The 72,089-nt window shown below is 44.0% G+C and overlaps 1 long non-coding RNA gene across 1 annotated transcript; it reads right to left on the bottom strand.

The window, feature by feature from the left end:
- Positions 1-32,824: 32,824 nt before the first annotated feature.
- Positions 32,825-47,534, bottom strand: LOC120979713. Its single transcript, XR_005774367.1, has 3 exons — positions 47,429-47,534; positions 34,225-34,229; positions 32,825-32,836 (listed from the first exon to the last, which is right to left on the bottom strand). It is a non-coding gene; the product is annotated as an uncharacterized LOC120979713 (long non-coding RNA).
- Positions 47,535-72,089: the final 24,555 nt, after the last annotated feature.

Genomic DNA, 72,089 nt, shown 5'->3' with positions numbered 1-72,089 from the left:
GGCGCTATACTTTTCTCGGCCAGTGATTGACTGAGCTGCCGAGACCAGTGGAGATCCATTAAGCATTGAAATAGGAGTGGCAGGGGATCAGTGGTGGTGAGTATTGATTCTTTTTAAACCATCCTGAGCACTGTACTAAAAATTTTGCCTCCCCTGTCAACTCCTTTTAATATTTTTCCAAATCAGCACTAAATGACATATGTACAGTTGCTGTCTGATTTCTAGTCTGTTCCTGGTTTAAGCTGTCCATGCACTAATTATTGACAGCCTTGACACCTTTTTTTTTTTTTTTTCTGGCACCTATAACAGGAGTTAAATTGCTGTGTTAGATTATTTTCAGTCATTGCAGGTGCTGATGGCCTAGTAAAAAAGTAAATTAAAAGCTCATGGTACGGTACTGTTCACAGACCTGCCTCATTGGGCATGTACCAGCTGACTTCATCAACATGCACTGCTTAAAGGGGTTATTGTGTCCTCTCAGACTTAGGCCTCTTGCACACGACCGTATGCATTTTGCGGTCTGCAAAAAATGGTTCTGCATAAAATACGGATGACATCCGTGTGCATTCTGTATTTTGCGGAACGGAACAGCTGGCCCCTAATAGAACAGTCCTATCCTTGTCCGTAATGCGGACAATAATAGGACATGTTCTATTTTTTTTTTGCGGAACAGAAGTACGGACATACGGAAACAGAATGCACACGGAGTAACTTACGTTTATTTTGCGGACCCATTGAAATGAATGGTTCCGTATACGGCCCACAAAAAAAAAAAAAGCGGAATGGACATGGAAAGAATATACACGTTTGTGTGCATGAGGCCTTAGATGGCTTATATGCTCCTAAGCATCCCAGCTATATTATATATATATTTTAAATTTGGCGACTAAAAATTTCATTTGGCTCCTAAATTTTTCAGGTTAGTAGCCAATGGCTCCTTCATATTTTTTTTTGTCTGGAGCACTGATAATGCGGCATTTTCGGCTCGGTCGAATCGCCAAACCGCATTTTCCGTTTATCGCGATTCGATTACTTTTGCGATATATCGTGCAGCCCTAATACAAATGTAGCATCATTGTTAGGGTACTTTCACACTAGCGTTTTTCTTTTCCAGCTCAATGCCGGAAAATAACTGATCAGGTATATCCCCATGCATTCTGAATGGAGAGTAAGGGCTCATGCACATGACAGCATTTTGCGTTCAGTATACAGGCCGTTTTTTGAGTTCAGTATGCGGTACATATACTGAACCATTCATTTCAATGGTTCAGCAAAAAAAACTGAAGTGTCTCCGTGTGCATTCCATTTCAGTATTTCCGTACCGTGAAGAGATAGAACATGTCCTATTCTTGTCCGCAAATCACGGTGCTTGGCTCCATTCAAGTCAATGGGTCCGCAAAAAAAAAAACAGAACACATACAGAAATGCATACGTATGTCTTTCGTATCCATTCCATTTTTGCAGAACCATCTCTTGAAAATGTTATACCCAGCCCAATTTTTTCTATGTAATTACTGTATACTGTATATGGCATACGGAAAAACGGAACGGAAAAAACGGAAAGGAAACAGAACCACAACGGAAACAAAAAACGGAACAACGGATTCGTAGAAAACGGACCGCAAAACACTGAAAAAGCCATACGGTCTTGTGCATGAGCCCTAAGGCTACTTTCACACTAGCGGCAGGACGGATCCGACAGGCTGTTCACCCTGTTGGATCCGTCCTGCCGCAATTTCACCGTGCCGCTGGACCGCCGCTCCGTCCCCATTGACTATAATGGGGACGGGGGAGGAGCTCCGGCGCAGCACAGCAGTGCACGACGAAAGGCCGCCGGACTGAAAGTACTGCTTGTCCGACTTTTTAGTCCGGCGGCCTCTCGCCGTGCACTGCTGTGCTTATAGTCAATGGGAACAGAGCGGCAGTCCGGCGGCACGGTGTAAATAGCGGCAGGACGGATCAGGCTGTTCACCCTGTCGGATCCATCCTGCCGCTAGTGTGAAAGTACCCTAATCCGTTCAGGATGCATAAGGATGTCTTCCGTTCAGTCATTTTGACTGATCAGGCAAAACAGAAAACTGTAGCATACTACTGTTTTATCTCCGGGGAAAAAAACTTGCCTGAATGCCGACATTTTTTTCCATAGGAATGTATTAGTGCCAAAATACCGGAATGCCGGATCCGTCCTTCCGGTCTGCGCATGTGCAGACCGAAAAAAAAGAGAAAAAAATAAATGCCGGATCAGTTTTGCAGGATGACACCGGAATGACGGATCCGGCATTTCAATGCATTTTTTGGACTGATCAGGCATTTTTAAGAATGATCAGGATCCTGATCAGTCTTAGGGCTCTTTCACACTTGCGTTATTGTCTTCCGGCATAGAGTTCCGTCGTCGGGACTCTATGCCGGAAGAATACTGATCAGGATTATCCTAATGCATTCTGAATGGAGAGTAATCCGTTCAGGATGCATCAGGATGTCTTCAGTTCCGGTACGGAACGTTTTTTGGCCGGAGAAAATACCGCAGCATGCTGCGCTTTTTGCTCCGGCCAAAAATCCTGAAGACTTGCCGCAAGGCCGGATCCGGGATCAATGCCCATTGAAAGGCATTGATCCGGATCCGGCCTTAAGCTAAACGTCGTTTCGGCGCATTGCCGGACCCGACGTTTAGCTTTTTCTGAATAGTTACCATGGCTACCGGGACGCTAAAGTCCTGACAGCCATGGTAAGTGTAGCGGGGAGTAGGGGAGCAGCATACTTACCGTCCGTGCGGCTCCCCGGGCGCTCCAGAGTGACGTCAGGGCGCCCCAAGCGCATGGATCACGTGATCACATGGATCACGTCATCCATGCGCATGGGGCGCTCTGACGTCATTCTGGAGCGCCCGGGGAGCCGCACGGACTGTAAGTATACCGCTCCCCCGCTCCCCGCTCCTACTATGGCAACCAGGACTTTAATAGCGTCCTGGGTGCCATAGTAACACTGAAAGCATTTGGAAGACGGTTCCGTCTTCAAATGCTTTCAGTACACTTGCGTTGTTACGGATCCGGCAGGCACCTCCGGCAACGGAAGTGCATGCCGGATCCCAACAACGCAAGTGTGAAAGAGGCCTTACTAATGCCATCAGTTGGAATACATTTTGCCAGATCACTCTGCCGCAAGTGTGAAAGTAGCCTAATGGTACTAACCCAGAGAATGAAACTAACCGGTCAGTTACCACACAGGAAATGCTGTAAAACCAAAACGCATAAAACTGTGGTTTCCCTGCTTCCCATTACATTTTATGCAACCATAAATGGTGCCATTAGAAAGTACAACTTGTCCTGCAAAAAAACAAACCCTCATATGTGAATGGAAAAATAAAAAAGTTATGGATCTGAGAAGGCTGGGTGTAATTTAAACGAAAAAACTGAAAATTGCCAGTCTTGAAGGGGTTAAAATGGGATTTTAGTGTGCGAAAGTAGTAAAACCCTGCAAATTTTTTTATATGGTACCGCTATAAATGAACTGACCTGCACAATAAAAGATTTGCACAGTTTGTACATACATGTATACAAGTTAGATGTGCCGTACCAAAAAATATAAGTAAAATGACACTGAAAATTACAACTTGTTCTGCAAAGCCTAATTTTGCAAATCTACCATGAGTCACTTCATGTGGTAGTAACTTAGGAAGCCATTCTGAGATTGATTTCTCGTGACACTTTGTACTTCATCTTAGTGGTAAATTTGCGTCGATCTGTTTTACCTTTATTTATCAAAAATTTGGGAAATTCACTATTTTCTAAATTTGAATTTCTCTGCTTTTATGCAGAGTAGTAGCATAGTACCTGCCTTCAAAACAGCTTCCAGCAGAGTCATAGGCTGGCCATCTGACATCACTGGGCTCACGGCGGAAGTCTCCACTTAGCATAGTGATGTGAAGGCCGGTACATCACTGGCAGTAAACAAACACATGCTTGTGCTGCGCGATGCAGCATGACAAGGGGGAACATTGGAGCAAGTAAATGCCCTGATGATCCACTCATATATAGTAAAAGAGTAAGGCCTCATGCACATGACCGTATGTATTTTGCAGTACGCAAAAAACAGATGACATCGGCTGGCCCCTAATAGAACAGTCCTATCCTTGTCCGTAATGCGGACAATAATAGGACATGTTCTATTTTTTGCGGAACAGAAATACGATCATACGTAAACGGAATGCACATGGAGTAACTTCCGTTTTTTTCTGTGGACCCATTGAAATGAATAGTTCCATATACGGTCCACAAAAAAAAATGGAAAGGACACGGAAAGAAAATACGTTCGTGCGCAAGAGGCCTAAAGAAGAGCTTATATCCGGGTTAAGTTTTGAACCCGGAGAACCCCTTTAATGGGGCCAGACAGCAACGTTCAAGCTTCCGGCAATGCCAGAATGCAGAGAGATAATACATGGCGTTAACGTGAAACTAGCCTTACATAATAGAAACCACCCATAAATTAACCCATTTTAGAAACTACACCCCTCAATTAAGGCTACTTTCACACTAGCGTTTTTTGCGGATCCGTCATGGATCTGCAAAAACGCTTCCGTTACAATAATACAACCGCATGCATCCATCATGAACGGATCTGGTTGCATTATGTCTTCTATAGCCATGACGGATCCGTCTTGAACACAACTGAAAGTCAATGGAGGACGGATCCGTTTTCTATTGTACCAGAGAAAACGAATCCGTCCCCATTGACTTACATTGTATGCCAGGACGGATCTATTTGGCTCAGTTTCGTCAGACGGACACCAAAACGCTGCAGGCATGGAGACGGAACATAAACTGATGCATTCTGAGCGTATCCTTATTCATTCAGAATGCATTAGGGCAAAACTGATCCGTTTTGGACCGCTTGTGAGAGCCCTGAACGAATCTCACAAATGGAAAGCCAAAACGCCAGTGTGAAAGTAGCCTTATTCAAAACACATTTTAGAAATGTTGTTAAGCCTTTAGGTTTTCCACAGTAAGTAAAGCAAAATGGAGGTGAAATTTTAATGACACTTTTTTTTTTTACATCAGTTCAGTCCCTCTTACGTTTTTTGTTGGAGAAAATACCGCAGCATGCTGCAGTTTTCTCTCCGGCCAAAAATCCTGAACACGGCAATAATTTCCATTGAAATGTATCCGACATTAAAATTTCCACATTGACGGATCAGTTCTTTCGAACCGCGCATGCACAGACCTTTAAATCTGTGGGAGAAAAAAAATACCGGATCCGTTTTTCCAGATGACAACCGAAAAGACGGATCCGGTATTGCAATGAATTTGTCAGACGGATCCGCATCCTTCTGACAAATGCATCCGTTTGCGTCCGAATTGCCGTTAGGTATTCCGTTAGGACTTTCCGTTATAACATGGTTATAACGGAAAATAACAGAATCCATAGGATGGAATGCAAAATGGAAGCCTTTAAGAGGCATTCCGTTTTGCTCCGTCCTAATAGAAGTCAATGGTAAAACATACCGGAACCATCTGGGTCCCGTTATACAAGACGGAAAACAAAGTCCTGTAGACAGGACTTTGTTTTCGGTCTTGCATAACGGGAACCAGATGGATCCGTTTTGATTCCCATAGACTTCTATTAGGAAGAAGAGCAAACGGAATGCCTTTTAAAGGCGTCCATTTTGCATTCCGTCATAATGCAAGTCTATGGGCAGCAAAAGTGATCCGCCCTTCCGTCTTATGGATTCCGTTATGTTCCGTTATAACGGAAAGCCATAACGGACTCCATAACGCTAGTGTGAACCCACGCTAAGCAGAGTAGTCAAGTGTTCTGTAAGCCTGAGGGCCCGTTCACATGGCTGATTTTAAAAAACGCTTAAAAAAAAAAATCAGTGCAGCAAATGCACATTCTTTTTTCAGTGCAAAAAAGGTATTTTATTGTGGATTTTGATACATTTTGATGCGTTTTTTTTACACTTTTTTAAACAATGGGTGTTCACTTCATTACAAAGCTGAATTTTCTGCTTGAGGTTTTTTAAGCATATTTACGCCAAAAAAGCAAGAAAAATACACAAAAAAAAACATTAACTTATGGGAGGCTGTTATGGAACTGATTCTGAGGCAGAAATTCTCCAATATCAGCGTTAAAAAACTCTGTGTGAACTGGCGACACCTGTCGCGGCCAGGATCGCTGAGTAGCGGTGATCCCATAGAAATTAATGGGATCACTGTAACAGTCACAAGAAATCCGATACGGCTGTTAACGTTTCGCAGCGATCCCATTCATGTCTATGGGATTAACGCTATTCAGCGATCCTGCCCGCGACAGCTGTCGCCATGTAGCCCTAGCCTAAAGCCTGTCAGACATAAGTGGTCAGTCACTAACTACCTCTGCCAAACCAATGAGCACCCAGAGACGCTCAATGTCACCCACATCCTGGAGGACAGAGGGAAGCAGGATTGTAGGGGACCTTTTGTTTGCCTGTACTAGAGAGCACGTCTTTCACGTTGTGTGCTTATGTATAACATAACTTTCTGTTAAAAGATGGCCGTTCTGATAGATACCTTAAATACACAGCCACATAACTACAACAATGTCTCATGCCGTTTACCTTTGACTAATGTGACTAATTAGTAGCGCGGCAATATAACAGCAGTCCAGTTCTCCTGTGCGGTAACGCCGCAGTGAGGAAACAGCTGAGAACTCCGCCCCTTTGTTTTCCCGCCTTTTGCGTGAGTTCCGAGTTCTATGGGGATCAGATCTTGGCGCTGGTGACGTCACGCCGCCCATGAGGAGAGATTGTGATGACGTCCTGCTGGGAGTCCTGTGCGTAGTGACTTACAGGGGAGCAGCGGGGAGTGTCTGCAGGTGTTACCTCAGAGGAGCAGCTGAGCTGTCACGTCTGTCAGAAAAGCATTATGGTGCCAGTCTGTGCACTTAGGCTCGGCTGCAGACAGCTGTATTTTTCTTAGGGGTGACTGTCACCACATTAGAGCAGTTATTATAGGAAGGGCGCGTTTTGGGCTACTTTCACACTCGCGTTTGGTGCGGATCCGTCATGGATCTGCACAGATGGAGATAATACAACCGCATGCATCCGTTCAGAATGGAGCCGTTTGTATTATCTTTAACCACCCCAGGACCGCCGTACGCAGGATTGCGTCTTTGCGGCGGTCCTGTTGTTCTGGGTGGACGCGCCGGTGCGTCCTCTCGCGAGACGTGAGATTTCCTGTGAACGCGCGCACACAGGCGCGCGCGTTCACAGGATCGGAAGGTAAGGGAGTGGATCTCCAGCCTGCCAGCGGCGATCGTTCGCTGGCAGGTTGGAGATGTGATTTTTTTAACCCCTAACAGGTATATTAGACGCTGTTTTGATAACAGCGTCTAATATACCTGCTACCTGGTCCTCTGGTGGTCCCCTTTGTTTGGATCGACCACCAGAGGACACAGGTAGCTCAGTAATATGTTGCACCACACTACACTACACCCCCCCCCCTGTCACTTATTAACCCCTTATTCACCCTTGATCACCCCTGATCACCCCATATAGACTCCCTGATCACCCCCCTGTCATTGATTACCCCCCTGTCATTGATCACCCCCCTGTCATTGATCACCCCCCTGTCATTGATCACCCCCCTGTAAAGCTCCATTCAGATGTCCGCATGATTTTTACGGATCCACTGATAGACTGATCGGATCCGTAAAAATCATACGGACGTCTGAATGCAGCCTTACAGGGGAGTGATCAATGACTGTGGTGATCACCCCATATAGACTCCCTGATCACCCCCCTGTCATTGATTACCCCCCTGTCATTGATTACCCCCCTGTAAAGCTCCATTCAGATGTCCGCATGATTTTTACGGATGCACTGATAGATGGATCCGATCCGCAAAACGCATACGGACGTCTGAATGAAGCCTTACAGGGGCATGATCAATGACTGTGGTGATCACCCCCCTGTCATTGATTACCCCCCTGTAAAGCTCCATTCAGATGTCCGCATGATTTTTACGGATGCACTGATAGATGGATCGGATCCGCAAAACGCATACGGACGTCTGAATGAAGCCTTACAGGGGCGTGATCAATGACTGTGGTTATCACCCCATATAGACTCCCTGATCACCCCCCTGTCATTGATTACACCCCTGTCATTGATCAACCCCCTGTAAAGCTCCATTCAGATGTCCGCATGATTTTTACGGATGCACTGATAGATGGATCCGATCCGCAAAACGCATCCGGACGTCTGAATGAAGCCTTACAGGGGCATGATCAATGACTGTGGTGATCACCCCATATAGACTCCCTGATCACCCCCCTGTCATTGATTACACCCCTGTCATTGACCAACCCCCTGTAAAGCTCCATTCAGATGTCCGCATGATTTTTACGGATGCACTGATAGATGGATCAGATCCGCAAAACGCATCCGGACGTCTGAATGAAGCCTTACAGGGGCATGATCAATGACTGTGGTGATCACCCCATATAGACTCCCTGATCACCCCCCCTGTCATTGATCACCCCCCCTGTCATTGATCACCCTCTGTAAGGCTCCATTCAGACATTTTTTTGGCCCAAGTTAGCAGAATTTATTTATTTTTTCTTACAAAGTCTCATATTCCACTAACTTGTGTCAAAAAATAAAATCTCACATGAACTCACCATACCCCTCACGGAAACCAAATGCGTAAAATTTTTTAGACATTTATATTCCAGACTTCTTCTCACGCTTTAGGGCCCCTAGAATGCCAGGGCAGTATAAATACCCCACATGTGACCCCATTTCGGAAAGAAGACACCCCCAGGTATTCCGTGAGGGGCATATTGAGTCCATGAAAGATTGAAATTTTTGTCCTAAGTTAGCGGAACGGGAGACTTTGTGAGAAAAAAATTAAAAATATCAATTTCCGCTAACTTGTGCCAAAAAAAAAAAAATTCTATGAACTCGCCATGCCTCTCATTGAATACCTTGGGGTGTCTTCTTTCCAAAATGGGGTCACATGTGGGGTATTTATACTGCCCTGGCATTCTAGGGGCCCCAAAGCGTGAGAAGAAGTCTGGTATCCAAATGTCTAAAAATGCCCTCCTAAAAGGAATTTGGGCACCTTTGCGCATCTAGGCTGCAAAAAAGTGTCACACATCTGGTATCTCCGTATTCAGGAGAAGTTGGGGAATGTGTTTTGGGGTGTCATTTTACATATACCCATGCTGGGTGAGAGAAATATCTTGGTCAAATGCCAACTTTGTATAAAAAAATGGGAAAAGTTGTCTTTTGCCAAGATATTTCTCTCACCCAGCATGGGTATATGTAAAATGACACCCCAAAACACATTCCCCAACTTCTCCTGAATACGGCGATACCACATGTGTGACACTTTTTTGCAGCCTAGGTGGGCAAAGGGGCCCATATTCCAAAGAGCACCTTTAGGATTTCACAGGTCATTTACCTACTTACCACACATTAGGGCCCCTGGAAAATGCCAGGGCAGTATAACTACCCCACAAGTGACCCCATTTTGGAAAGAAGACACCCCAAGGTATTCCGTGAGGGGCATGGCGAGTTCCTAGAATTTTTTATTTTTTGTCACAAGTTAGTGGAAAATGCTGATTTTTTTTTTTTTTTTATTTTCATACAAAGTCTCATATTCCACTAACTTGTGACAAAAAATAAAAACTTCCATGAACTCACTATGCCCATCAGCGAATACCTTGGGGTCTCTTCTTTCCAAAATGGGGTCACTTGTGGGGTAGTTATACTGCCCTGGCATTCTAGGGGCCCAAATGTGTGGTAAGGAGTTTGAAATCAAATTCTGTAAAAAATGACCTGTGAAATCCGAAAGGTGCTCTTTGGAATATGGGCCCCTTTGCCCACCTAGGCTGCAAAAAAGTGTCACACATCTGGTATCTCCGTACTCAGGAGAAGGTGGGGAATGTGTTTTGGGGTGTCATTTTACATATACCCCTGCTGGGTGAGAGAAATATCTTGGCAAAAGACAACTTTTCCCATTTTTTTATACAAAGTTGGCATTTGACCAAGATATTTATCTCACCCAGCATGGGTATATGTAAAATGACACCCCAAAACACATTCCCCAACTTCTCCTGAGTACGGAGATACCAGATGTGTGACACTTTTTTGCAGCCTAGGTGGGCAAAGGGGCCCATATTCCAAAGAGCACCTTTCGGATTTCACATGTCATTTTTTACAGAATTTGATTTCAAACTCCTTACCACACATTTGGGCCCCTAGAATGCCAGGGCAGTATAACTACCCCACAAGTGACCCCATTTTGGAAAGAAGAGACCCCAAGGTATTCGCTGATGGGCATAGTGAGTTCATGGAAGTTTTTATTTTTTGTCACAAGTTAGTGAAATATGAGACTTTGTATGAAAAAAAATAAAAAAATAAAAATCATCATTTCCCACTAACTTGTGACAAAAAATAAAAAATTCTAGGAACTTGCCATGCCCCTCACGGAATACCTTGGGGTGTCTTCTTTCCAAAATGGGGTCACTTGTGGGGTAGTTATACTGCCCTGGCATTCTAGGGGCCCAAATGTGTGGTAAGGAGTTTGAAATCAAATTCTGTAAAAAATGACCTGTGAAATCCGAAAGGTGCTCTTTGGAATATGGGCCCCTTTGCCCACCTAGGCTGCAAAAAAGTGTCACACATCTGGTATTGCCGTACTCAGGAGAAGGTGGGGAATGTGTTTTGGGGTGTCATTTTACATATACCCATGCTGGGTGAGAGAAATATCTTGGCAAAAGACAACTTTTCCCATTTTTTTATACAAAGTTGGCATTTGACCAAGATATTTATCTCACCCAGCATGGGTATATGTAAAAAGACACCCCAAAACACATTCCCCACCTTCTCCTGAGTACGGAGATACCAGATGTGTGACACTTTTTTGCAGCCAAGGTGGTCAAAGGGGCCCATATGCCAAATAGCACCTTTCGGATTTCACAGGTCATTTTTTACAGAATTTGATTTCAAACTCCTTACCACACATTTGGGCCCCTAGAATGCCAGGGCAGTATAACTACCCCACAAGTGACCCCATTTTGGAAAGAAGAGACCCCAAGGTATTTCGTGATGGGCATAGTGAGTTCATAGAAGTTTTTATTTTTTGTCACAAGTTAGTGGAATATGAGACTTTGTAAGAAAAAAAAAAAAAAAAAATCATCATTTTCCACTAACTTGTGACGAAAAATAAAAAGTTCTATGAACTCACTATGCCCATCAGCGAATACCTTAGGGTGTGTACTTTCCGAAATGGGGTTATTTGTGGGGTGTTTGTACTGTCTGGGCATTGTAGAACCTCAGGAAACACGACAGGTGCTCAGAAAGTCAGAGCTGCTTCAAAAAGCGGAAATTCACATTTTTGTACCATAGTTTGTAAACGCTATAACTTTTACCCAAACCATTTTTTTTTTACCCAAACATTTTTTTTTATCAAAGACATGTAGAACAATAAATTTAGAGCAAAATTTATATATGGATGTCGTTTTTTTTGCAAAATTTTACAACTGAAAGTAAAAAATGTCATTTTTTTGCAAAAAAATCGTTAAATTTCGATTAATAACAAAAAAAGTAAAAATGTCAGCAGCAATGAAATACCACCAAATGAAAGCTCTATTAGTGAGAAGAAAAGGAGGTAAAATTCATTTGGGTGGTAAGTTGCATGACCGAGCAATAAACGGTGAAAGTAGTGTAGGTCAGAAGTGTAAAAAGTGGCCTGGTCTTTCAGGGTGTTTAAGCACTGGGGGCTGAGGTGGTTAAAGGGGTTCTGCACTTTGTTTTAACTGATGATCTATCCTTCGGATAGATCATCAGCTTCTGATCGGCGGGGGTCCGACACCCGGGACCCCCGCCGATCAGCTGTTTGAGAAGGCAGCGGCGCTCCAGTAGCGCCGTGGCCTTCTCACTGTTTACCGCTGGCCCACAGACGTCACGACTAGTATCAATTAGCGTGGGCGGGGCTAAGCTCTGTTCACTTGAATGGAGCTTAGCCCCGCCCACGCTAGTTGATCCTAGTCGTGACGTCCGCGGGCCGGTGGTAAACAGTGAGAAGGGCGCGGCACTACTGGAGCGCCGGTGCCTTCTCAAACAGCTGATCGGCGGGGTTCCCGGGTGTCGGACCCCCGCCGATCAGAAGCTGATGATCTATCCAGAGGATAGATCATCAGTTTAAACAAAGTGCAGAACCCCTTTAACATAGCCAAAACGGAACCGTCTTGAACACCATTGAAAGTCAATGGGGTACGGATCCGTTTTCTATTGTGGCATATTGTGTCAGTGAAAACGGATCTGTCCCCATTGACTTACATTGTGTGTCAGGACGGATCCGTTTGTCTCCGCATCGTCAGGCGGACACCAAAACGCTGCTTGCAGCGTTTTGGTGTCCGCCTCCAGAGCGGAACGGAGGCAAAATGATGCATTCTGAACGGATGCTTATTCATTCAGAATGCATTAGGGCAAAACTGATCCTTTTTGGACCGCTTGTAAGAGCCCTGAAACGGATCTCACAAACAGAAACCAAAACGCCAGTGTGAAAGTAGCCTTACTGGGAGTTTAGGAGATTCTTCTATAGTCGTATCCCAGGATTTCCGTTAAATGTCTTAAAGTGTTTTTCTGAAATTCAGATTTAGAGGCCTATCCTCAGGATAGGTCAGCAATACCAGATTGGCGGGGCAGGGTCAGAGTATGGTGATAACTAAATTTTTCAAAGTCTTTAATTTATTTTTCAGTATTAACCACTTACCGCTAAGCTAACGCCGAAAAGCGTCATCTCTGCGGCGCTCCCAGGCTACGCTAACGCCGATTGGCGTCATCTCGCGTGAGCCGAGATTTCCTGTAAACGCGCGCACACAGGATCGGAAGGTAAGAGAGTGGATCTCCAGCCTGCCAGCGGCGATCGTTCGCTGGCAGGCTGGAGATGTGATTTTTTTAACCCCTAACAGGTATATTAGACGCTGTTTTGATAACAGCGTCTAATATACCTGCTACCTGGTCCTCTGGTGGTCCCCTTTGTTTGGATCGACCACCAGAGGACACAGGTAGCTCAGTAATATGTTGCACCAAGCACCACTACACTACACCCCCCCCCCCTGTCACTTATTAACCCCTTATTCACCCTTGATCACCCCTGATCACCCCATATAGACTCCCTGATCACCCCCCTGTCATTGATTACCCCCCTGTCATTGATCACCCCCCTGTAAAGCTCCATTCAGATGTCCGCATGATTTTTACGGATCCACTGATAGATGGATCGGATCCGCAAAACGCATACAGACGTCTGAATGGAGCCTTACAGGGGCGTGATCAATGACTGTGGTGATCACCCCATATAGACTCCCTGATTACCCCCCTGTCATTGATTACCCCCTGTCATTGATCACCCCCCTGTAAAGCTCCATTCAGATGTCCGCATGATTTTTACGGATCCACTGATAGATGGATCGGATCCGCAAAACACATACAGGCGTCTCCCTGGAGCCTTATAGGGGGTGATCAATGACAGGGGGGTGATCACCCCATATAGACTCCCTGATCACCCCCCTGTCATTGATCACCCCCCTGTCATTGATCACCCCTCTGTAAGGCTCCATTCAGACATTTTTTTGGCCCAAGTTAGCGGAATTTTTTTTTTTTTCTTACAAAGTCTCATATTCCACTAACTTGTGTCAAAAAATTAAATCTCACATGAACTCACCATACCCCTCACGGAATCGAAATGCGTAAAAATTTAGACATTTATATTCCAGACTTTTTCTAACGCTTTAGGGCCCCTAGAATGCCAGGGCAGTATAAATACCCCACATGTGACCCCATTTCGGAAAGAAGACACCCCCAGGTATTCCGTGAGGGGCATATTGAGTCCATGAAAGATTGAAATTTTTGTCCCAAGTCAGCGGAAAGGGAGACTTTGTGAGAAAAAAATAAATAAAATCAATTTCCGCTAACTTGTGCCAAAAAAAAAAAAATTCTATGAACTCGCCATGCCCCTCATTGAATACCTTGGGGTGTCTTCTTTCCAAACTGGGGTCACATGTGGGGTATTTATACTGCCCTGGCATTTTAGGGGCCCTAAAGCGTGAGAAGAAGTCTGGGATCCAAATGTCTAAAAATGCCCTCATAAAAGGAATGTGGGCCCCTTTGCGCATCTAGGCTGCAGAAAAGTGTCACACATCCTGTATCGCCGTACTCAGGAGAAGTTGGGCAATGTGTTTTGGGTTGTCATTTTACATATACCCATGCTGGGTGAGATAAATATCTTGGTCAAATGCCAACTTTGTATAAAAAAAATGGGAAAAGTTGTCTTTTGCCGAGATATTTCTCTCACCCAGCATGAGTATATGTAAAAAGACACCCCAAAACACATTGCCCAACTTCTCCTGAATACGGCGATACCACATGTGTGACACTTTTTTGCAGCCTAGGTGGGCAAAGGGGCCCACATTCCAAAGAGCACCTTTAGGATTTCACAGGTCATTTACCTACTTACCACACATTAGGGCCCCTGGAAAATGCCAGGGCAGTATAACTACCCCACAAGTGACCCCATTTTGAAAAGAAGAAACCCCAAGGTATTCCGTGAGGGGCATGGCGAGTTCCTAGAATTTTATATTTTTTGTCACAAGTTAGCGGAAAATGATGATTTATTTTTTATTTATTTTTTTCCTTACAAAGTCTCATATTCCACTAACTTGTGACAAAAAATAAAAACTTCCATGAACTCACTATGCCCATCACGAAATACCTTGGGGTGTCTTCTTTCCAAAATGGGGTCACTTGTGGGGTAGTTATACTGCCCTGGCATTTTAGGGGCCGAATGTGTGAGAAGTGGTTTGAAATCAAAATCTGTAAAAAATGGCCGGTGAAATCCGAAAGGTGCTCTTTGGAATGTGGGCCCCTTTGCGCACCTAGGCTGCAAAAAAGTGTCACACATGTGGTATCTCCGTACTCAGGAGAAGTTGGGGAATGTGTTTTGGGGTGTCATTTTACATATACCCATGCTGGGTGAGAGAAATATCTTGGCAAAAGACAACTTTTCCCATTTTTTTATACAAAGTTGGCATTTGACCAAGATATTTATCTCACCCAGCATGGGTATATATAAAATGACACCCCAAAACACATTCCCCAACTTCTCCTGAGTACGGTGATACCACATGTGTGGCACTTTTTTGCAGCCTAGGTGGGCAAAGGGCCCCACATTCCAAAGAGCACCTTTCGGATTTCACCGGTCATTTTTTACACATTTTGATTTCAAACTACTTACCACACATTTTGGCCCCTAGAATGCCAGGGCAGTATAACTACCCCACAAGTGACCCCATTTTGGAAAGAAGACACCCCAAGGTATTTGCTGATGGGCATAGTGAGTTCATAGAAGTTTTTATTTTTTGTCACAAGTTAGAGGAATATGAGACTTTGTAAGAAAAAAAAAATCATCATTTTCCACTAACTTGTGACAAAAAATAAAAAGTTCTATGAACTCACTATGGCCATCAGCGAATACCTTAGGGTGTCTACTTTCCGAAATGGGGTCATTTGTGGGGTGTTTGTACTGTCTGGGCATTGTAGAACCTCAGGAAACATGACAGGTGCTCAGAAAGTCAGAGCTGCTTCAAAAAGCGGAAATTCACATTTTGTACCATAGTTTGTAAACCGTATAACTTTTACTCAAACCATATTTTTTTTACCCAAACTTTTTTTTTTATCAAAGACATGTAGAACAATAAATTTTGAGCAAAATTTATATATGGATGTCGTTTTTTTTTGCAAAATTTTACAACTGAAAGTGAAAAATGTCATTTTTTTGCAAAAAAATCGTTAAATTTCGATTAATAACAAAAAAAGTAAAAATGTCAGCAGCAATGAAATACCACCAAATGAAAGCTCTATTAGTGAGAAGAAAAGGAGGTAAAATTAATTTGGGTGGTAAGTTGCATGACCGAGCAATAAACCGCTAAAGTTGTGTAGTGCCGATTTGTAAAAAAGGGCCTGGTCTTTAGGGGGGTATAAACCTGTGGTCCTTAAGTGGTTAAAATGCAAAAAAAAATAAACATAGGGAACGCCGTAAAAACAAAACCCATAAAAATGTGCCTGAATTGCGTTTTTTCCAATTCCACTCCATTTGGAATTTCTTTTCAGCTCCCCACTACATCATATGTAATATTAAAGTGTAACTGCCATTTCACTACCAAAAAAGAAATTCCTAACATATGTGATGCTGAAGGGAAGATATTAATGAAGCTTTATTTTTTAGTTAATTTTACTTATCTGGTGTCTGTAATCAGCCCTTAGCAACCCTATTTCTCTGTGCCTCTATTTCAGCATCTTCCTAAGATGGCCTCTGCTGCAGTTCCTGTGGTGATCTTTGCTCTGTCCTTGAGGCCAGATGATTCTGTATTTCCCTCACTTCCAATAACCCCTTGCTCTCCTTACATGAACTAGCAGGACCAATCAGAATGCAGATAACCTCCCCCACTACCCCAGAGCAGTGTACATCCTCTCACATACAGCTAACCAGAGACGGACAAGACCAATCAGAATGCAGATAACTTCCCCACTACCCCAGAGCAGCATGTATCCTTTCACATACAGCTAACCAGAGACAAACAAGACCAATCAGAATGCAGATAACTTCCCCCACTACCCCAGAGCAGTGTGTATCCTCTCACATACAGCTAACCAGAGACAGGCAAGACCAATGAGAATGCAGATAACCTCAGCGTAGCGGCATGATGTGAGCCTCCTCCTTCCTCTCCCAGCACCCCCCCCCTCACCCTCTTATGTCGACCCGTCCCGTGGTTAAGCTCCGCAACTTTGCGGCTACAGCTCTCCTGCGCTCTCCTCTCAGCATCCGGCCTCTCACTAGGAGACTCAATTCTCTTGATCTCTGGTTGGAAAGAATCGGAAGCGGAGTTAGCGCTATTAAGAGGTGGTAATCAGGCGAGGTGGTGTAAGAACCAGCTTCAATATGCCTGAGGAAAATGCAGAGAGGATCTCTGTGAAGACCGTGAGAACGACCTTACTGATCCACTGACACGTTACGCCGCAGTGAAGCCGTTGATAATGCCGAAAATCTGCAGACATCTCTTAGCTTGTCTGGGTGCCGTGAGAACTAATTTACCAACTAGGGGTAAAAACCTAGATGGATTGCTGTGACTGCTGTAGGCTTGACTAACTCTGCTTATATAACGCTTCAAGGAGATAATTGAACTAACAGGAGGACTAACAATATCTGCAATAACTTCTACATTAGTTATTACATCAACTAATAATTTCTAATCTCTAACGGCTACTAAAACCTAGAACATTTACTACTAATTATTTTGCGCTCTGAATACCTCCCCCTACTATAAGATAAGAGGTCACGCACAACATCGCCTGGAGAGTGAATTTCTATATTACAGAGTGGCCATAGGTGTTTTTGCGTATTAGAATCCTTGAGGGGGTTCTTCTTTTATAGAACGTTTATATGCATGAACACTGAAAAATTAGAAATCTGATATGTGGGCGAAAGAGCAAAACAGGTGCGCTTTAAGCAGGTATTGATAGTGGTTTGGTGAAAGGCCTGCTTGTCTAATTTGAGGCCCTATAGTGACTAAGTCTACTTTTCGCTGAGGACTTGGCCCATGGCCGTTTCTATATTCTGTTGGAAAACTCAACTCAAGCAACCGCTCTCAAGCATCTTGAAGATTGAAGCTGTACCTCCTTCTTTTTTTTTTTTTTTTTTTTTTACTTTGAACAGCTCCAAGGATTAACAGGACACTGGCTCAATTTACATTTTCATATTGTTCAGCTTGAACCATCAGGACTGAAATATTTTTTATTTGATTTGTGCCAAGTTTTATGGGAAATTACTTGTTGTAACTTTTGTCAATAAGGATAGTTGGTGGGGTAGTCTGATTTAACAGCTGGAAGCAATTCTGGTTCAGCTATTTGATACTTGCGCCCCTTCTGCCGGATGGGACCGCCCATGGTTACTCTTTAAGGCCGAATGCACACGGCCGTGTTCCGCGGCCGAGAGCGGTCCGTGGTATGCCGGGCTGGATTCCTGTTCAGAGCAGGAGCGCACGGCGTCATTGGTTGCTATGACGCCGTGCGATTCATGCCGCCGCTGCTGTACAGTAATACACTGGTATAGTGTATTACTGTACAGCAGCGGCAGCATGAAGCGCACGGCGTCATAGCAACCAATGACGCCGTGCGCTCCTGCTCTGAACAGGAATCCAGCCCGACATACCACGGACCGCTCTCGGCCGCGGAACACGGCGTGTGCATTCGGCCTGAAGCTGTGGGGGTAATTGAATTTGAGTATTGTATAGCTCAATCTTGGAGGAGGCGAGTAATTGAGGAGATAAAAGGGTGGTGCCTCTCAGTAAGGGGAGATTATTATCTACCCCTCTTACATAGCATTAGGTGAGAAGAATACAAGTTAAAAATCTTCAACTCACTTCTGTTTTGAAACATGCCGGCAAAATTACAAAATAGGAAATCGGTGGGCACAGCTTCCCCTAAGGGTGGAGGTGCAATTAGCCCTATTACCAAGCTTGACAAATTTCTTAAATCTCCTCCACATAAAACAAGACTGGCACATAGAACTCAGGGAGGTAGCGATTTGGGGGAAAATAATCAAGATCAGGATAATGCAGGGATTTCACTGGAGAATACGGATGGTGGGAAACAAAAAGGGAATTCAGATAGCAAAATTGATTTGATAGACGGAAAACTGACTGAGATTCTGGGAGCAGTCTCCCACTCCAATGTGGCGCTTGGAGACCTGACTAACAGAGTCTCATCAGTTCAATCTGATATCTCATTAATAAAAGATGAAATGAGTAAGATGAGAGGGAAAATAGAAGATCTTCAGGAGTCCTCTCAAGAGATGAAGGAAGGGCTGAGCAACTTAAATAAATAAACAGCTCTTTTAGAGGCAGAGAGTAAATATTTAAAAGATAAGATAACAGATATGGAGGATAGATCAAGAAGATCGAACCTCAGATTTCTCGGTTTCCCAGAGGGAACCGAGAAAGAGGACACTATTGGCTTTATTCAAAAATGTCTATCTGAAATTATTGATTTAGAATCCCAATCCCCATGGTTTATCGTGGAGCGGGCTCATAGAATCCCAAGGAAACCCCCTCCCCCGGGCTATCCACCTAGAGCTATTATTGTTAAAATGTTATGCTCTACTGACAGAGATCTAATCCTGAGGCAAAAGCGAGCACTACAGGATATTAAATATAATAATAGCCGGATAGAAATATACCCTGATTTTTCTAGAGAAAGTGAATTTCGTAAGATAAAAAAAAAACTTGCAGCTAACAAGATAGCGTATTCAATGCTATATCCAACTAGACTCAGAGTTGTATACCAGGAACAGGTACAGTTTTTCCCAACCGTAGAAGAAGCAGAGAAATGAATGGAGCTTAGAGGGATTGGTATTTGAGTTATTTTGTATGCAATAAAGATGGCGGGACGAGGAGGGGATAGATTGTAAGAGATTTATGAGAATTTTTCTCATGGATCAGGAAGGTGACGGGGTTGGGCAGGATTGGGTTGGGTTTTCCCTTTCTTGTGCTGGGGAGAGGTCGGGACGGGGGGGATAGATTGTAAGAGATTTCTGAGAATTTTTCTCATGGATCAGGAAGGGGGCGGGGTTGAGCGGGATTGGGTTGGGTTTTCCCTTTCTTGTGCTTGTTGCCTCTGGAGTCGACAGATGTGGATGCAATTCCAGCTGAGGTGAGGGTCCGGGCCGGCCGCAATAATCTTTATATACGAGTAGGTTATGGTACATAGGGTGTTAGTTTGGAATGTGCGTGGGCTGTCGGACAGAACTAAAAGGTGCCTTGTGTTTGATGTAGTGTGTAGACACTTACCTGCAATAGTGGCACTAAGTGAAACACATGGTACCATAGAAAAAAAGAAATCCTGACAAGGAAATGTTAAATATTCACATAAAGGTTGATTTCATTCCACTTGAGCATAAAATTGATAATGAGGGGAGATTTGTATTTATACATGCCCAATGGAATGGAACCACCTGCATTCTTGCCTTTATATATACAAACCGGATTCCAAAAAAGTTGGGACACTAAACAAATTGTGAAAAAAAACTGAATGCAATGATGTGGAGATGGCAAATGTCAATATTTTATTTGTAATAGAACGTAGATGACAGATCAAACGTTTAATCCGAGTAAATGTATCATTTTAAAGGAAAAATACGTTGATTCCAATTTTCACGGTGTCAACAAATCCCAAAAAAGTTGGGACAAGTAGCAATAAGAGGCTGGAAAAAGTAAATTTGAGCATAACGAAGAGCTGGAAGACCAATTAACACTAATTAGGTCAATTGGCAACATGATTGGGTATAAAAAGAGCTTCTCAGAGTGGCAGTGTCTCTCAGAAGCCAAGATGGGTAGAGGATCACCAATTCCGACAATGTTGCGCAGAAAGATAATGGAGCAATATCAGAAAGGTGTTACCCAGCGAAAAATTGCAAAGACTTTGCATCTATCATCATCAACTGTGCATAACATCATCCGAAGATTCAGAGAATCTGGAACAATCTCTGTGCGTAAGGGTCAAGGCCGAAAAACCATACTGGATGCCCGTGATCTCCGGGCCCTTAAACGACACTGCACCACAAACAGGAATGCTACTGTAAAGGAAATCACAGAATGGGCTCAGGAATACTTCCAGAAACCATTGTCAGTGAACACAATCCACCGTGCCATCCGCCGTTGCCAGCTGAAACTCTACAGTGCAAAGAAGAAGCCATTTCTAAGCAAGATCCACAAGCTCAGGCGTTTTCACTGGGCCAGGGATCATTTAAAATGGAGTGTGGCAAAATGGAAGACTGTTCTGTGGTCAGACGAGTCACGATTCGAAGTTCTTTTTGGAAATCTGGGACGCCATGTCATTCGGACCAAAGAGGACAAGGACAACCCAAGTTGTTATCAACGCTCAGTTCAGAAGCCTGCATCTCTGATGGTTTGGGTTGCATGAGTGCGTGTGGCATGGGCAGCTTGCATGTCTGGAAAGGCACCATCAATGCAGAAAAATATATTCAGGTTCTAGAACAACATATGCTCGCATCCAGACGTCATCTCTTTCAGGGAAGACCCTGCATTTTTCAACAAGATAATGCCAGACCACATTCTGCATCAATCACAACATCATGGCTGCGTAAGAGAAGGATCAGGGTACTGAAATGGCCAGTCTGCAGTCCAGATCTTTCACCTATAGAGAACATTTGGCGCATCATAAAGAGGAAGGTGCAACAAAGAAGGCCCAAGACGATTGAACAGTTAGAGGCCTGTATTAGACAAGAATGGGAGAGCATTCCTATTTCTAAACTTGAGAAACTGGTCTCCTCGGTCCCCAGACGTCTGTTGAGTGTTGTAAGAAGAAGGGGAGATGCCACACAGTGGGGAAAATGGCCTTGTCCCAACTATTTGGGGATTTGTTGACACCATGAAATTCTGATTCAACATATTTTTCCCTTAAAATGGTACATTTTCTCAGTTTAAACTTTTGTTCCGTGATTTATGTTCTATTCTGAATAAAATATTAGAAGTTGGCACCTCCACATCATTGCATTCAGTTTTTATTCACGATTTGTATAGTGTCCCAACTTTTTTGGAATCCGGTTTCTATTATCCCCCCCCCCCCCCCCCCCCCATTTGCATTATATAGCATCTCATGCTTGGCCTTCTTTGCCAGTAGCAGAGACACATGCCCGATTATAGTCGCTGGGGATTTTAACAACTTGATGTCCCCAGATATAGATAGACTCTCGACGTCCCCTGGTCAGAAAAAACAAAGGGGAAAACACACCTTACTATACAAATCTTGTCACGAATTTGCACTTATAGATATCTGGCGACATTTGTATGGGAACAAAAGAGCTTTTTTGGGTTATAGTCGGTCCTGTGAGGTAATGTCACGGATTGACATAGCCTTCACTACCCCATGATTTTCTGCGGACCCATTGACTTTCAATTGGTCCGTTGAAAACTCGGCTAATGCACTATTTGTCATCCGCATCCGTGGTTCCAGTCTGTCCAAAAAATATAATATGTTCTATTATTTTCGCGGAAAACGGTACGCGGACCCATTCAAGTCAATGGGACCGCTAAAAAACACGGAGGCACACAAGATTTTCATCTGCGTCCGCGCGTCCGTTTTTTTTACTATCATTTGCATGGCAAACCTGTCTTAGATTTTTTTTTACTTTCCTTCATGTCTGGTGATCCTCCAAAAATAAAGGAAGACACACGGAAACGAATCACGGAACAACGGAACCCCATTTTGCGGAACGGAACACAACAACAGTCGTGTGCATGAGGCCAAAGGGAGATATTTAGGAATAAAACTAATAAAAAAAATGCAAGAACTAAATAAAGCTCGGGAGGATCATAAAAATTATCTTTTCAATAAGGTCCAAGAGAGGATTTTCTTTAGTGGCCAGAAATATTTTTGCGAAGCCGGAAAACCGAGCCGGCTGCTCTCCTCCATAATTCAGAACCAGCAAAGTCAGAATAAAATACAAAGTGTAAGGCCTCCTGCACACGAACGTATTTTTTTGCGGTCCGCAAAAACGGGTCCCGTTTTTCCGTGATCCGTGACCGTTTTTTCGTCCGTGGGTCTTCCTTGATTTTTGGAGGATCCACGGACATGAAAAAAAAGTCGTTTTAGTGTCCGCCTGGCCGTGCGGAGCCAAACGGATCCGTCCTGAATTACAATGCAAGTCAATGGGGACGGATCCGTTTGACATTGACACAATATGGTGCCATTTCAAACGGATCCGTCCCCATTGACTTTCAATGTAAAGTCAGGAGTTAATATACCATAGATTGGGAGTTTTCTCCAATCCGATGGTATAGTTTAACTTGAAGCGTCCCCATCACCATGGGAACGCCTCTATGTTAAAATATACTGTCGGATATGAGTTAGATCGTGAAACCTCATTTCCGACAGTATATTCTAACACAGAGGCGTTCCCATGGTGATGGGGACGCTTCTAGTTAGAATATACTACAAACTGTGTACATGACTGCCCCCTGCTGCCTAGCAGCATCCGATCTCTTACAGGGGGCCGTGATCAGCACAATTAACCCCTCAAGTGCCGCACCTGAAGGGGTTAATTGTACTATCATATCCCCCTGTAAGAGATCAGGGCAGACCCCCCCCTCCCCAGTTTGAATATCATTGGTGGCCAGTGCGGCCCCCCCCCTTCCCCCCTCTATTGTAATAAATCGTTGGTGGCACAGTGTGCGCCCCCCCGCCCCCCCCCCTTCCTCCCTCTATTGTAATAAATCGTTGGTGGCACAGTGTGCGCCCCCCCCCTTCCTCCCTCTATTGTAATAATTCGTTGGTGGCACAGTGTGCGCCCCCCATCGGCCCCCCCTCCCTCTATAGCATTAACAACATTGGTGGCCAGTGTGCGGCCTCCCATCTCTCCCCCCCCCCCCCCCGATCATTGGTGGCAGCGGGTTACTAGCAATAGTACAATAGTAAAAGATTCATACTTACCTGGGAGCTGCGATGTTCGTGTCCGGCCGGGAGCTCCTCCTACTGGTAAGTGACAGTTCATTTAGCAATGCGCCGCACAGACACCAGTAGGTGGAGCTCCCGGCCGGACACGAACATCGCAGCAGCAGGTAAGTATGAATCTTCTACTATTGTACTATTGCTAAGTAACCATGGCAACCAGGACTGTAGTAGCATCCTGGTTGCCATGGTTACCGATCGGAGCCCCAGCGATTAAACTGGGACTCCGATCGGAACTCCGCTGCCACCAATAATGGGGGGGAGATGGGAGGCCGCACACTGGCCACCAATGTTGTTAATGCTATAGAGGGAGGGGGGGCCGATGGGGGGCGCACACTGTGCCACCAACGAATTATTACAATAGAGGGAGGGAGGAGGGGGGGGGGCACACACTGTGAAAGTCAATGGGTCCGCGAAAAAAAACGGAAAACGGCACAACGGCCACGGGTGCACACAACGGTCGTGTGCAGGAGGCCTTAGAGCAAGAAATGGACGGATTTTGACTGTTACCAAGGAAATAGAGAGGGAATTCATTACATTTGTTTCCACATTATACACCTCAGAACATTCTGGGACTGAAAAGGAACTGGACAATCTATTTGAGAAACTAAATATTATAACCCTGTTGGAGAATGAAAGGGCTCTTCTAAATGCACCAATTCAATTAGGTGAGTTACACGAGGCCCTAGGCTCCATCCAGGGTAACTCCGTACCCGGCTCAGATGGTCTCCCATTTGAAATCTATAGGAGACACAGGGAGGTTCTTCTCCCATTTCTCCTACGAGTCCTTAATGAGTCCTATATAGCAGGCTCTCTTCCTAGCTCACTTTCGGAGGCCATTATTGTCCTTATCCCAAAAAAACACAAAGACTTAAACGACCCAAGCTCTTACCGCTCAATATCTCTCTTGAATACAGATTTTAAGATATGTGCAAAAATATTCGCAATCCGACTGAAAAAAGTGATAGGAAATTGATTCACCCAGACCAAACCGGTTTCATATCCAATAGACATGCCCACACTAATATTGGTAGGGCTATAACTAATATTCAGGTGGTGGAAGGTGAGGACCGCTCCATCCTGTCATTGGAAGCCGCGAAGGCCTTTGACAGGGTGGAGTGGAACTTCCTTTGGAGGGTGATGTCTGAAATGAATACGGGGAAAGAATTTACTTGCTGGATAAAGCTGTTGTATAGTTCCCCCACAGCGCAAATAAGTATTGACGGGTCTTGCTCATCCCCATTTCGGCTTCAGCGAGGCACCAGGCAGGGATGTCACCTCTCTCCTCTTCTTTTCGCATTATTCTTGGAGCCTCTCCCTTGCTTGATTAGACAGGATGAACGTATCTCTGGGTTTGGGGTTAGAGGTTCTCAGGATAAAATCAGTCTTTATGCTGATGATATTCTTATTTTTCTAAAAGAGGGAGGAGCATCTGTGGCCTATGTTATGAAGGTAATAAATGAGTTTGGTCGCCTCTCCGGTCTTGAGATTAATTGGGCAAAGTCAGTATATCTCCCAATAGGACTTCGGAATGCAGAAAGAATAGAGGAATACGGAGATTTGCTTGCTGCCACAGAGATAAACTACCTCGGGGTAAGGATTAGTGCCTTTGCAGGGGATTTTAACAAACTTAATCTAGCTCCATTGGAGGATAAAATAAAAAACTAAATCGGAGTCTGGCAGAAAATGCCTCTCGGGCAAGCGGATAGAATAGCACTTATTAAAATGGTGCTGCTCCCTCAAATTCTATATATTCTATCTGCTTGCCCGATTTGGATTAATGATGCTTATTTTAATCATATTAGATAGGCTTTTTAATGACCTGATATGGGGCCATAAAAGAGTCCGATTTAAGCAGAGGTTCCTGTGGTTGGCGGAGAAGAGGGGGGGAATATCCCTTCCATATATTCAAGGTTACTATATGGCCGCACAAATCCAATGGTGCATGGGACAAAGAGAGAACAATCTAGTGCAATATCTTATTAGAAACTATGAGGGGTCCCAGAGAGACATTTTTAGTATTTTAGAAATGGGGTACTTAGCTACCCGAGGGAAAGATTTCACCCATAAGTGAAATGCTACAATTGGTTTGGTATAAAATTAAAAAGGTGTTAGGGATCACACAGGGTTTAAGTTTCACCCCACTCTGGCATAATTTTAATTTTAAGGAACTTCTGAAAATAGAAGATAGCACATATTGGCAAAAAAGGGGAATAGTGCTTGTTTTGCACGCAACTGAAGCTGGGAATATTAGAACTGCTAAAGAAATCCTTCATGGCTCTCAATTAGATAATATGTTTTGGTTTAGGTATACACAATTACAACACCTTGTAATGACCGGCGTCATGCAAAGGGAGGGAAATGGGAAGGCCCTGTCCAAGGGAGAGGGAAAGGTGGTGACCCCTGACTCACCTTGCGGCTGGCACCTGACGTCCCTAGACGGGTTCCTCACCCGTATGCCGATCACGTGCCTAAACCCTGGCTTTCCCTAAGATGAGCCCTATGTAGTGAATGGGGCGGTGGGATCACTAGTCCGCACCACTGACACTAAAGGAAAACACCAAGGAGAGGACAGACAATACAGACAAACATATAATCCCAGGTGGGCGACAACAGCAGACCACCAAGGCCCAACAGGGATCCGGAGGGTAACGTTCTGGAACAACTACCAGGGAACACAGTTACACAGCTCCAGTGGGTCAGTATAGAAGTCCAGGCAGGAAGCTCTATATCTGGCAACCAGAGAAGTGTGAGAGGGGAATATAAGGAGGTTGGGAGTGCTGGACAAGAAACAGCTGAGGAGAAGGAGCTACGGATCCCTGAGTGAGCCAAAAAGGGTTGCAAGGCAAACCCAAAAAGCTACCATAAAGAAAGAGCACAATCTTACTACATAGAGCGCGCAGCCACCCGCTGCGACTTCCTGACCCCGGGTATAACGGAGTCAGGCGTGGCTATTGACACCCTCGTGACAGTACCCCCCTCTCTACGAGGGGCCTCCGGACACTCAGGACTAGGTCTCTCAGGATGAGAGGCATGAAAAGCCCGAATTAACCTGTCGGCGTTTACCTCAGACGCTGGAACCCACATTCTTTCCTCGGGACCGTAACCCCTCCAATGCACCAGATATTGAAGAGAGCGGCGGACCCGACGAGAATCAACAATTTTGGATATTTGAAACTCTAGATTACCATCCACAACAACAGGAGGGGGTGGCAGCGGTGACAGTTCTAGAGGTGGAACATATTTCTTGAGTAACGACTTATGGAAGACGTTATGGATTTTAAAAGTCTGAGGTAGCTCCAGGCGAAAAGCCACGGGGTTAATGATGGCTACTATTTTGTAAGGGCCAATGAACCTAGGACCTAGTTTCCAAGAGGGAACCTTTAATTTAATATTCCTAGTAGACAACCACACATAGTCATTCACTCCTAGGTCCGGACCTGGCGACCATCTCTTATCAGCCATGCATTTATATTTACCTCCCATATTTTTCAAGTTAGCTTGCACCTTCTGCCATACCGATGAAAGAGATGATGAAAACCGTTCCTCTTCGGGAACCCCAGAAGACCCCCCCTCTTTGAAAGTACAGAATTGGGGATGAAAACCATATGCACCAAGAAATGGTGACTTGCCAGTAGATTCCTGACGGCGATTATTTATGGCAAACTCGGCTAACGGTAAATATGATGACCACACCTCTTGGTTTTCAGACACAAAACATCTTAGATATGTCTCAAGGTTTTGGTTGGTACGCTCAGTGTGTCCATTCGACTGAGGATGGAAAGCTGAGGAAAAGGACAAGTGTACCCCCAAACGGGAACAAAAAGCTTTCCAAAACTTAGAAATAAACTGGGTTCCCCGATCCGAAACAACATCGGAAGGGACCCCGTGAAGCTTCACGATTTCACTGATGAATACCTGAGCAAGAGTCTTAGCATTAGGTAGTGCGGGTAACGCAATGAAGTGTACCATTTTGCTAAACCTGTCCACTACTACTTACCCGCAGACAAAGGTAAGTCAGTGATAAAATCCATTGACAGATGTGTCCATGGCCTATTGGGAATGACAAGTGGCAATAAAGACCCTGCAGGACGTGTAGAGAGACTTTTGTGCGCGCACAAGTAGAACAGGAAGACACAAAATCCATTACATCCTGACGCAACCTTGGCCACCAAAAACGACGAGACAAAAGCTCCAAGGTTGCTTTACTACCCGGGTGCCCAGCAAGTGCCGAATTATGATGTTCTTTTAATAATTCGAGACGCAGGTTCAACGGTACAAACAATTTCCCTGAGGGGCAAGAGACCGGGGCGTCCCCCTGGGCCTCTAACACCTTCCCCTCCAGAACAGAGTGTACCGCAGAGACAACCACTCCTCTTTGTAGAATGGGTACCGGATCACTCACATTACCCCCTCCAGGGAAACAACAAGTATTTTTTGCCCCAGGATGATAGGTAATAACAAAGTTAAACCTGGTAAAAAATAGCGACCACCTAGCTTGTCTAGGGGTGAGACGCTTAGCTGATTCGAGGTACAGAAGGTTTTTGTGGTCCGTAATCACAGTGACAGGGTGGATTGCCCCCTCTAAAAAGTGACGCCATTCTTCAAACGCTAGTTTAATAGCTAATAGTTCCCTATTGCCAATATCATAGTTCTTTTCTGCTGCAGATAGTTTTTTAGAAAAGAAAGCACAAGGACGCCATTTGCCTGGAGACGGACCCTGAGACAGCACAGCCCCCACTCCCACCTCTGACGCATCGACTTCAACAATAAAAGGCTGGGAGACATCAGGTTGGATTAGTACAGGTGCCGAGGTAAACCTCTCTTTTAGAGAGGAAAAAGCAATTTTAGCGGCGTCAGACCATTTAGAAAAATCAGTCCCCTTCCTAGTCATGTCAGTAAGGGGTTTTACAATCACTGAATAATTTTTAATGAATTTTCTATAGAAATTAGCGAAGCCCAAGAACCGTTGCAGTGCTTTGAGGTTCTCAGGAAGATCCCAATCTAAAATTGCCTGGACCTTCCTAGGATCCATACGGAAACCTGAAGCAGATAATAAATAACCTAGGAACTGTATTTCCTGAACGGCGAAGACACACTTTTCAATTTTAGCATATCATTTATTCGTCCGTAGGACCTGCAGTACCTGTCTGACATGCACCTCATGTGTTTTCAGATCAGACGAATAAATTAAAATATCATCTAGGTATATCACCACAAACCTGCCGATAAGATGACTAAAAATGTCATTAACGAAATGTTGGAAGACAGCAGGAGCATTTGTCAGACCGAAAGGCATGACTAGATTTTCATAATGCCCCTCAAGGGTGTTAAACGCTGTCTTCCACTCATCCCCTTCCTTAATACGAATCAGATTGTAGGCCCCCCTAAGATCAAGTTTGGAGAACCACCTCGCACCCGCACTCTGATTAAACAGGTCAGGAATGAGAGGAAGGGGGTATGGGTCTCGGATGGTTATCCGGTTTAGTTCGCGGAAATCTAGGCAAGGACGCAGGCCCCCATCTTTCTTTTTAACAAAGAAAAACCCTGCAGCCACGGGTGAAGAAGAGGGTCTGATGTGTCCCTTAGCCAAGCTCTCGGAGATATAATCTTTCATGGCTTGTCTCTCCGGACCCGAAAGATTATATAACCTGGTCTTGGTTAATTTTGCACCGGGAATCAGGTTAACAGGGCAATCATAAGCACGGTGAGGTGGTAACTTCTGACAACCCTTTTCAGAAAAAACGTCCTCAAAGTCCGAAACAAATGTAGGTAGAGTAGCTATGGAGGCGACTAAGCAATTGCTATTTAAGCAATTTTCTCTGCACTGCTCACTCCACTCCAATATCTCCCTGGCCTGCCAATCCACCACTGGATTGTGCGCTACCAACCAGGGGAGACCCAACACCACCTGAGTGGGAAGCCCCTTCAGAACATAACATGAAAGCAACTCGTTATGGTGGTCCCCTACCCGAAGGTGTAAGTTATGGATAATGTGAGTGAGGTTTCTCTGAGACAGAGGAGCAGAATCAATAGCGAATATGGGAATAGGTCTCTGTAGCGTACAGAGAGACAAACCCATAGTGTGGGCAAAATGGGCATCTATCAAATTTACTCCTGCTCCACTGTCTAGAAAAAAAGAAATAGTCTCCATCTTAACGCCAAAAACAACAACCGCTGACAACACAAACTGCGATGTTCGTATGGAGGAAACGTATACCCCCCGGCTGACATCCTCCACACAGCCTGGGGTTAGTAGTTTTCCGACGGTCTTTTGTTTTTGACGGCTAGCCTCAGGAGGATGGACCTGACGAGTAGTTCCTCCTAGCTGCATAGGCTCGTCTAAGTCCGTACAGACTAACTGCTGCTTGGGAGGGGTTACCAATTGCTCCGGTTTTTTCAATCTGTCCCTAAGACGTCTATCTATTCTGATAGCAAGGGACATAACCGCATCAAGGGAAAAGGGAGTCTCATACAGCGCAAGCGCATCCTTAATCCTTTCGGATAACCCAGAGCAGAACTGACTCTGTCCACGTGCCGTTCCACTGGGTATCCGTAGCCCACCTACGGAACTCTGAGCAATACTCCTCTACTGGCCGCTCTCCCTGTAGGAGTCTCCGTAATTTTAATTCAGCCAGTGCGACTCGGTCAGGGTCGTCATATATGAGACCCAAGGCCCCAAAAAATTCATCCACTGACCGGAGAGCCTGGGAATCAGCGGGTAAAGAGAACGCCCAGGATTGCGGGTCCCCCTGCAGCAGGGAAATAACAACCCCCACCCGCTGTTCTTTATTACCAGAGGAGTAAGGGCGCAACTTAAAATATAATTCACAGGCCTCACGGAACGTCACAAATTTGTCCCTTCCCCCAGAAAATCTGTCAGGAAGAACAACCTTGGGTTCCGCAACAACCTGGTCACCTGTAGCAACCGCTGGGCTTGCAGTCTGTTGTAATTGCTGCTGTTGCTGGAGGTCCAACGCCTTCAATCCTGCCACCTCCAAAGACAGGCCTTGAAGTTGCTTTGACAAAGCGGCAATTGGATCCATACTGGATTCTAAGTAGGTAGAAAGAAAATTATTTTTTTTTTTTTTTTACCTACACAAAATAAGGGCCAGATATAATGTAATGATCGGCGTCACGCAAAGGGAGGGAAATGGGAAGGCTCTGTCCAAGGGAGAGGGAAAGGTGGTGACCCCTGACTCACCTTGCGGCTGGCACCTGACTGCCCTGACGTCCCTAGACGGGTTCCTCACCCGTACGCCGATCACGTGCCTAAACCCTGGCTTTCCCTAAGATGAGCCCTATGTAGTGAACGGGGCGGTGGGATCACTAGTCCGCACCACTGACACTAAAGGAAAACACCAAGGAGAGGACAGACAAACATATAATCCCAGGTGGGCGACAACAGCAGACCACCAAGGCCCAACAGGGATCCGGAGGGTAACGTTCTGGAACAACAACCAGGGAACACAGTTACACAGCTCCAGTGGGTCAGTATAGAAGTCCAGGCAGGAAGCTCTATATCTGGCAACCAGAGAAGTGTGAGAGGGGAATATAAGGAGGTTGGGAGTGCTGGACAAGAAACAGCTGAGGAGAAGGAGCTACGGATCCCTGAGTGAGCCAAAAAGGGTTGCAAGGCAAACCCAGAAAGCTACCATAAAGAAAGAGCACAATCTTACTACATAGAGCGCGCAGCCACCCGCTGCGACTTCCTGACCCCGGGTATAACGGAGTCAGGCGTGGCTCTTGACACCCTCGTGACACACCTTTTTCTTAGCATTAAGAACAAGCACTTCTTAAACGTAGTAGATACAGGGGTGTGGAAATATTTAAAATAAAACTACTTGTCGAAGGACTAAAGTGGGGGCTCAATCTACTTGTCCCTCATGACCATCTACTTGTCCTGAACTTATACTAACGTTATACTGTATGGGGCGGGGGCCACAAGGCGATGTTATACTATATGGGGCGGGGGCCACAAGGCGATGTTATACTGTAAGGGGCGGGGGCCACAAGGCGATGTTATACTGTATGGGGCGGGGGCCACAAGGAGATGTTATGCTGTATGGGGCGGGGGCCACAAGGAGACATTATGCTGTATGGGGCGGGGGCCACAAGGAGACGTTATGCTGTATGGGGGCAGGACCACAAGGAGACGTTATGCTGTATGGGGGCGGGGGCCACAAGGAGACGTTATGCTGTATGGGGGCAGGGCCACAAGGAGATGTCATGCTGTATGGGGCGGGGGCCACAAGGAGACGTTATGCTGTGTGGGGCAGGGGCCACAGGGTGACGTTATACTGTGCGGGGGCAGCCGCTTGATGACGTTATACTGTATGGGGCACTAGGGCAGCCCCAAGGTGACGTTATACTGTATGGGGGCACAAGGAGACGTTATACTGTATGTGGGCAGCCCCAAGGTGACGTTATACTGTATGGGGGCAAGAGGGAGACGTTATACTGTATGGGGGCCACAAGGAGACGTTATACTGTATGAGGGCAACAGGGAGACATTATAGTTTATCAAGTGCCACGTGCAGTGCAGATTGCAGGCAGGGCCAGAGCCTCAGAAGACAGACAGCACAACCTTTATTTCTGACACCCCTGCAGATGAGCGTTCCTCCCGGAGCCTGTCCACATCGCAGCTCCCGGCCTGACCTGCAAGCGCTGACTGGGGTCACATAGCATTATACTGATTTATGATGCTATGTAACCCTTACAGTTCTGAAATGTATTGGATAACACTGACATAATGCTGTCAGTGTTATCCAACACATTCCAGAACTGTAAGGGTTACATAGCATCATAAATCAGTATAATGCTATGTGACCCCAGTCAGCGCTTGCAGGTCAGGCCGGGAGCTGCGATGTGGACAGGCTCCGGGAGGAACGCTCATCTGCAGGGGGCCGTGGGGTCTCTCACTCCTCTTCTTTCATCTTGGCCTGCAATTACTCAGTCTCTGGAGACGGTGTGATGACTTACTGTGCGCTCCTGTGCTGGCAGGTGGGCGGAGACTTCGATACAGGAGCCGGGAGGAGCGGGGGCCGCCTGCAGGAAGTGATATGTATGGTACTCATATGCACGATGCAGGGGCAGGCTGACATAGATGTAGGAGCGGTCAGCTCGCGGCTAGCATATGACCGCTCCTATTACTGCCCAACCGACATGTCCCTGCTACTTGCCCGCACAGGGCTAAACAACTGTTCAAACTACTTGCCCGGCGCCCGGAACTGCATGTCCTGGGCGTCGGGCGATAGCAATTCCACACCCCTGAGATAATAGTTTCACAGATTTCTGCTTTTATCAGAAAGATTTAAAAACTTCTATATCACAGATTTATAAGCAAATTAAAGATGGATTAGCTAACATGACACAATTTAAAAGTGAAAAGAAGTGGGAACGGGAGATTGGAGGAGACTAACATTCAATGGGTAAGGGTATATAAAAATATAAATTGGGTTATCACTTCTGCTAATTTTAGACTTATACAATTTAAAATAGTACACCGATTATACCTTATCCCACAACAGATAGATTTTTTCCATATGATTTGGAGCTGTCCAAAAATCCAGCAATATTGGGCAGAAATATACAAATTGCTGGTTAACAAACTGGGCAATGGTCTGGAAATGGGAGTAGAGCTCGCTATTCTGGGAACATTGGGACCTGATAACGCTAATAGGCAGGACCTTATAGCTTGGCTGAAGAGCATGTTATTAGCTAGAGTAATAATTGCAAGAAAGTGTGGATCTGCTGATCCCCCCTCTCTTGCAAAATGGAAAAAACTGATGGATAAGGTGAAGCAATATGAAAAAATCGCATGCATATCGAAAAAACAGTCGGCACAATGGGAAAGGTCATGGGCAAAATGGTCATAGCTTGCGTGTTGGGGTCGGCCGGGTCCCCTCCTCTTAAGTGATGTATTTATTCTACTCGGGTGTTCGATGAAGCTGCACGCTCGATGGGACCACTGTCATTCCCGCTGGGCTTCAGAGGCGGCAAGACGACAAGAAAGGGAAGATGGAAGGTTTTCGGGTTGGGTAGGGAGAAAAATAATACCCCTTCTTTTTTATTGGTAATAGGAACAGGGGGTGGGAACACTGACGATTCTTTTGATGTGGATATATCTGTCTCTACCATAATTATATGAAGTGATTGAATGTATTAATACTAAATGTGATATTTATGTCATGCACCCCCACTGTACTTGTATTATATGGAAAAATAAAGAAAGTTTATAATAAAAAAAAAAATGCAGATAACCTCCCCCACTACCCCAGAGCAGTGTGCATCCTCTCACATACAGCTAAAGCTAACCAGAGACAGACAAGACCAATCAGAATGCAGATAACCTCCCCCACTACCCCAGAGCAGTGTGTATCCTCTCACATACAGCTAACCAGAGACAGACAAGACCAATCAGAATGCAAATAACCTCCCCCACTACCCCAGAGCAGTGTGTATCCTCTCACATACAGCTAACCAGAGACAGACAAGCTCTTCATTACATGAAATCAGTAAGCACATTTCTATATATTATTCTTATTTATTTTTCTCTCCTCCTGTCAGCTGTGCAGCTGCTCCCTCATTCTCCTCCACACTGACAGGGAGGGGGGGGGGGGGGGGGCTGCTTTATCTGCTCATATCTCTGGTTTGACACCAGCTAGAGATATAGTACCAAATTGTGTGAAAGCTGACATTCCAAGCTCTCAGACAATACCAGAATGACAGCAATCTGTTCAGTTCAGGGGAAGATATCACTGATAGAAATCAGTATGCTGTGAATGCAGCTGAAAGTAAAAGCAGGTTTTACCCGTGATTATTCCCAACTCGATTTCTAACAGTGATTTCTCCTATGTTGCTTGGACTTTAGTTGTCATTCTGGTCTTGTTTTAAAGCTTTCAAACAAGACCAGTTGCATGTTTCTAGCTGCTACCATTCAGGAGAAAGCAGCATCTAAACGTCTGCACATGACAACGCTGTGAGAAGAGGCTTCAGAATAGGAAAGTAGCACACATTTCTGGGAGTTATCAGGTAAAACTGAAAATGATTACATTTTAAAGCACAAAAGCATTTATACAGCAGGGTGTACTATACCATTAGGGTATAAAAAAAATGAAACGGCACTTTAAATGGTGCCATTAGACAGGACAACTTGTCCTGCAAAAACACAAGCTCTCATGTGGCTAAGTGATCAGAAAAATAAAAAAGTTTTGGCCCCGCAATAGCAGGAAGTGAAAAATGAAAATGGAAAAAAAAAAAAAAAAACTGGGGTGAAACAGTTAAGAACATTAATTCATTATTTGACTTTACACCACTATGGAATAACCATTATTCCAAAATAAGAGCTTTATGAACTGAGCTCTTTTCTGATGTTATTGGGAGGGGTGAGATCTTACAGTGGTCATCATTGTCTCTTAAAGGGGTTGTCCAAGTAATTTTTTTTGGTCTTTGTATGTTTCTAACTAAGCAAATCTAAGAGGTTTTCAAATTACTTCCTTCATCAACAGTGGCCCTGTTCTCCTAGTTAGCTGAGTGTCATATGACCTGTGATGTCAGCTTCTTTCCCTGCTCTGACATTCTATGAACAAGCCTGAGGAGCAGGACTGCCTGTGTGCACTGAACGTCACTGTGAAGGCTGTACTGGTTGTAGAGATAAGCCCTGCCCCTGCACAATCTGGTGGCTGACCTGTCTTCCCTGTGTCTCCCCTCCCACTGGATTCTTCAGGATGGTTTAACCCCTTCTACCATCAGCAGTACAGACTCAGGGCTGGAGGCTCTGCCTCAGGTGCTGAGCAGCTGCAGGGTTTCCTGTTATTCAGGCACTGAAGAGATAAACGCTGTGCACAGGATCTTCCCTCCCTCCTCGCCCTGCAAACACAGAGCTGAAAAAGACTGGAGAAGTTCTCTCCTCTGTACTGTTCTGCTGTCTGCAAAGCATTGCATGAGAACAGGTAGGGGGAGGTTCCTGTGTGTATCAGCAATGTCATTGTACTGTACAGCTGGACTTTTAGTACCACACATACAACATGAGTATCTCAGCAGTCAGGGCAGTAATTTCATTCACTCCTTTTGCAGAGCAGGGGGAGGGGAAAGGTGTTTTTTTTCGACACCCACAAATATTCATGATGAAAACCTCAGAGGTTGTTGTTACATGTCCCCACAGCTCTGCAACTTCTTGTCAACAAAGGGGCCAGAACAGAACTAGGGAAATGAGTAAATCTATATTAATATTTATATATAAAATAATATTTATATATTGGGGCGGAGCCTGGCTGCTCACCAAGACGGACGAGTGTGAGTGAGCTCCTCCACTAACAGCCCTGCAAACTTGTCTATCTTGTGGCTCAGCCAACCAAACAATGGTCAAAATTGTCAAGGATAGGTCCCAGTACAAAGCCGACCAGAATAAGACAGACAGAGGCTCGTCCGAAATGGAAAAATTTCTCCACAAGAAGGCTGTATCATATGCTGCAACTTCAGACAAGATGGCGCCCGGAGGCCACGAGGACTGGCCCACTGGAGCTGATGGAGAGAGTGGAGAAGCTTCGGATGAGGTTTCTGGCGAACATACCGTCGGCCCAGCTAACATCACCATGGAATTTATACAACATGCCTTGTCTGTGGCTCTTGCTCCGCTAATTCAAGACCTGGCCGAGATTAAAAGCGATGTAAAACACATCGGGCACCAAGTGGAATCCCTTAAATGTAATCAAGCAGCCATACTTACCTACTGTCGAGTCCTGGATAACAGCGCGGCACACATGGATTCACTTAACACCGCTTATGCCCTCATTAAGGACCAAGAAAACCGGAGCAGGCGCAAAAACATCAGGCTGCAAGGTGTCCCTGAGAGCGTCCTGCATGCAGAGTTACTTTGTACGGCCGATGTCATATTTACAGATGTACTGGGAGCTGAGAGGGCTGCAGAGATTGTCATTGAACGCATTCACAGGTCCCTTAGACCCAAGCCAAAGGAGGGAGAGCAGCCGTGAGACGTTGTATGTGGTCTCCTGAAGTACACAGACACAGCAGCGCTACTTAAATCAGCTAGAGAGAAGAAAGATGTGACTTTGGAAGGATCCAAGGTCCTGCTACAGTCCTGATCAAAAGTTTAAGACCACTTGAAAAATGGCAAAAAATCATATTTTACATTGTTGGATCTTAACAAGGTTCCAAGTAGAGCTTCAACATGCAACAAGAAGAAATGGGAGTGAGACAAAAAAAATTTTTGCATTCAATTTAATGAAAATAACGAATAAACTGAAACAGGCTGCTTTTCAGCTGATCAAAAGTTTAGGACCACACCTCCAAAAAAAACTAAACGCCCCCCAAAACAGAAATCCAACTTCCAAACATGAACTCAGTAATCAGTAGCTCCGCCGTTATTGTTTATCACTTGCAAAATTTGTTTCGTCATGCTTGATGCAAGCGTTTCCATGAGGTGAGTGGGAACATTTCTCCAAGTGGTGAAGACGGCCGCACGAAGGCCATCTACTGTCTGGAACTGTTGTCCATTTTTGTAAACTTCCCTTGCCATCCATCCCCAAAAGGTTCTCAATTGGATTTAGATCAGGGGAACACGCAGGATGGGCCAAAAGAGTGATGTTATTCTCCTGGAAGAAGTCACTTGTCCTGCGGGCATTGTGTACTGTAGCGTTGTCCTGTTGAAAAACCCAGTCGTTACCACACAGACGAGGGCCCTCAGTCATGAGGAATGCTCTCTGCAACATCTGGACATAGCCAGCGGCCGTTTGACGCCCCTGCACTTCCTGAAGCTCCATTGTTCCACTGAAGGAAAAAGCACCCAGACCATTAGTTCTGTGGCGTTCAAGGAGACGAGGTCTTTGAAGACGTTTTTTGTTTTTGAAGCCCTTCAGTCTCAGATGCCGTCTCATGGTTATGGGGCAGCAGTCAGCACCAGTAAGGGCCTTAATTTGGGTCGAGGATTGTCCAGTGTCTTGACGGACAGCCAATTGGATCCTCCTGCTCAGTGCTGATGAAATTTTATTGGGTCTTCCACTTGACTTTTTTGTTCCATAACCCTCAGGATCATTTAAGAAATTCCAAATAACTGTCTTACTGCGTCCCACCTCAGCAGCGATGGCGTGCTGTGAGAGACCCTGCTTATGCAGTTCAACAACCCGACCATGTTCAAAAAGGGAGAGTTTTTTTGCCTTAGCCATCACAACGTGTGACTACCTGACAGAAAATGACAATGAATCCACATCTTTGCACAGATTTGGCCTTTTAAAGGCATGTGGTCCTAAAATTTGGATCAGCTGAAAAACAGCCTGTTTCAGTTTAATCGTTATTTTCAATTAATTGAATGCTCAAAAAATGTTTTGTCTCACTTTCATTTCTTCTTGTTGCATGTTGAAGCTCTACTTGGAACCTTGTTAAGATCCAACAATGTAAAATATGATTTTTTGCCGTCTTTCAAGTGGTCTTAAACTTTTGATCAGGACTGTATTTCAGGACCTGGGGCCGTCTACATTAACCGCCTCGGACCGCCGAACGCAGCGACGCGTCCTGGAGGCGGTCGATTCATTCCTCCTGGACGCATATACGCGTCCTCTCGCGAGACACGAGATTTCCTGTGAACGCGCGCACACAGGCGCGCGCTTTCACAGGATCGGAAGGTAAGCGAGTGGATCTCCAGCCTGCCAGCGGCGATCGTTCGCTGGCAGGCTGGAGATGCGATTTTTTTAACCCCTAACAGGTATATTAGACGCTGTTTTGATAACAGCGTCTAATATACCTGCTACCTGGTCCTCTGGTGGTCCCTTTTGTTTGGATCGACCACCAGAGGACACAGGCAGCTCAGTAATAAGCAGCACCAAACACCACTACACTACACGCCCCCCTGTCACTTATTAACCTCTGATCACCCCATATAGACTCCCTGATCACCCCCCTGTCATTGATCACCCCCTTGTAAGGCTCCATTCAGACGTCCGTATGTTTTTTACGGATCCACTGATACATGGATCGGATCCGCAAAAAAAATACGGACGTCTGAATGGAGCCTTACAGGGGGGTGATCAATGACGGGGGTGATCACCCCATATAGACTCCCTGATTACCCCCCTGTCATTGATCACCCCCTGTCATTGATCACCCCCCTGTCATTGATCACCCCCCTGTAAGGCTCCAATCAGACGTCCGTATGTTTTTTACGGATCCACGGATACATGGATCGGATCCGCAAAACACGTACGGACATCTGAATGGAGCCTTACAGGGGGGTGATCTATGACAGGGGGGTGATCACCCCATATAGACTCCCTGATCACCCCCCTGTCATTGATCACCCCCCTGTAAGGCTCCATTCAGACGTCCGTATGTTTTTTACGGATCCACGGATACATGGATCGGATCCGCAAAACACGTATGGACATCTGAATGGAGCCTTACAGGGGGGTGATCAATGACAGGGAGGTGATCACCCCATATAGACTCCCTGATCACCCCCCTAAGGCTCCATTCAGACATTTTTTTGGGCCAAGTTAGCGGAAATTATTATTATTTTTTTTTTTTCTTACAAAGTCTCATATTCCACTAACTCGTGTCAAAAAATAAAATCTCACATGAACTCACCATACCCCTCACGGAATCCAAATGCGTAAAATTTTTTAGACATTTATATTCCAGACTTCTTCTCACGCTTTAGGGCCCCTAAAATACCAGGGCAGTATAAATACCCCACATGTGACCCCATTTCGGAAAGTAGACACCCCAAGGTATTCGCTGAGGGGCATATTGAGTCCATGAAAGATTGAAATTTTTGTCCCAAGTTAGCGGAAAGGGAGACTTTGTGAGAAAAAACTAAAAGAAAATCAATTTCCGCTAACTTGTGGCAAATAAAATAATTTCTATGAACTCGCCATGCCCCTCATTGAATACCTTGGGGTGTCTTCTTTCCAAAATGGGGTCACATGTGGGGTATTTATACTGCCCTGGCATTTTAGGGGCCCTAAAGCGTGAGAAGAAGTCTGGGATCCAAATGTCTAAAAATGCCCTCCTAAAAGGAATGTGGGCCCCTTTGCGCATCTAGGCTGCAAAAAAGTGTCACACATCTGGTATCGCCGTACTCAGGAGAAGTTGTGGAATGTGTTTTGGGGTGTCATTTTACATATACCCATGCTGGGTGAGAGAAATATCTCGGTCAAATGCCAACTTTGTATAAAAAAATAGGAAAAGTTGTCTTTTGCCGAGATATTTTTCTCACCCAGCATGGGTATATGTAAAATGACACCCCAAAACACATTGCCCAACTTCTCCTGAGTACGGCAATACCACATGTGTGACACTTTTTTGCAGACTAGGTGGGCAAAGGGGCCCACATTCCAAAGAGCACCTTTAGGATTTCACAGGTCATTTTTTACACATTTTGATTTCAAACTACTTACCACACATTAGGGCCCCTAGAATGCCAGGGCAGTATAACTACCCCACAAGTGACCCCATTTTGGAAAGAAGACACCCCAAGGTATTTCGTGATGGGCATAGTGAGTTCATGGAAGTTTTGATTTTTTGTCACCCAGCATGGGTATATGTAAAATGACACCCCAAAACACATTCCACAACTTCTCCTGAGTACGGCGATACCAGATGTGTGACACTTTTTTGCAGCCTAGATGCGCAAAGGGGCCCACATTCCTTTTAGGAGGGCATTTTTAGACATTTGGATCCCAGACTTCTTCTCACGCTTTAGGGCCCCTAAAATGCCAGGGCAGTATAAATACCCCACATGTGACCCCATTTTGGAAAGAAGACACCCCAAGGTATTCAATGAGGGGCATGGCGAGTTCATAGAAATTATTTTATTTGCCACAAGTTAGCGGAAATTGATTTTCTTTTAGTTTTTTCTCACAAAGTCTCCCTTTCCGCTAACTTGGGACAAAAATTTCAATCTTTCATGGACTCAATATGCCCCTCAGCAAATACCTTGGGGTGTCTACTTTCCGAAATGGGGTCACATGTGGGGTATTTATACTGCCCTGGTATTTTAGGGGCCCTAAAGCGTGAGAAGAAGTCTGGAATATAAATGTCTAAAAAATTTTACGCATTTGGATTCCGTGAGGGGTATGGTGAGTTCATGTGAGATTTTATTTTTTGACACGAGTTAGTGGAATATGAGACTTTGTAAGAAAAAAAAAAATAATAATAATTTCCGCTAACTTGGCCCAAAAAAATGTCTGAATGGAGCCTTACAGGGGGTGATCAATGACAGGGGGGTGATCAGGGAGTCTATATGGGGTGATCACCTCCCTGTCATTGATCACCCCCCTGTAAGGCTCCATTCAGATGTCCATACGTGTTTTGCGGATCCGATCCATGTATCCGTGGATCCGTAAAAAACATACGGACGTCTGAATGGAGCCTTACAGGGGGGTGATCAATGACAGGGGGGTGATCAGGGAGTCTATATGGGGTGATCACCCCCCTGTCATAGATCACCCCCCTGTAAGGCTCCATTCAGATGTCCGTACGTGTTTTGCGGATCCGATCCATGTATCCGTGGATCCGTAAAAAACATACGGACGTCTGATTGGAGCCTTACAGGGGGATGATCAATGACAGGGGGGTGATCAATGACAGGGGGGTGATCAGGGAGTCTATATGGGGTGATCACCCCCCTGTAAGGCTCTAGTCAGACGTCTGTATGTGTTTTGCGGATCCGATCCATGTATCCGTAAAAAACATACGTACGTCTGAATGGAGCCTTACAGGGGGGTGATCAATGACAAGGGGGTGATCAATGACAGGGGGGTAATCAGGGAGTCTATATGGGGTGATCACCCCCGTCATTGATCACCCCCCTGTAAGGCTCCATTCAGACGTCCGTATGTGTTTTGCGGATCCGATCCATGTATCAGTGGATCCGTAAAAAACATACGGACGTCTGAATGGAGCCTTACAAGGGGGTGATCAGGGAGTCTATATGGGGTGATCAGAGGTTAATAAGTGACAGGGGGGCGTGTAGTGTAGTGGTGTTTGGTGCTGCTTATTACTGAGCTGCCTGTGTCCTCTGGTGGTCGATCCAAACAAAAGGGACCACCAGAGGACCAGGTAGCAGGTATATTAGACGCTGTTATCAAAACAGCGTCTAATATACCTGTTAGGGGTTAAAAAAATCGCATCTCCAGCCTGCCAGCGAACGATCGCCGCTGGCAGGCTGGAGGTCCACTCGCTTACCTTCCGATCCTGTGAAAGCGCGCGCCTGTGTGCGCGCGTTCACAGGAAATCTCGTGTCTCGCGAGAGGACGCGTATATACCCATGCTGGGTGAGATAAATATCTTGATCAAATGCCAACTTTGTATAAAAAAAATGGGAAAAGTTGTCTTTTGCCAATATATTTCTCTCACCCAGCATGGGTATATGTAAAATGACACCCCAAAACACATTGCCCAACTTCTCCTGAGTACGGCAATACCAGATGTGTGACACTTTTTTGCAGCCTAGATGGGCAAAAGGGCCCACATTCCAAAGAGCACCTTTCGGATTTCACCGGCCATTTTTTACAGATTTTGATTTCAAGCTACTTCGCACGCATTTGGGCCCCTAAAATGCCAGGGCAGTATAACTACCCCACAAGTGACCCCATTTTTAAAAGAAGACACCCCAAGGTATTTCGTGATGGGCATAGTGAGTTCATGGAAGTTTTTATTTTTTGTCACAAGTTAGTGGAATATGAGACTTTGTAAGAAAAAAATAAATAAAAAAAAATCATCATTTTCCGCTAACTTGTGACAAAAAATAAAAAGTTCTATGAACTCACTATGCCCATCAGCGAATACCTTAGGGTGTCTACTTTCTGAAATGGGGTCATTTGTGGGGTGTTTGTACTGTCTGGGCATTGTAGAACCTCAGGAAACATGACAGGTGCTCAGAAAGTCAGAGCTGCTTTAAAAAGCGGAAATTCACATTTTTGTACCATAGTTTGTAAACGCTATAACTTTTACCCAAACCATTTTTTTTTTACCCAAACATTTTTTTTTTATCAAAGACATGTAGAACAATAAATTTAGAGCAAAATGTATATATGGATGTCGTTTTTTTTGCAAAATTTTACAACTGAAAGTGAAAAAAATCTTTAAATTTCGATTAATAACAAAAAAAGTAAAAATGTCAGCAGCAATGAAATACCACCAAATGAAAGCTCTAGTAGTGAGAAGAAAAGGAGGTAAAATTCATTTGGGTGGTAAGTTGCATGACCGAGCAATAAACGGTGAAAGTAGGGTAGGTCAGAAGTGTAAAAAGTGGCCTGGTCTTTAAGGGTGTTTAAGCTCTGGGGGCTGAGGTGGTTAAGCTAGGGGAGCTGAGGTGGTTAAACAAGAGGCGATTTATGCGCCCACTCACAGATCTTCTTAACCTGTTTGGGACATAGGGCGTATAGTTATGCACTGATGTCCTGGTACTTAAGGACACAGGGTGTACCTGTCCGTCCTATGTAGTTCCGATCACCGCCGCGCGGCGGGCGGTGATCGGAACAAGCAGGCACCTCGGGTCAATGCACGTGGGGGTCCCGGTGCAGATGTAGGGGGGACCCGATGGCATGGAAGGCAGCGAGATGCCGTCCTTAGGCACCGGCGCTGCCTTCCGCTGACGAGCCTGTGAGATCCAGCCCCCTGGATCTCACAGGCCGGAAGCTGTATGAGTAATACACACTGTATTACTCATACAGCCAATGCATTCCCATACAGAAGTATTGGAATGCATTGTAAAGGGGATCAGACCCCAAAAGTTGAAGTCCCAAAGTAGGACAAAAATTAAAGTTTTAAAAAAAAAAATTTAAAAAAAAAAGTTTTCCCCCAAAAATTAAGCTTCAAGTAAAAAAAAAAAAAACGGCATTTCCCCCAAATAAAGTAAAAAAAAAAAAGGTAATAAATAGGGGGTAAAAAAAAGTAGACATATTAGGTATCACCGCGTCCGTATCGACCGGCTCTATAAACATATCACATGACCTAACCCCTCAGATGAACACTATAAAAAATAAAAACTGTGCTAAATAAACAATTTTTTGGTCACCTTACATCACAAAAAGTACAACAGTAAGCGATCAAAAACGGCGTATGCCCACCAAAACGTTACCAATCTAACCGTCACCTCATCCAGCAAAAAATTAGCCCCTACCTAAGACAATCGTCCAAAAACTAAAAAAACTATAGCTCAGAATATGGAAACACTAAAACATAATTTTTTTGGTTTTAAAAAAGCTGTTATTGTGTAAAACTTACATAAATAAAAAATATATACAAATTTGGTATCCCCGCATCCGTAATAACCTGCTCTATAAAAATATCACATAACCTAACCCCTCAGGTGAATACCGTAAAAAAATATAATAAACTGTAAAAAAAAGCCATTTTTTGTCACCTTACATCACAAAAAGTGTAATAGCAAGCGATCAAAAAGTCATACGCACCCCAAAATAGTGCCAATCAAACCGTCATCTCATCCGGCAAAAATCATACCGATACCCAAGATAATCGCCCAAAAACTTAAAAAACTATGGCTCTCAGACTATGGAAACACTAAAACATGATTTTTTTTGTTTCAAAAATGAAATCATTGTGTAAAACTTACATAAATAAAAAATATTGTATACATATTAGGTATCGACGCGTCTGTGACAACCTGCTCTATAAAAATACCACATGATCTAACCTGTCAGATGAATGTTGTACATAACAAAAAATAAAAACAGTGCCAAAACAGCTATTTCTTGTTACCTTGCCTCACAAAAAGTGTAATATAGAGCAACCAAAATTCATATGTACCCTAAACTAGTACCAACAAAACTAGCACCCTATCCCGTAGTTTCTAAAATGGGGTCACTTTTTTGGAGTTTCTACTCTAGGGGTGCATTAGGGGGGCTTCAAATGGGACATGGTGTCAAAAACCAGTACAGCAAAATCTGCCTTCCAAAAACTGTATGAAGTAGAAAGAGGAGAATCCCTCGGCGCAAGGAACCAACCAGATGCGGATGATGAATCTTCAGATATATTTATTGCAACCAATATATCTGAAGATTCATCATCCGCATCTGGTTGGTTCCTTGCGCCGAGGGATGCTCCTCTCTTTCTACTTTCTACTAATCCTCTGAATATATCTCCGACACATCTTCAATAGCGTTGTGCCTACATTTGCACAACCCTATAAGGTGAGCCTCCAAAATTGGAGTTTGCTCCAAATTCCCAAACGTTTTTACCCTATGGTGCGCTCTGTTTTTCTGTTTATACAGTTAACAACTTGCTCTTATACGTAAATTCCAAAAACTGTATGGCATTCCTTTCCTTCTGCGCCCTGCCGTGTGCCCGTACGGCAGTTTACGACCACGTATGGGGTGTTTCTGTAAACTACAGAATCAGGGCCATAAATATTGAGTTTTGTTTGGCTGTTAACCCTTGCTTTGTAACTGGAAAAAAAATATTAAAATTGAAATTCTGCCAAAAAAGTGAAATTTTGAAATTGTCTCTCTATATTCTATTAATTCTTGTGGAACATCTAAAGGGTTAACAAAGTTTGTGAAATCAGTTTTGAATACCTTGAGGGGTTTAGTTTCTAAAATGGGGTCACTTTTTTGGAGTTTCTACTCTAGGGGTGCATCAGGGGGGCTTCAAATGGCACATGGTGTAAAAAAAAAACAGTCCAGCGAAATCTGCCTCCAAAAACCGTATGGCATTCCTTTCCTTCTGCGCCCTGCCGTGTGCCCGTACAGCAGTTTATGACCACATATGGGGTGTTTCTATAAACTACTAAATCAGGGCCATAAATATTGAGGTTTTTTTGGCTGTTAACCCTTGCTTTGAAACTGGAAAAAAAATATTAAAATGGAAAATCTGCCAAAAAAAGTAAAATTTTGAAATTGTCTTTCTATATTCCATTAATTCTTGTGGAACACCTAAAGGGTTAACAAAGTTTGTAAAATCAGTTTTGAATACCTTGAGGGGTGTAGTTTCTAGAATGGGGCAATTTTTGGGTGGTTTCTATTATGTAAGCCTCACAAAGTGACTTCAGACCTGAACTGGTCCTTAAAAAGTGGGTTTTTGAAAATTTCAAGATTTGCTTCTAAACTTCTAAGCCTTGTAACATTCCCAAAATGATACATACATGAAGTAGACATATGGGGAATGTAAAGTAATAACTATTTTTGGAGGTAATACTATGTATTATAGAAGTAGAGAAATTGAAACTTAAAAATTTCCAAATTTTTCTAAATTTTTGGTAAATTTGGTATTTTTTTATAAATAAAAATTATTAATTTTTTTACTCCATTTTACCAGTGTCATGAAGTACAATATGTGACGAAAAAACTATCTCAGAATGGCCTGGATAAGTCAAAGCGTTTTAAAGTTATCACCACATAAGTTGACACTGGTCAGATTTGCAAAAAATGGCCTGGTCATTAAGTCTCCATTCACACGTCCGTGGTGTGTTGCGTACCCGCAAATTGCGGATCCGCAACACACCCGCCGGCACCCCTGTAGAAATATCTATTCTTGTCCGCAAGATCGGATCGGGGCCGCGCTCCGCAAATGCGGATGCGGACAGCACATTGTGAGCTGTCCGCATCCATTCCGTCCCCATAGAAAATGAATGGGTCCGCACTTGTTCCGCAAAATTGCGGAACGGATGCGGACGTGTGAATGGACCCTAAGGTGAAAATGAGCCCTGTCCCTAAGGGGTTAAATCCCAACGGGTTCCCTTTAAATAGCTGTTCCCCTTCGGGTTAACCTTCTCAATAGGAGGTAAGAGATGCACAGTCCGTGTACCAGGTGACCTACCAGCTGCCTGGAATCTCTTAGGCTCACCTCCTCTGGATGTTCCCTCATGGTTCCCGGCGGAAGCTCTCGGCGCGCCGCTCCCGTCCCTTCCTGATGCAGGCAGATGGAATAAAGTGCAGCCAAAGAAGAAATTCCACTGAAGACCTCAGATCACCTGATTTATAGGTACTCTTTTAAACCATGCTTAATCCACTGTCAGGAGACTGTATGGGATCAACCTCTTTGGACTCCCACCTGTGTTCCTCTGTTATGCTCTCAAGATAACGTAGTCATGTTGACTCTTGTTTTGGCTATTGCACTAGCATTGCACTTAGATTGCCTAAGCCCCACTATAAGTGGATCTGTTAGTCTGTACTGACCAGAGAGCTAGAGTTGCTAAATTCTGCAAGCTAGGTTAGGCATATTCTTATTACATTTTAGCTGTTTGCAGGGACGTCAGATCATGTTGGTTACTGTTAGTATATTTTTCCTACCCCCAGGTTATACCAGGGAAACGGGTGCATTACCCTGGTTATGCCGCACCCTTATAAAGTCTCTATGGTTCCTTTCTGTATACACTCTTATTTCTTCAATGCTGAAGTTTACCTTAGAGATCAAATGTTTGTACATTTGTTTTATCCACAATATTTCCCCCCCCCCCCCATGCCTGCTCAAATTACCTTAGGCTGCTCACCCAACACTAGCTCTTTCCGTTTGAGTTACACACATGAAGATGGCTCAAATTAAATATGTCTCATTTAATGTCAGGGGCCTGAATACCCCTCAAAAAAGGTCACAAATAATTCGCCTTATGAAAAAATATCATGCGGACATATGCTTCTTTCAAGAAACAAATTTTAAAGATGGTTGTGTCCCCTATCTACCCAGGGGGTATTTTAAATATTGGTATAATAGTGCATACGTTAAAGCATCCAGAGGTGTGGGAATTGCAATAGGCGAACAAGTCCCGTTCACACACCTACAGTATATACTCAAACAGACCCCGAGGGTCGTTTCATCTTTGTTAAAGAGAAAATAGGCACACTGTTCTGCCTCTCCAGTCTAAGCATTACAATGTGATCTCTGAACTTACAGTTCTGCTGAGATGGCGATAACCATAATCTTAGGTGAATTGGCTGACAGTGACTCGATCCAAACGACACCTTGTAGATTGTGAAGAAGTTTATTCCAAACTGTGCAGATCATACACCGATGAACAAATGGATAGGGCAAAAAAATCATGCTGTGAGCAGCTAACAGGAGCAAGTAGCTGAGATGAGGGGTGAAGCCAGAATGAAGAAGAGGGGAGGAGACAAGAGAGAGAGCAGAAGCTAGGGAAAGAGAGAAGGGACACACATAATGAAAAAGCAAATCATGCATGTGTAACATGATACTCCCCGTCGAAATCTATGATTTCTACTAACATTTATCACAATAATAACCTTGTTATAAACAAGAAAACATTACTACAATACTTGTAGAAAAGCTCTTGAAGTGTGGAACGGTAGGAAGTAGATAGTTCCGTGAGTCCATCTTCAGAGGGGAAGGCAGCAACAGCACCAGTCCTTCTTACCTCCCTTTGTATCAACCTGTTGTGAGGAGTTCTTTACAAATGTGCCACTTACGACACTCTTGATTTGTGTCATCCTTGTTTGTGAAGTGATGAGCAATGTGAATAAGACGTGCAGTCGCTCGTACAGCCGAAGACCACTTAGAAAACCGCTCAAATCGACGAGATTTCAGTTTTACCTTTGCTTCCACAGAGGTGTTAAGTGTAACTGCAATGGTCTTGATTTCCTTATCAGAGTCCGGATGGACAAGTTCAAAGATAGACTATACAGGCCTTGAGAAGAATTCTTCATTCAAAAGTACTGGTGGGGATATCCATGATATATCCAGAAATGTAGCAGCAGGCACTGCACGACTACCTAAGTCGGCAGGGTTAAGGTCGGTGGGTACATAGTGCCATTGCTCTGGCGTGGAGAATTTCCTGATGCGTTCCACTCGATTGCTGACATACACGTGGAATTGTCTTGTTTGATTATGTATGTATCCTAGCACGATTTTGCTATCTGTGTAAAAGTCAAAGGAATCAATGTGAAGGTCTGTTTCGTGCTCTATAAGCTCAGCAATTTCAACAGCTAACATGGCTGCACAGAGTTCAAGCCTTGGGATGGTATGTGCAGGCTTTGGAGTTAGCTTGGTTTTGCCCATGACGAATCCTACTCCTATTCCACCGTTAGAGTGTACAGCTCGGAGATAAGCTACAGCAGCTATGGCTTCCATGGATGCATCAGAAAAGACATGGATCTCTAGTCTGGTGGCATTCTTCAAGGACGCAGGAGTGTAAGAGAGTGGTATCTTAAACTGTTCTAATGCCTGGAGGGACTGCTTCCAGGATTCCCACCTTTGTTGTTTCTCCTTGGGTAAAGGGGTATCCAGTCAGTGTTCTCTGTAGTGAGTTGTCTGAGTAATATCTTACCCTGAATAGTAAAGGGTACTATGAATCCCAAAGGGTCGTAGATACTGTTCACTGCAGACAGTACTCCTCTTTTTGTGAACGGCTTGTCGCAAGCTGATGTTTGAAATGTGAACGTGTCTTGCTTAACATCCCACAGCAATCCAAGGCTGCGTTGTGTGAGGGAAAGGTCAGACTCTGGTTGGAATTCCTTGGCACTGACAGCATGATCATCGGAAGGAAATGCTCCCATTACCTTATTGCTGTTGGAGATGATTTTGTTAGTCTGAGGTTGGCAGTGGCGAGCATGTTCTGGGTTCTGGTGAGAAGGTCAATGGCCTCTTCTTCCGTAGGTAGGGACTTAAGACCGTCATCCACGTAGAAGTTCCTTTCCACAAACTGACGTGCATCCGTCCCGAACTCCTGTTCGTCTTCTTGGGCAGTTTTTCTCAGTCCATAAATTGCAACTGCTGGGGAAGGGCTATTGCCGAACACATGAACTTTCATCCGATAGTCTATGACCTCGTTGCTGACATCATTATTGCGATACCATCGGAACCTGAGGAAGTTTCTGTTATCTTCACGGACGATTAAACAATGAAACATTTGTTGAATGTCGGCCATAATGGCAATTGGCTCTTGTCTAAAGTGGAGTAGGACTCCCAAGAGGTTGTTGTTCAGATTGGGTCCAGAGAGAAGATTGTCATTGAGAGAAACGCCTTTATGTCGAGCGCTTGAGTCAAAGACCACTCTAATCTGGTCAGGCTTACGAGGATGATGGACATCAAAACACGGTAGGTAACAGCATTCTTCTCCTTGTATAAGAGCGGGTGCAGGTTCAGCATGAGCTCTCTCAAACACCTTCTGCATAAAGTCGACAAAATGTTTCTTCATTTTCGGTTCAGGTTGCGCTCTAAAGAGATGAACCGTGACTCTGCATGTTGTCTATTATTTGGAATTCTCTTCCTTGGAATGCGGAATGGTAGCGGCGCCACCCAGCTGTTAGAATCATCTTGATAGAACTCTTTACTCATGGTTCTCAAGAATTCCTTGTCTTCCATTGTGGCTGCTAACTCATTGTCTTTTGTGGTTACTTCAAACACTGTGTTACCAATGTTGTCATCCCGAAAGATAAATGCTTTCCTATCATCGAGTATGATGCGCTCTGGCGTACCTTTGACACACAGTCTTTCTTTCACACTATAATGATGTTGTCTTGGAAAGCAAGTAGTGCGTCCATTGGGCAGGACATGAGTTTTAAAGGAAGAAACCGAGAGAGGTTTCCTGGCGTTGCTACGACAGACGTTGCCAATGACGACCCAGCCTAGATCCAGACGCTGGGCGTAAGTTGCATCATGTGGGCCGTTGATTTGATGGCGCACCTTGTGCACCCTTAGGATGTCTCTCCCGAGTAGCAACAGGATATCAGCATTCTCATCAAAGGCTGGTATTTGATCAGCTATGTCTTTCAAGTGAGTATGGTGCAAAGCAGCTTCAGGAGTGGGGATCTCATCCTTGTTAGTTGGGATCTGATTACATTCAATGATAGTAGGCAAGGGTATTTCCAAGTTGCCGTTGAGAGGAGTAACTACAAGGTCACTGGCTCTTCTACCCCAGACTTCTGTAATACCTGCACAAGTACCTAGGGTATAAGGTAGAGCACCTGCTTTTATGCCTAAGAGATCAAAGAACCTTGTACTTGCGAGAGATCGGTTACTCTGGTCGTCCAGAATGGTATACAGTCTTACGGCCCTTTCAGGTTTGTCCTTTGCATATACGCGAACCAAGCATATCTTAGCGCAGGATTTCCCACAGAGTCCTTCCCCACAGACTTCAGTGCACGTTGAGAACACTGGGGTGGAGGTAGCTGTTTGTTCAGCGTGCTCCCCGCCAAGCTTTGCCCTGGGGGGAATGTCAGTGGATGGAGAAGTGCTGTGTTGGTACAGATGAAGGGCTTGAACATGGTTGTCACTACCGCATTCTATGCACTTAATGATGGCCTTACAGTCTTTTGCCAGGTGTTCTGTGGAAGCACAGCATCTGAAACAAACTCCACATTCCTTTAAAAGTTCCTTGCGTTCCTGTAGAGGTTTCTTTCTGAAACCGATGCACTTCTTAAGTGGGTGTGGCTTGTTATGTATGAGACATTGGCGATTCGGATCCTCAAGTTTCTTGTTTTGTCCAGTCTTCGGAAGAACCGTAGCAGGTGCAGGTTGAACATCAGTCCTTTTCACTGACACTGGACCCCTGCGGTCTCTGTGCGTTATGCATGTGTTTGCAGGTCCTGGAGAAGATGGACAAAGAGGGTTACAGTCACCGTAGAAGAAACTTGGGTCATTCTTAGAGTCCACAATTTCCTTTATGAAGGTACAGAAGTAGGAAAAGGGAGGAAAGGCTACTCCATACCTTTTCTTGTAAGTAGACCCTTGACTAACCCATTTTTCTTGGATGCCATATGGTAGCTTAAGGACAATAGGGTTGATGCCACGAGGGGTGTCAAGGTAACTAAGACCGGGTAGGTGGGTGTCAGCTTTAGCTAGTTGAAGCTCTAGTAGAAGATCACTAAGTTCTTGAAGCTTTAGATTGTCTTTAGCTGTAATCCTTGGGAAGCCTTGCAACCTTTTGAGTAAGGCATCTTCGATGGCCTCAGAGCTGCCAAAGCTACGTTCAAGTCTGTCCCAAGCAGCGTCGAGACCTGCAGCAGGATTGGAAATGTAAACGGTTTAAAGTCTCTTGATACATTCAGCTGACTGAGGACCTAGCCACCTGATGAGTAGATCAAATTCTTCTGTAACAGTGATATCTAATTCGCTGATTGTTGCTTTAAAGGTGAATTTCCAGCCTCGGTAATTGTCAGGTTTGTCATCAAACATGGTGAGGCCCGTCCTAGTGAGTTCTCTGCGAAGGATGTACTTGGCAAACTGCGACATGTCTGTGTTTTCAGACTTTGGGTATACAATTGCCGGCGGAACAAAGTTAGTTGCAGTAGCTGGTACATTGACGTTGAGTGACTTGGGAACATAAGGTGGTGCTGAGGCGTTTAACACTGGAGCTGGTGTATGGTCCAAAGGTGTTTTGGTTTGTAGCCACATAATAGTGGATTGGTTAGAGGGTGGCAGGTTAGTGCGATAGTGTGGTAGGTCATTTCTATTCGTACCCGTTTCTGCCACTTGAGAAGGTGTAATAGATGTAGAGACAACACCTTGGTTGAGTGCTTTGGCTGCTATGACAGAGTGATGGAGTTTTGATGAGGTCTGTGATGACACCGATGCATAAGATATAACAGAGTGATGGCTACTGACACTTCTTTCATTGTCACTTACAGCCTGCTCTAAGACTCTTAGTCTTGCCATCTCTTTGGCATGCTCACATTGTTTTTCTAAGACTTCTATTTCTGCTCTCTTCTTTGCAGCCTCAGCTTTCTTCTGTGCAGCCTCAGCTTCCATTTCCGCTTTCTTCTGTGCAGCCTCAGCTTCCATTTCCGCTTTCTTCTGTGCAGCCTCAGCTTCCATTTCCGCTTTCTTCTGTGCAGCCTCAGCTTCCATTTCCGCTTTCTTCTGGGCAAAAACTGCCTGGATTTTAGAAGCTTCTGCATCAGCCTGGGCTTTGATGAGTCGTTGGCTGAGAGTAGAAGATGTTGATCTTAAGGATTTGGAAGATCGTGTGGAGCGCTTAGAAGTTGTGGAGAGATGGGATCTAGATTCATGGAGATGTGCGATTTTTACATCTATTTTTGTCCTTGTTTGTATTACTAGATCGTCTCTTTGAAGATTGAGCTCATTCAATTCCTGTAATTTTTTTAAGGAATTTTCTGTGTTGTACTGCTTTAAGACATCATCATATTTAGCAGACAGTCTTTTGGTAGTTCTCATAGGCAGCATTCAACTGCTTAACAGCGCCCTCTAGGTGCAATACCTTATGAGTTGGTTGAGACAGAGCTGACATGCATTCAATAGTTTTAGACCATGAGTGGCTGATGTTCTGCAGCAGTTCTTCGTCAGCCTCATAGTTCTCTTGGACTTTCCAGGTTGGCTTCACTAAACGTTTTTGTTTTATGTGGCCTTGAGGATCTGACTCCTGAGCTGTTGGAAGTTCAGGTTCTTTCTGTGTATTAGGTTCCTCAGATTGTACATTGACTTGCTGGTGCATTGTGATGACAGGCAGAGGGTTAAATCACAAGGTATGTGTTTGCATAGAAATGTATCAATCTTCTGGTTCTGGGAGAGGGTGGGAGGGGGAGTCAGAGAGAAGTTTAGCAATGGCTGCTGCAAAGTTAGTTTTGATTGCATACAGAGCTTAGATTGACTTGCAGGCAGAATACATGTGACAATACAGACAGTCTAGGAGCTGATTATATAACAGTTGCATTAACAGTTTCTTCAATAATCTGTGCAGAAAACTGATGAATCTTATGTTGAGATTTACTTGCTGGCTGGAGTATACAGGCTTGTACATATATTCTGCTATATTCCAGTGTCCATATACATCTCACTTTACATGCATAGCTAGCAAGGATCCCTTGAAAGATATTTTGCAGATCTTGTAAGATTCCTTCACTGATTTTTGACTGTTCTGCCTCTCAAGTCTAAGCATTACAATGTGATCTCTGAACTTACAGTTCTGCTGAGATGGCGATAACCATAATCTTAGGTGAATTGGCTGACAGTGACTCGATCCAAACGACACCTTGTAGATCGTGAAGAAGTTTATTCCACACTGTGCAGATCATACACCGATGAACAAATGGATAGGTCAAAAAATCATACTGTGAGCAGCTAACAGGAGCAAGTAGCTGAGATGAGGGGTGAAGCCAGAATGAAGAAGAGGGGAGGAGACAAGAGAGAGAGCAGAAGCTAGGGGAAGAGAGAAGGGACACACATAATGAAAAAGCAAATCATGCATGTGTAACATGATACACCCAATTGGTCACTAAGGCAAGCTTACAGTTGCAAGAAAAAGTATGTGAACCCTTTGGAATGACATGGATTTCTGCACAAATTGGTCATAAAATGTGATCTGATCTTCATCTAAGTCACAAAAATAGACAATCACAGTCTGCTTAAACTAATAACACACGAAGAATTAAATGTTACCATGTTTTTATTAAACACACCATGTAAACATTCACAGTGCAGGTGTAAAAAGCATGTGAACCCTTGGATTTAATAACTGGTTGAACCTCCTTTGGCAGCAATAATTTCAACCAAACATTTCTTGTAGTTGCAGATCAGACGTGCAAAACAGGAGTAATTCTTGACCATTCCTCTTTACAGAACTGTTTCAGTTCAGCAGTATTCTTGGGATGTCTGGTATGAATCGCTTTCTTGAGGTCATGCCACAGCATCTCAATCGGGTTGAGGTCAGGACTCTGACTGGGCCCCTCGAGAAGGCGTATTTTCTTCTGTTTAAGCCATTCTGTTGTTGATTTACTTCTATGCTTTGGGTCGTTGTCCTGTTGCAACACCCATCTTCTGTTGAGCTTCAGCTGGTGGACAGATGGCCTTAAGTTCTCCTGCAAAATGTCTTGATAAACTTGAGAATTCATTTTTCCTTCGATGATAGCAATCCGTCCAGGCCCTGACGCAGCAAAGCAGCCCCAAACCATGATGCCCCCACCACAATACTTCACAGTTGGGATGAGGTTTTGATGTTGGTGTGCCTCTTTTTCTCCACACATAGTGTTGTGTGTTTCTTCCAAACAACTCAACTTTGGTTTCATCTGTCCACAGAATATTTTGCCAGTACTGCTGTGGAACATCCAGGTGCTCTTGTGCAAACTGTAAACGTGCAGCAATGTTTTTTTTTTTACAGCAGTGGCTTCATCTGTGGTATCCTCTCAAAAAATCCATTCTTGTTTAGTGTTTTACGTATCGTAGATTCGCTAACAGGGATGTTAGCATATGCCAGAGACTTTTGTAAGTCTTTAGCTGACACTCTAGGATTCTTCTTCACCTCATTGAGGAGTCTGCGCTGTGCTCTTGCAGTCATCTTTACAGGACGGCCACTCCTAGGGAGAGTAGCAGCAGTGCTGAACTTTCTCCATTTATAGACAATTTGTCTTACCGTGGACTGATGAACAGCAAGGCTTTTGGAGATACTTTTATAACCCTTTCCAGCTTTATGCAAGTCAACAGTTCTTAATCCTAGGTCTTCTGAGAGCTCTTTTGTGCGAGGCATCATTCACATCAGGCAATGCTTCTTGTGAAAAGCAAACCCAGAACTGGTGTGTTTTTTATAGGGCATGGCAGCTGTAACCAACACCTCCAATCTCATCTCATTGATTGGACTCCAGTTGGCTGAACCCTCACTCCAATTAGCTCTTGGAGATGTCATTAGTCTAGGAGTTCACATACTTTTTTCACCTGTACTGTGACTGTTTACATGGTGTGTTCAATAAAAACATGGTAACATTTAATTCTTTGTGTGTTATTAGTTTAAGCAGACTGTGATTGTCTGGTGTTGTAATTTAGATGAAGATCAGATCACATTTTATGACCAATTGGTGAAGAAATCCATATCATTCCAAAGGGTTCACATACTTTTTCTTGCAACTGTATATGGTCCCAACCAAAATCAGAAGAACTGGATTGTGGGAACACTGAAAAAACTCAATGCTTTTGCTGAGGGGATCCGAATTGTTGGGGGTGATTTGAATGTGGCACTTTCCCCTTTGTTGGACACGTCGGAGGGTTCCTTCACACAATCCCAAGCCTCACTGGGTATAATAAACAGGAGTCTCTATGAGGCTAACTTGGTTGATACTTGGAGATTGCTCCATCCATCAGATCGTGACTATACGTTCTTCTCTACCCCCCACAACACATATAGAAGGTTAGACTACATTTTCCTTTCAGGATCCCATATAGATGTACAGTCAGGTCCATAAATATTGGGACCTCGATACAATTCTAACATTTTTGGCTCTATACACCACCACAATGGATTTGAAATGAAACAAACAAGATTTGCTTTAACTGCAGACTGTCAGCTTTAATTTGAGGGTATTTACATCCAAATCAGGTGAACGGTGTAGGAATTACAACAGTTTGCATATGTGCCTTCCACTTGTTAAGGGACCAAAAGTAATGGGACAAATGGCTTCTCAGCTGTTCCATGGCCAGGTGTGTTATTCCCTCATTATCTCAATTACAATGAGCAGATAAAAAGTCCAGAGTTCATTTTAAGTGTGCTATTTGCATTTGGAATCTGTTGCTGTCAACTCTCAAGATGAGAATCAAAGAGCTGTCACTATCAGTGAAGCAAGCCATTATTAGGCGGGAAAAAAAAAAAAAACATCAGAGAGATAGCAAAAACATTATCATTTCAAATCCATTGTGGTGTTGTATAGAGCCAAAAATATTAGAATTGTGTCGAGGTCCCAATATTTATGGACCTGACTGTACTTGATCAGGCTAACATTACAATCTCTGATCATGCACCCACCTCTGCCTCAGTACACTTCTCCAGTCTGCCCCTTAAGCAATGGCAATGGAGACTAAATGAAACCTTATTGGATAAAAGTGAGTATGTGAGAGTTCCCCAGCAGAAACTCCAATGGTATTTCCAGGAAAATGAAACCGCAGATATGTCCACACCATTGGTGTGGGAATCCCACAAAGCTGTGATGAGGGGGGAATTTATTGCACTCAGTAGCAAGGTTAAAAAAGATAGACAAAAAATGCTTCATTCATTGGTTACCCAGATATCTGCAATAGAGTCCCTTCACAAGCGCTCTGGAGGACTTGAGAAGGCTGAGGAGAGAGCTGAAGGACCACCTAAATGTCTGTAGTGCCAAGGCATATCAGTACGCCAGGTTCCGCTTCTACTCACATGGGGACAAAGGCACTAGCCTGATGTCTAGGTTGATTAAGCAGAGGAGGGGCTCCACATTCATTGCTAATGTCAAAACAAAGAAAGGAGAACTGGTCTACAAGATGGGGGATATCACACATGAATTTCAACAATTTTACCAGGAGTTATATGGGCTAGAGGATTCCGAGGGATCTCCTGGGGCGGTGGGAACAGCTGAGATAAGAAGCTTTTTGAACAAACTGAGCCTACCTAATTTGACAGATCTTGAGGGGGCTTCTCTCTTAACCCCTGTCACGGAGGAGGAAGTAGCGCGAGTATTAGCCTCCATGCCCATGGGAAAAAGCCCTGGACCGGATGGCCTTCCGGTGGGGTATTTTAAAAAATTCTCAGATGTCCTTCTGCCACAACTTTCCACTCACTTATGTCGGGTTCCCACCTCCCTAGACAGTTCCTTGAGGCTATAGTTACCATCCTACCCAAGGAGAGGAAGGACCCCCAGCAATGTAGCAGTTATAGGCCTATTTCTCTCTTAAACGTCGATGAAAAAGTATGGGCAAAGCTACTTGCGATGCGCCTTAAGGGCCTTTTGAGTAAGCTGATAAACCCCGAACAGTCCGGATTTGTTCCAGGGAGGGAGGGCTGCCATAATTCTTGTTGACTCATCACGATAATTCAGATGGCTAAAAAGAAGGGCATCCCGTTGGTCCTCTTACGGGTTGATGCGGAGAAGGCCTTCGACAGGTTCAATTGGGCCTACCTATGTCAGACGATGGAGAAATTCGGTATCCCAGAACAATTCCGAAGAGCTGTAATGTCTCTTTATAGTGCGCCTAGTCCCAGGATTCGGGTTAATGGGACACTGTCTGCTTCTTTCCCTATCAAAAACTGCACTAGGCGTACTCGTAATGGAAACTCTGTTACAAGCTATCAGAGAACACCCAGATATTCACGGTGTTAGGCTTAAAGAAAATAGTCCCTTATACCAAAATGCAGCTTTGCTGATGACCTCCTAGTCATGGTCACCAACCCTGTCGAGGCTTTCCCGCATCTGTTAGACCTCTTTGACCGGTACGGGCGTATGTCAAATTTTAAGGTCAACTACACCGAGGTGATGAATGTCTCGATACCTCGTTCAAATGAAATATTCTTAAAAACGTCCACCCCATTTAAATGGCAGGATTCTCACATCTCCTACCTTGGAGTCAAAATTCCTTCTCAATCAGGGAAATTGTTCCAACTTAACTACATATCCCTTATTAAAGAAATTCAGTTACTTCTGAAATCCCTTAAAATCCCATATGTCTCGTTGATGGGTAGGAAATATCTCCTAAAAACCTTCATTATGCCCAAAATCATGTATATAATGCAAATGCTGTCTATCTATCTGCCAGGTCACTTCTTTTCCCAAATTAGAAAGGTCTTCACTGCCTTCCTTTGGTACGGGAAGAAACCCAGGTTGGCTTATAATAAATTAACAGGAAAGAACACAGGGGATTTGGGTTACCGTATGCGCAATCATACTACAGAGCGATCCATCTTAAACGATGGTTGCAATTACATACACCTAAATATAGGTTACTGGGCAATGACCTGGAGTTATCCCAACTCACGCAACTGCAAAGAGCTGGTCTTTGGAACCTGAATAAGGCATCCCTAAATGAGTACCCTCTCCTTAAGGATACTGCATCTGTGCTGAGAAATCTTGCATTAGAACATAATTTATTAAAATACCCCTCTCTAAACATGCCGGCTAATCTCATCCCATTTTCGGTGAGACCAGGTGTGATAGATGTAGCTCCAGTTTGGGATAAATGTAAAAACTTTGCAGTGGAAAACTTTCTGGGGAAGCTCTCTAAAAAGATAGAGGAGGATATTAACCAATGCTTCACATCCATTAGCTTCCTTGATAACTTAGAATTGAACTCCACGGGGCTTTTACTGGAACGCAAAATAGGTGGTAATGGGGAAAGGACATGGTTTGAAAAATTAATGCTTCTGGAGACCCTTCATAGGAAATTGATCTCACAGTTATACACCTCTTTGTTGACGCCAAGAGGCAAAACGGTTCCCCCATATATACAATCCTGGGCATTGGAACTTGATAGAGTGTTCTCTGACACAGACATCATGCGCATGTATTCACACTCTCATGGGTTCTCGAGGTGTGTCAGGGTCCAAGAACACTCTTACAAAGTGTTAACCCAATGGTACAAAACCCCTAAACAATTATTCCTGAGGGTTCTACAGGGATCAGAAACTTGTTGGAGGTGTAAAAAGGAATCAGGCACATTGAGTCACATATTCTGGTCTTGCGCAAAGATTCAGCCATTCTGGTCCAAAATTTTGGGCGTAATCAACACCTTGTTACCACACCCTATCACTTTCACTCCAGAAATGGTGCTTCTCTGGCTCCCTACTCCTGCTTGGCAACCCTCCAAGAAAAAGTTTGCAACGCATCTGATTCAAGCACTGAGACTCCTCATCCACCTAAGGTGGTTGCAGGAAGAACCGCCATCGGTTGCCCAATGGCAAGATAAAGTAGACCAACTGTGTCGTATGGAGGAGTTGGTGAGCTGGGATAATAGGGAGCATGAGAGATACTTGAAAATATGGAGTCCGTGGTTAAATTATAGAACTTCTCACACTCAGTATCACAATTTGGGCTAAGATAGATGTGCGAAATTAAATCACTATGCTAGGCCTGGACCTTAAGTCACTCCCATAAGCCTCTTGGGTACCTTTCGCTTTTTGACCTTTGAGTTAGTGAAATCTTGAGTACGGTTACAATACATTTTATGTGTACCAATATTATAGTGGGTGGGCTTGGGGATGAGGGGTGCCCGAGGGACATTGTCTCGGAACCTCTCCTTCCCTTACTGATACCCTTCCTTCTATCCCAATCCCCCCCTTTTTTTTTCTCCTCCTCCTAATCCCCTTCTGTTTTTGTTCTCCTCCTTCATATATACCCTAGAATTGCTGTTTTTGTAAACTGTATTATCAGCATTTTGTACACTCATTTAGATATGCCTTAAAATTGGTATGTTTTATAACATAAAAAAAAGCAATATATATATAATATATATATAAACATATTACTGACCATTAGATTTACAGTGCTTTATTATGTTTTTTTATATAACTCGGACAACCCCATTTAAGTATAATCTTCCACTGACTGACTTTTCTCCTGCAGAAATTAAGTACAGTGAGAAATGTGGATATAATTCCTGCCTCTGAAGTTAAAGGGGTTCTGCAGTTTGTTTAAACTGATGATCTATCCTCTGGATAGATCATCAGCATCTGATCGGTGGGGGTCCAACATCCGGGAGCCCCAACGATCAGCTGTTTGAGAAGGCAGCGGTGCTGGCAGTAGCGCCACGGCCTTCTCGCGGTTTACCGCAGGCCCAGTGATGTCACGACTAATATCAATGGGCGGGGCTAAGCTCTATTCAAGTTAACAGAGTTTAGCCGCAGCCAGGCCAGTTGATACTAGTCATGACGTCCCTGGGCCTGTGGTAAACAGCGAGAAGGCCGCGGCGCTACTGCCAGCGCCGCTGCCTTTTTAAACAGCTGATCAGCGGGGGTCCCGGGTGTCAGACCCCCGCCGATCAGATGCTGATGATCCATCCAGAGGATAGATTATCAGTTTAAACAAACTGCAGAACCCCTTTAATTGATTCAGGCAATGATAAAAGTAACTTATAAATTACTATGAACTAATATTACAGCAAACAAGTCTTTCAGTACAAAGGTTAGATGGGAGAGAGACCTGGTAAGGTTTGGAGAGTTAAAGAGGACCTTTCATCTGAATCAAGTAAGTAAACTGAATATACATACATGGAGAGCGGCGCCCAGGGATCCCCTTGCACTTACTATTATCCCCGGGCGCCGCTCCGTTCTCCTGTTATAGGCTCCGGTAAAGTCATAGTTAGGCTCCACCCATTTGAGCCTGCCGCGGTCTCCTTCTCCTATGCTGTAGCGCTGGCCAATCGCAGCGCTCAGCTCTTAGCCATGCTATGAGCTGAGCGCTGTGATTGGCCAGCGCTACAACATAGGAGAAAGAGACGCCGGCAGGCTCAAATGGGTGGAGCCTAACTATGACTTTACCGGAGCCTATAACAGGAGAACGGAGCGGCGCCCGGGGATAATAGTAAGTGCAGGGGGATCCCTGGGCGCCGCTCTCCATGTATGTATATTCAGTTTACTTACTTGATTCAGATGAAAGGTCCTCTTTAAACTGGGCAAATATAAATGAAAAGATGAATGAAGTCATTTTAAATAAATAAATAAAAAATGTTGCCTTGTTCAATTTAACAATGTTAAATATTCCCCTGAATTCTCTCGATTCTCTCAAAGGTGTTCTAAGTCAGATGTGGATTACATCTATTATATTACACCTATCCCTGAAAATAATTAAGAAAAAGTCAGATTGCTTTTCCCTTCTCTGTAGGGATTAAGATTTTGGGAGATGATTCATTTTTAAGTGGGGCCCAGCACAGTACACAAATCGTAATCATCGTTTTATTTTAGCTTGTTTGATCATAGTCTGACAGTGGATGTCAACTAAAGTGCCCGTTATAGAAGAATAACGTCTAGTAACAGAAAACCCACAAATAATGCACTAGACCAACAATTGATGAATAAAATAATGTATTTAATAGATAAATACATAAAATACACTTAAAAGAACATATAAGATATCTAAGATAACACAGTAATATTAAGGTACTACATAATATTATAATACATATGTTACCCTGCCAGTTATTTCCATATACATACCAAAAATTAGGTCTCTGGACTAATCCTGGGGCCAGCAACGAATGGGTAACAACATGCAATTAATATAGGAAAAGACTAAAAGTAGAACATCGGTTACCACAACGTACAATTCGCACCCAAAGCTTCTTCTCGGGGCCATCATGGAAATAGCTGGCAAAGCTCCATATGTACTATAATAACAGTGCCAAAAAAGCCACATTTTTGTCACCTTATATCAGAAAAAGCACAACACCAAGCGATCAAAAAGGCATATGCCCCCCAAAAAAGTATCAATCAAACGTCACCTCATACCGCTAAAAATGAGAACCTACCTAAGACTATCGGCAAAAAAAAAAAAAAAAACTATGGCTCTCAGACTATGGAGACACTAAAACATAATTTTTTTTAATTCGAAAATGCTTTTTGTAAAACTTAAGTAAATAAGAAAAAGTATACATATTAGGTATTGTTACGTCCGTAACGACCTGCTCTATAAAAATATCACATGACATAACCCCTCAGGTAAACGCTGTATAAAAATAAAAACGGCACAGAACAGCCATTTTTTTGGGTTACCTTGCCTCACAAAAAATTTAATATAGAGCAATCAAAGATCATATGTACCCCAAAATAATACCAATTAAACGGTCACCTTATCCCGTAGTTTCCAAAATGGGGTTACTTTTTGGGAGTTTCTACTGTAGGGGTGCATCAGGGGAGCTTCAAATGGGACATGGTGTCTAAAATCCAGTCCAGGAAAATCTGCCTTTCAAAACCATACGGCGCCTCTTTTTCTCTGCGCCATGCCGTGCGCCCATACAGCAGTATACCACCGCATGTGGGGTGTTTCTGTAAACTGATCAGTGTAATAGATATTGAGCTTTGTTTGGTGTGTTACAGAAAAAAATGGCTTAAAAAGGAAAATCTGCCAAAAAAGTGACATTTAGAAATTTAATCTCCATTTTCCTTTAATTCTTGTGGAATACGTAAAGGGTTAACACAGTTTGTGAAATCAGTTTTGAATAACTTGAGGGGTGTAGTTTCTACAATGGCGTAATTTATGGGTGGTTTCTACTATGTAAGCCCCACAAAGTGACTTTAGACCTGAACTGGTCCTTAACCCCTTAAGGACTTAGGACGTACCGGTACGTCATGTGTATTTCCGATCACAATTGAGAAAGCACCTTGGCTAAATGTGCGGGGGGGTCCCGTGACCCCCCCCCCCCCGTTTGTCACCTTACATCATAAAAAGTGTAATAGCAAGCGATCAAAAAGTCACACGCACCCCAAAATAGTGCCAATAAAACCGTCATCTCATCCCGCAAAAATCATACCCTACCCAAGGTAATCGCCCAAAAACTGAAAAAAATTATGGCTCTCAGACTATGGAAACACTAAAACATGATTTTTTTTGCTTCAAAAATGAAATCATTGTGTAAAACTTACATAAATAAAAAAAAAAGTATACATTATAGGTATCGCCGCATCCGTGAAAACCTGGTCTATACAAATATCACATGATCTAACCTGTCAGATGAATGTTGTAAATAACAAAAAATAAAAACGGTGCCAAAACAACTATTTCTTGTTATCTTGCCTCACAAAAAGTGTAATATAGAGCAACCAAAAATCATATGTACCCTAAACTAGTACCAACAATACTGCCACCCTATCCCGTAGTTTCTAAAATGGGGCCACTTTTTTGGAGTTTCTACTCTAGGAGTGCATCAGGGGGGCTTCAAATGGGACATGGTGTCTAAAAAAACAGTCCAGCAAAATCTGCCTTCCAAAAACCTTATGGCATTCCTTTCCTTCTGCGTCCTGCCGTGTGACCGTACAGCTGTTTACAACCACATATGGGGTGTTTCTGTAAACTACAGAATCAGGGCCATAAATATTGAGTTTTGTCTGGCTGTTAACCCTTGCTTTGTTACTGGGAAAAATGGATTAAAATGGAAAATTTGCCCAAAAAGTGAAATTCTGAAATTTCATCTTCTTTTACCAATAACTCTTGTGGAACACCTAAAGGGTTAACGACATTTGTAAAATCTGTTTTGAATACCTTGAGGGGTGTAGTTTCTTAGATGGGGTCACTTTTATGGAGTTTCTACTCTATGAGTGCATCAGGGGGGCTTCAAATGGGACATGGTGTCAAAAAAACCAGTCCAGCAAAACCTGCCTTCCAAAAACCGTATGGCATTCCTTTCCTTCTGCGCCCTGCCGTGTGCCCGTACAGCGGTTTACGACCACATATGGGGTGTTTCTGTAAACTACAGAATCAGGGCCATAAATATTGAGTTTTGTTTGGCTGTTAACCCTTGCTTTGTAACTGGAAAAAAATTATTAAAATGGAAGATCTGCCCAAAAAGTAAAATTTTGAAATTGTATCTCTATTTTCCATGAATTCTTGAGGAACACCTAAAGGGTTAACAAAGTTTGTAAAATCAGTTTTGAATACCTTGAGGGGTGTAGTTTATAGAATGGGGTCAGTTTTGGGTGGTTTCTATTACCGTATATGCCGGTGTATAAGACGACTGGGCGTATAAGACGACCCCCAACTTTTACACTGAAAATATAGAGTTTGGGATATACTCGCCGTATAAGACTACCCCTTTTTCAACACACACCAAAGAAAAATTTAAAAAGCATTAGATCTGATTTCAATATGGTAATTTTAATTCAAATAAGTATGACATGCTGTTTGCATGCCATCCCTGCATCCCACCACCATCCCTAGGTACCACCGCCATCCCATGGTATCACCACCATCCCTGCATCCCACCACCTTCCTTGTCCTACCTTCCTGCCTCCCAGACCCTAAACATGTGCCACCTATACCCTGAACATGTTTTTGTTATGTTATTCTTCATATTCACATTCACATATGCACATCTGCGCCGCACTTAGATACGCCGCACGGAGATCTCGCACATGCGCAGGAGCGAGATGCGAGCGGCCGTGTGTCACAACCAGACAGCTGAGAAGCTCTGACAGGAGCCTTCCAGATCCTCCTCCTTGAGTTTCTTTGTTTTGGTTTCAGTTCCTCATCTCGTTAGTCTATCTCAGCTGTCATGCAGTTGGACTGATTGCTTCCCTTTAAGTTCCTCCCCATAATGCAGTAGTGTGCGGCTTATACAACTTCCTGGAGTGTGTGTGCATGCTGTTCCTATTTCCCAGTCCTCTGCAAGATAAGTGCTGTTCCTTTATTTGTGATTTTCTGTCTGCTGGATTTCAGGAGACCCTGACTCCCTCCGTGTCTAGTGTAGGGAGCCGGTGGTCGTGTCCCCTCACTATTGTAGGGTCTTCAGGTATTAGATAGCCGAGGTACGTGGATATGCGCCCATCCACCTTTGGGGTGTTCGCATAGGCTGAGCAGTCAGGGAGAGTGGCAGGTCTCATGCAGGGGTCTCCCTTTTGTTCCTTAGTTGTGGATCCAGTGAGTCATTGTATATATTGCATTGTCTTGTTTCCTGTACACCATCCGTGACACCGTGAGGATCCCGTGTATCCACGCCCGCCGCATGAAATCTTGCACATGCGTAGGAGCGAGATGCGAGCGGCCGGGAGGATGGCGGTACAAGGAGCATACAAGGTACAGAGCAGGGGGGAGGCATACAAGGTACAGAGCAGGGGGCGGTATACAAGGTACAGCTCAGGGGGGGGCATATGCCGTGGGTTACATCGCAGCTCTCAGCTGCTGGGGATACAAGGCAATAGCCCGGGCTCTCTCTGTTGATAATTCGGGCGTCCCGGCACTGCAGCGCCCGACATACCCGGCGTATAAGACGACCCCCCACTCTAGAAAATATTTTCTAGGGCTCAAAAGTCGTCTTATACGCCGGTATATACGGTATGTGAGCCTCGCAAAGTGACTTCAGACCTGAACTGGTCCCTAAAAATTGGGTTTTTGAAAATTTCTGAAAAATGTCAAGATTTGCTTCTAAACTTCTAAGCCTTGTAACATCCCCAAAAAATAAAAAGTCATTCCTAAAATGATCCAAACATGAAGTAGACATATGAGGAATGTAAAGTAATAACTATTTTTGGAGGTATTACTATGTATTATAGAAGTAGAGAAATTGAAACTTGGAAATTTGCAATTTTTTAAAAAAATTGGGAAATTTTGTATTTTTTTATAAATAAAAATATTTTTTTTTTACTTCATTTTACCAGTTTCATGAAGTAGAATATGTGACGAAAAAACAATCTCAGAATGGCCTGGATAAGTCAAAGCGTTTTAAAGTTATCACCACTTAAAGTGACACCTGGTCAGATTTGCCTTTGTCCTTAAGGGGTTAAAAAGTGGGCTTTGGAAATTTTCTTCAAAATTTTAAGAATTACATCTAAAATTCTAAGGCCCCTTGCAGATGAGCATTCCTCCCGCAGCGAGTCTGCAACGCAGCTCTCGGCCTGACCTCCCAGCGCTGCCGGGGGTCACATAGCATTATATTGATTTATGATGCTATGTAACGCTCAGGCCTCTTTCACACGGGCGTGTCCGGATTAAGGTCCGGATGCGTCCCGGTGCATTGCGGCAAACCCGCCCGAGTAGGAACGCAATTGCAGTCAGATTTGACTACGATTGCGTTCCGATGTTCAGTTTTTATCGCGCGGGTGCAATGTGTTCTGCACGCGCGTGATAAAAAACCGACTGTGGTACCCAGACCCGAACTTCTTTACAGAAGTTCAGGTTTGGGTTAGTTGTAGTGTAGATTGTATTATTTCCCCTTATAACATGGTTATAAGGGAAAATAATAGCATTCTGAATACAGAATGCATAGTACAATAGGGCTGGAGGGGTTAAAAAAAATTAATCTTCATCTGTGAGCAATAGGACCTTTAATGACGTCATTGCGTTCATCACATGGTCCATCACATGATCCATCACCATGCTGATGGATCATGTGATGAGCGTAGTGACGTCATCAAAGGTCCTATTGCTCACAGATAAAGACAGAAGAGATGCCGGCTGCGCGAACAAGTGGATTAAGGTGAGTTAAATTATTATTATTATTTTTTTTAACCCCTCCAGCCCTATTGTACTATGCCAGTGATGGCAAACCTATGGCACAGGTGCCAGAGGCGGCACTCAGAGCCCTCTCTGTGGACACCTGCACCCTGGCGAAAGTCTAAGGTGTACCGATATGCCTTAGACTATTCCTGCCATTTATCAGCACAGGGCGCACTATGAATATAGGCAGACTATTATAGATAAATGATGTACATGGAAGATATACTATATTGGACTGTAGTATTCAGGTTAAATTGCCGTGTTGGCACTTTGCGATAAATAAGTGGGTTTTGGGTTGCAGTTTGGGCACTCGGTCTCTAAAAGATTCACCATCACTGTACTATGCATTCTGTATTCAGAATGCTATTATTGTCCCTTATAACCATGTTATAAGGGGAAATAATAATGATCAGGTCCCCATCCCGATCGTCACCTAGCAACCGTGCGTGAAAATTGCACCGCATCCGCACTTGCTTGCAGATGCTTGCGATTTTCACGCAACCCCATTCATTTCTATGGGGCCTGCGTTACGTGAAAAACGCACAAAGAGGAGCATGCTGCGATTTTCACGCAACGCACAAGTGATGCGTGAAAATCACCGCTCGTGTGCACAGCCCCATAAAAATGAATGGGTCAGGATTCAGTGCGGGTGCAATGCGTTCAACTCACGCATCGCATCCGCGCGGAATACTCGCCCGTGTGAAAAGGGCCTTACAGTTCTGGAATGTATTGGATAACACTGGCATAATGCTGCCAGTGTTATCCAATACATTCCAGAAATGTAGGGGTTACATAGCATCATAAATCAATATAATGCTATGTGACCCCTGGCAGCGCTGAGAGGTCAGGCCGGGAGCTGCGTTGCGCACTCCGTGCTGGAGGAACGCTCATCTGCAAGGGGCCTAAGCCTTCTAATGTCCTAAAAAATAAAATGACATCTACAAAATGATGCCAACATAAAGTAGACATATGGGTAATGTTCCGTAATAAATATATTATGAGGTATCACTTTCTGTTTTAAAAGCAGAGAAATTGAATTTTTAAGTAAAAGTGTTCCAAAATTATTACCACATAAAGTAACACATGTCAGATTTGCCAAAAAATGGCCTGGGCAGAAGGGTGAAAACTGGCCCAGGGTAGAAAGGGATGTTTGACATTTCTTCTAGTTTGCTGGCATTTCTTTCCATAACAATCAGAGGCTTCATATTTTTTGTACTGTTGATGGTATCATTGTGACTTCATCACAAGTTACAGAGTATGTTGTATGGAGGAGGGATCAGTTAAGAAAAATGACGACAAAGAAATGGTGACTGAAAACATATTCTGTCATTTCCATCAAACATGCATGAGGCTTATGGTCAGCAGTTTTACAAAATAGTCATCATAACAAAAACATTATAGGAACTATAGGAACATGATGCAGTGAAAGTAAAAGTATGGGCCAAACACATACCTATTGGTTAGTCTGTATGGTTTCTGCAAGCACATACAGTACACCAAGCAGTCTTGTAATTCTACAATATTGTAGTCTCACTTCAGCAAATAGCTTTTATTATGTAGAGAAATTTACTACAAGGCACTTACTAATGTATTGTGATTATCCATATTGCCTCCTTTGCTGGCTGGATTCATTTTTTCATCACATTATACACAGCTCGTTTCCATGGTTCCATTTGCTGAAGTGACACAATCCCTTTAATGCAACTGTAAAAAGACCAATTTAACAATATACATATACAGTACAGACCAAAAGTTTGGACACACCTTCTCATTCAAAGAGTTTTATTTATTTTCATGACTATGAAGGCATCAAAACTATGAATTAACACATGTGGAATTATATACATAACAAACAAGTGTGAAACAACTGAAAATATGTCATATTCTAGGTTTTTCAAAGTAGCCACCTTTTGCTTTGATTACTGCTTTGCACACTCTTGGCATTCTCTTGATGAGCTTCAAGAGGTAGTCCCCTGAAATGGTCTTCCAACAGTCTTGAAGGAGTTCCCAGAGATGCTTAGCACTTGTTGGCCCTTTTGCCTTCACTTTGCGGTCCAATTTTTCGGCTGACTTAAAGTAATGATGGCCACTAGTTTTTCTTTACTTAGCTGCTTTTTTCTTGCCATAATACAAATTCTAACAGTCTATTCAGTAGGACTATCAGCTGTGTATCCACCTGACTTCTCCTCAATGCCACTGATGGTCCCAACCCCATTTATAAGGCAAGAAATCCCACTTATTAAACCTGACAGGGCACACCTGTGAAGTGAAAACCATTTCAGGGGACTACCTCTTGAAGCTCATCAAGAGAATGCCAAGAGTGTGCAAAGCAGTAATCAAAGCAAAAGGTGGCTACTTTGAAGAACCTAGAATATGACATATTTTCAGTTGTTTCACACTTGTTTGTTATGTATATAATTCCACATGTGTTAATTCATAGTTTTGATGCCTTCAGTGTGAATCTACAATTTTCATAGTCATGAAAATAAAGAAAACTCTTTGAATGAGAAGGTGTGTCCAAACTTTTGGTCTGTACTGTACATGAGCGAACATTTGGGCAATGGAGATCTTTCCCAACACCCTCCTAGACATGTAGCCTGGGATCACACAAGCACCCATGTTTGAAGATTTGGAAACACTACAGCCTAACAATTCTGGTAGTGTTTATGTAAAGATTGAGTCTAAAATCAAACATGCCATAAATATTGCATTATTACTGCTTACCAGGGCTTTTTTTCTGGCGGAACGCACCGGAACGGCGTTCCGCCACCTTTTGACATCGCAGCCTGCCATGCTCCAGCATCGCAGGCTGCGATGTATCAGCGGGGAGGGACTGGGAGGAGGAGGAGCTGGGGGCCGGTGCGTTCACTGTGCTCCGGCCCCGCCGCTCCAGTACAGTTAGAAAATGTGTAATTCAATTAATAATGATTCATGCTGCCCCCTCTGTAGTATAACATTGAATATATCCTACTCACAGGGCTACTGTTATATCGTAATGCAGGCCGTCCGGGCAGACGAGCGGCAGAGTGACTGACTGACGTCACGTGCCTGCCCGGCCTACTTTATGAATGAAGCAGGCGGCACAGGCATGTGACGTCAGTCAGTCACTCTGCCGCTCGTCTGCCCGGCCGGTCTGCATTATGATATAACAGTAGCCCTGTGAGTAGGATATATTGAATGTTATACTACAGAGGGGGCAGCATGAATCATTATTAATTATATTACACATTTTATAACTGTACTGGAGCGGCAATGGGGGGTCTGTGGATGACACTGTTAAGGGGGGGGGGGGTCTGTGGATGGCACTGTTATGGGGTGGGGGGGTCTGTGGATGGCACTGTTATGGGGTGGGGTCTGTGGATGGCACTGTTATGGGGTGTAGGGGGTCTGTGGATGGCACTGTTATGGGGTGGGGGGTCTGTGGATGGCACTGTTAAGGGGGGGGGGTCTGTGGATGGCACTGTTAAGGGGGGGGTCTGTGGATGGCACTGTTAAGGGGGGGGTCTGTGGATGGCACTGTTATGGGGTGCGGGGGTCTGTGGATGGTACTGTTATGGGTGGTGGGGTCTGTGGATGGCACAGTTATGGGGTGGGGGGGTCTGTGGATGGGACTGTTAAGGGGGGGTCTGTGGATGGCACTGTTAAGGGGGGGTCTGTGGATGGCACTGTTATGGGGTGGGGGGGGTCTGTGGATGGCACTGTTATGGGGTGGGGGGGTCTGTAGATGCCAACTGTTATAGGATGGGGGGGGTCTGTGGATGGCACTGTTATAGGATGGGGTATCTGTGGATGCCATCCACAGATCCCCCATAACAGTGCCATCCACAGATCCTCCACCCCATAACAGTGCCATCCCCAGATCCCCCATTAACAGTGCCATCCCCAGATCCCCAAATAACAGTGCCATCCCCATCTGGGGGGTTTCTTTGCTAGGCTGGACTTTTATAGCCCCCCCAAATTTTACTTGCATCCCTGCTCTCTAAAGGGGCGGTTTTAGGGGGCGGTCCTAGGGGTGGGTAGGGGCGTGGCCAGGGGAGGGGGGGTGAGTTCCACCACCTTTACTCTGAGAAAAAAAGCCCTGCTGCTTACTCTTTGACATGTAGATCTTTATACAGCTTCGCTTTAAAGGGGTTTTCCAGTATTACTATGGTTTTTAACCACCTCAGCCCCCAGTGCTTAAACACCCTGAAAGACCAGGCCACTTTTTACACTTCTGACCTACACTACTTTCACCGTTTATTGCTCGGTCATGCAACTTACCACCCAAATGAATTTTACCTCCTTTTCTTCTCACTAATAGAGCTTTCATTTGGTGGTATTTCATTGCTGCTGACATTTTTAATTTTTTTGTTATTAATCGAAATTTAATGATTTTTTTGCAAAAAAATGACATTTTTCACTTTCAGTTGTAAAATTTTGCAAAAAAAACGAGATCCATATATAAATTTTGCTCTAAATTTATTGTTCTACATGTCTTTGATAAAAAAAAAATGTTTGGGTAAAAAAAAATGGTTTGGGTAAAAGTTATAGCGTTTACAAACTATGGTACAAAAATGTGAATTTCCGCTTTTTGAAGCAGCTCTGACTTTCTGAGCACCTGTCATGTTTCCTGAGGTTCTACAATGGCCAGACAGTACAAACACCCCACAAATGACCCCATTTCGGGAAGTACACACCCTAAGGTATTCGCTGATGGGCATAGTGAGTTCATAGAACTTTTTATTTTTTGTCACAAGTTAGCGGAAAATGATGATTTATTTTTTTTTTTCTTACAAAGTCTCATATTCCACTAACTTGTGACAAAAAATAAAAAGTTCTATGAACTCCCTATGCCCATCACAAAATACCTTGGGGTCTCTTCTTTCCAAAATGGGGTCACTTGTGGGGTAGTTATACTGCCCTGGCATTCTAGGGGCCCAAATGTGTGGTAAGGAGTTTGAAATCAAATTCTGTAAAAAATGACGAGTGAAATCCGAAAGGTGCTCTTTGGAATATGGGCCCCTTTGCCCACCTAGGCTGCAAAAAAGTGTCACACATCTGGTATCTCTGTATTCAGGAGAAGTTGAGGAATGTGTTTTGGGGTGTCTTTTTACATATACCCATGCTGGGTGAGAGGAATATCTTGGTCAAATGCCAACTTTGTATAAAAAAATGGGAAAAGTTGTCTTTTGCCAAGATATTTCTCTCACTCAGCATGGGTATATGTAAAATGACACCCCAAAACACATTCCCCAACTTCTCCTGAGTACGGAGATACCAGATGTGTGACACTTTTTTGCAGCCTAGGTGGGCAAAGGGGCCCATATTCCAAAGAGCACCTTTCGGATTTCACAGGTCATTTACCTACTTACCACACATTAGGGCCCCTGGAAAATGCCAGGGCAGTATAACTACCCCACAAGTGACCCCATTTTGGAAAGAAGACACCCCAAGGTATTCTGTGAGGGGCATGGCGAGTTCCTAGAATTTTTTATTTTTTGTCACAAGTTAGTGGAAAATGATGATTTTTTTTTTCTTTTTCATACAAAGTCTCATATTCCACTAACTTGTGACAAAAAATAAAAACTTCCATGAACTCACTATGCCCATCAGCGAATACCTTGGGGTCTCTTCTTTCCAAAATGGGGTCACTTGTGGGGTAGTTTTACTGCCCTGGCATTCTAGGGGCCCAAATGTGTGGTAAGGAGTTTGAAATCAAATTCTGTAAA

The sequence above is a fragment of the Bufo bufo genome, chromosome 9, assembly GCF_905171765.1.
Source record: "Bufo bufo chromosome 9, aBufBuf1.1, whole genome shotgun sequence".
NCBI classification, from domain to species: domain Eukaryota; kingdom Metazoa; phylum Chordata; class Amphibia; order Anura; family Bufonidae; genus Bufo; species Bufo bufo.
This window is presented reverse-complemented; position numbering and strand designations above follow the sequence as displayed.